This window comes from Pinus tabuliformis, chromosome 9, assembly GCF_031772625.1.
Source record: "Pinus tabuliformis cultivar Carrire ecotype Pingquan chromosome 9, CPIR1, whole genome shotgun sequence".
NCBI lineage: Eukaryota > Viridiplantae > Streptophyta > Pinopsida > Pinales > Pinaceae > Pinus > Pinus tabuliformis.
This window is the reverse complement of record NC_142307.1, coordinates 1,185,010,911-1,185,082,999: the sequence shown is the minus strand read 5'-3', so window position 1 is coordinate 1,185,082,999 and position 72,089 is coordinate 1,185,010,911. Positions and strand designations below refer to the sequence as shown.

The following is a 72,089-nucleotide window of genomic DNA, read 5'->3' as shown; positions in this document are numbered from 1 at the left end:
TGGAGAAGCTTACTGGATTGAGTATCGAGTTTATGCTCAATTTGGATAGGTGGTTTTGGTCTTTTGGTAACAGAAGTGGGAAGCAGGAGTAGTTTGAGGCATCATCAACCACTGGAATACAGGTAGGTATTCCATACCAAACTGAGTAATTCAATTATATGAATGTTTGATAAACCATTTAAGCTGCAAACGGGTTTGAAGAAAACACATATTATTTTTTAAAACTTTACATTTTCGGTTAAATATTACAGAGCCTTACAATTTTTTTGAAAAACATACCAGAGGCATAGGTTCCAAGCTAATGTCCAAGATGGGCTATGAAGGAAAAGGCTTGGGTAAGCATGTACAAGGTATTGTTGAGACAATAATAGTTGAGGAAATGCCTAAGTATTTGGGTCCTAGCTATGGACAAACTTATGGAGAAAGTTCCAAAGCTGCCAGGAAGGCCATTGAAACAGTTCCAAGAAGGAGTTTCATTGCAGGTCCTATACCTCAAGAGTGTGAAGATTGTATTCAGGAGGAATGCAATAGATTGAAACATCATTTGCAGGATGCAGGTGTTCAGAAGCACACACTTGAACCAGAGAGTTGTGGAGACTCTAACAGCCTTGAAGAGATTGATGGTGTTCCAAAGGGAGCCACTTCTTCATATGATTCACCTCCTCATGAAGGCAATAAAGGTGAAAGAGAAAGGAATAAATCTGGTTCTAAACATATTCCTTTTGATTTTGCAAAGCATGATAAATTTCCACATAGATATGGGAAAATAATTGCATGTTCCTTTTGTGGTTTGGATAACCATTATGTTTCTAGATGCTGGAAGAGAATGGCCACCTACAAGAAAGTTTTGAAGGAAAGGAAGCAAGAAGCCAAAGGTCCATTAGACAAGGAAAATCATGTTGTCAAGAGGATGCACATGTGTTGCACTTACTACCATAAGCAAGGGCATCTTGCTAAAAGATGTTGGACTCTGAATCTAGCAATGCTTCCACAAAAGCTGAAGGTGGAAAGAGAAGAGGGCAGAAATGGAAAGGAAGTTTCCATGAATGATGTGTCTCAGGATGATTCACATGTTGATGCTAATGTGCAGACAAAGGTAGTACCTTTGAAAGGGATTGGTGAGAAATGGTTAGAGTTCTTATCCAATTAAAGAGTGCATGTCTATTGATGCATCTATTTGCATTTATTAGTTGGTAAGATGCAAGTTGCAGGTTTTTACCAAGAAGGTGAATGGGAGAAGTTGAGTAGGAGACTCACTTTGTTGCTGCAACATTATATTTCATTTTAGCTTCTAAATTACAGTGTGCTTAAGCAAAAGTTCAAGGATGAAATGCATGCATGAGCTTAATGTGCATGAACACATGGATGTTGATGTTTTCCTTGTATTTGAACATGTATGTGTAATTAGCTTGAAGGGTTGATTGCTTTAAACATGCATGTAATATTGACTTGAGAAAAGTTGATTTGGTCTCCAAGATGGAGATAATGATGAGGTACCTCATCTTTTTAAAAAGGAGTCCTAATGATCTTTTTCTACATGCTTGACTTGAAGGGTCATTTGTTTTAAAGGCATGTTTTGTGGGCTTGTTATCTAGTCCATCCTTTGTATGTAGATGTAAGACATGGAGGTGTTCATAAGATGTGAAATCTGTTTCTTTTGTGAAGCAGGAGTTTAGACCATCCAGTAGTTGTCTATGTTTCTGTTGTTGTTAACAATTGTTGTTGACAACTTTTCAAATGGGTACAAATGAAAGTTTTTGTTGGAGTAGATGTACTTCACATTGGTTTGAGCCACCTTTGATTAATGATCAAGGTAGAGAAGTTTAAACTACCTTCTATGATCATCTCAGCAGGAGTTCTGCAGGAAGGCAAGGAGAAAGACAGTTCTTCATCAGGAGGACCAACACATCCAGGAAGGAAAATGGTCAAAGGCTTTGGTTCAGAGGCATTATGTAAGGCAAGTGTGTGGAAGCTGAAACAAGAGGGTGTTGTTACTCTCATTTACTGTTCAGATCAGTATATCAGTCTTTTGGAGACCAAAAGTTATTTTAGTGGGAAGGTGTGATCCAAAATGGATTTTGGATAGACTTCTAAGTCTAAGTTTTCCTCACAGAGGAAAATGGAAGTCCAAGGATGTTCTTGGAAATAACCCCATTGCAGAGATCTTTTCCTTCTAAATCTACTGCAACTTGAATGGGATAAAATGGACTTAGGATGCATAAGTTATCGCAGAAAGAAGTTGCCCTTTGTTCTTTGGAAAAAGAGGCAAAATCCCCTAAAAATGGAAAAAAAACCCTTATAAAGGGAAATCGCATCGGATATGGTCCAAGAGGTGGACTTAAGCGGAAAGGGAAGAGACCCCCGATTGCCAATCCCCGACATATCGAGTCGGAGGAAGGCCTGTGTAAATAACATAAGGAAAGGACCAGGGCCGATGCAACATTACGATCGTCGATATCAACGATCGGCAGATCGGCATCGGCGATGCCACGAGGCAAGGGCAGGACCCCAGGGGCTATGCGACATGAGATTGCGATATATTGCATTGCAACGTTGCATCACGGCGATATAAAGTGGCGATAACATGCTGGACCCAAGAGATTTTATAAGTGCGGTTCGATAAATTTTGAGTTCCGATATATGTTGGTTTTTCTATGTATTGATGCATTTTGAGATAAAAACCGAAATACAAAGGAAAAATGCCCGAAGCGATAAAGCTGGACCCGAAGGGGAATTATAGGCGTATTTCATAAAATTTGAGTTTCGTAAAAGCGGGATTTTGGGCAGGCCTTGGGTGGAAAGCGGTATTGGGCTGGCTCCGCCCAATCCCACACATTGGTCAACATGTGGCTGGTAGAGGAGAGAGGAAAACTGCCTTCTTGGGCAGGTAACCTCCGTACTCCTAAGCCGCCAGAAAATAGATATCAATCGTTGGATTGGAGATCCTGTAGATCGACGGTGGGGATTGCGATAGTGGCCAAAGGCGGACCCGATGTGATATTAGTGCATATGCGATGATATTTGAAGTCCGATAGAAGGCATTTTAACGGGTCTTTCAATGTATTTCCTGTGTATTTGGGATTTTGCCCAATATGCCTATGCGATGTGATGCACTACCTAATGCCGAACCCGATAGGATTTTTAGGGGGCGATTTAATGGAATTTCACATATGGAATTCACGCCCAATAGTGTATTTTCCAGGAAAACCTCTGTGTAATGGATTTTCTCTGATTTCGGGTTTTCCCTAAGGAAAATCTTTGAAACCTCTGTAACCGCTACAGATCATCATGCCACGCTGCAAGCAGGCGTTTTTACCAGCAATGATGCATTTTGAAGCCACAAAGCCACAGAGCTAGATGGCCAGTCGAACTAACAAGGAGTAGGGAAGCTGCAGAGGTGCAAAGAGATGATGATATGCAGAGAAATGGCTGAGGTAGACGAAAAGCTAGAAAATTACCTCAAAGGAGGCAAAGAGCTCAATTGAGAAAGAACAGAGCAGAGAGAGTGAAAGCTAATGCACAAAGTAGCTGAAGGAGTCACTTGGAGATCAAGCGAACCATTAGAGGCCAAGAGAGAGCTCAGAGAAGCCAGAGCGGAGAGCCAAGAGCCAGAGCCAGAGCCACGCGCCAGAGCCAGAGCCAGAGCCAAGAGCCAGAGCCAGAGCGCAGAGCCAGAAAACCTAGAGCTTCAAGAGCCAGGGATAAGACGGTGTTCTAAGCCCACTGAGTCCTGTGTAAACCAGTGGAGTTGAGCGTGGAGCTTGTAAAAGAACTATTGCCATAATCCTAGAGAGCCTAGTCGAGTTGACGTAGCCCAAGAGTTTTGGTTGAACTCCATGTTAAACTTACTGTCTTATGTGTATGCTCATTTGCTACATTGTTTCACTGTTACATGTTATATATCAGTTTAAGCAAATCAATCTATAACACATAAACAATTTTAAAAATAAACATAAGCATACACCTTATTATCAAGCACATTATTAATTCCGCATTGGTTAATCATAATATCTTGGGAATAATTAAGCTATGGAAGTGGGAGAGGTTCTTGTAAGTTCACAAGAAGCCTTTAAGCCCCATTTTCAGATCAGTCAATATGAAACTTTTTTTTTTTTAATTTTATTTTTTTCTTTAGGTTAAATTTTCTCTTCATTTATTTCTTTCTTATTTTATTCCTTTTTACTTTTTGATAACTTTACTTATTTTTACTATTTTTATAGTTCTCTTAGTTAACTCTTTTTTGCTTTTTGTTAACTTTACTTATTGTTACTATTTTATAGTTTACTTTTATGTATACTTATTTAGAACTCTAGTATTGTTATTTACTATTTTATTTATTGGTTATTATTATATTTCCTCATTATTTATTATCTATTTACTAGTATTATCTTCTTTTTCTTGCTTATTATTTATTTTCTCATATTTTAATATTATATTATATTATTTATTATTTTTATTATTATTATTATTAGGGGACATTACAGATAGTTTAAAGTCATACTAACATAATATGATTGTGACACCATACGAAGAAAGGGTCATCTCATATATTTTTCTTACCTTCAAATAAAGTTTATGATATTTTGGATGGTGCTTAATGCTAGAAGATAATACTTGGAGATAATGCTTACATGGTAAATTTAGAATTGGTTTGGGATTTTGTTGAGAGAATACATCAACTTCCTTATTCATCTTTGGAATATGTTGGATCTTAATCCAACTATATATTTTTATAATATTTGTGAAATAATAGTGTTATTTTTTTTGGTGTGTATACTGGTTTCTTTGTTGGTATTAGAGCCCATATGGGCCTATGCCTCGGCCCCTCCGTGTTAGATAGAATTAAGAGAGTATATGTATATTTTTTCTTGAGGGTATTGTGGTTATGTTTTGGAACAATGTGTTTTTTATTCGAGTATGATGAATGATTGATGGGAGGAATGTACTAAAGCATCAATGTATTATAGCTTCTAATTCTAGTGCATGTTACGAGGGTTTGTAGATATCTTCCTGTAGCCTCTCCATGGAAGGAGATTCTCAATCTGAATTTGTAGAGATCTACTCGTAGCAGCTGTGTTGAAGGAGTCATTTTGTGTTGCAGCTACCTTGCAAGTGGTATTGTGAAGCCTATAATATGTAACGTCCCCATAAAAATTTCTAAAGAATTCGAGATGTTGCAATAACATAGAGTAAAGGGGAGAAGATTATGATAACAACGTTCAACTCAACGCTTTCTCCTTCTCTCGCCATTCTCAAGAAGATTCGTGAGAAGGATACCACGTGTTGGAGTTGTTCTTTTTTTTGCCGATGTTCCGAAAGGCAGATGTGAATTCAATATGTCAATCCAGCCCTGAATGAATGATTGACATGTTAAGCGATGAGTGGAATGGTGTAGCATGAGCATGTTGCATAGCCAACAAACAAATATACCAAATTGCATTGAGTGGATCGTAGACGTCTACTTTGCATACGCCGTCACCACTCGGGGGAGAAAGCTCAGCGGTGACAGAGCTAGAAATTACATGGGCTTGGATGTGTGGAATCGCCTTGAAATTGTGGCTCAAAAATACCTTCAAGTAGCAAGAGGTCATGCTCACGCCGAGGGAAGCAAGTGGCCCATTCAACACGGCCCAGTAAAACGAGTCTAGTGAAATGATTATTTTTCATTGACAACAAAGGGAATATGGTGATCTGCAAAGGACAGTATTTTCAATGTTGAGAAATACGAAGTTGAGGTTGCATATAGTATGAGCAGAGGAAAACTTGTGTTTTCTAGTGTTTTATGGGTTACATGGCCATATGCAAACGTTATTAAGAGATATACACATTTGGGAAGAAATATGCTCCAGCGTTGACGATCTATAAAGTAGTTGTTTCCTACATGATTGGGTGCTTTTATACAATTAGTGTATATTTCATATTTATTTTTGGTGTGAAAATTATAATATATGAAGACCAATTATTTGATTATATCATCACAATTTAAAATAACAGTTCTCAAAGTTCTTTAGTGTTGAGAGAACATATAGCTAGTTTGATTGTGCGAGTCTGTTATATGTTGATGGGTTTTGTTGTGCTTTGGTTTTCAAGAACATTAATTATAGGTCAATTTATGAGATTCTTGTACGTAGAAAGGTCAATTGCATAATTGACTGCTGGATACAGTCTAGTATCGAGATTTCCCTTAGGGAGATCGAGAAGCATCAATTATACAAAGTTCATCACAGATGGCCAAAGACATTTATGTTTCGAATGGAGTTGAAGTGACAACTCGAAGATGACGTGGCCAAGAAAGAGCAGTGTTTGTGGTATTCCAACGCGTTTGTGGTATTCCAACGCGGATATGTCTGTTGATGAAGACCAGCAAGACAAAGATCAGTTTCTTGTTGTAATATGTATTTTCTATATTGTAATTGTGTTTAATTTTGACATGTAACCATTAAGGGAGGCACTTGGGGATAATTCTTACATGATAAATTTAGGGTTGTTTTGGGATTTTGTTGAGAGAATATCTCAACTTCCTTATTCATTTTTGGAATATGTTGGATCTTAATCCCACTATATATTTGTATAATATTTGTAAATAAATAATGTGAAAAATTAATTTTTGGTATGTATACTAATTTCTTTGTATAATAAGTATAGATAATTTTGAAAAAAAAACAAGTTTGTGATGATGAAGAGAACTACATCACTTAATTTTAATAATAGTAAAGACAAAAATTTATTATATCCTCTCTCGCCTTGTTTGCTACACTTTAATGGTATTTTGATGGTATTTCTTGAACAAAACACGAAACTATTTTGTTAAATATAATAATTAGTTTTTTTTTTCCTTAATATATTTTTATACATCTTAATAATTTTATGGTTTAAAGAGTTTATATGTTATATATTTAATTTGAATAAATTAGTAGTAATAGCGGATGATGTATAATATATTCTAAAAGTTACTAATAATATTTAATGATATGATTAAATATAATTGAAAATTAATTAAATAATTGAAGTTTGGAAATTGAAAAATCATATTGTAAAAGTGTTAATATTGAATTCGAAAAGTCGAATATTAGATTCCTAAACTATCAATATTATTTTTTAAAATTGCAACATCACATTTTGAAAGTGAGAAAGTCTAACTCTCAAAAATTCAAAATTCTCAAAGTGCTAATGCAAAATTGAGTTCTAAACGTGCAAATTTAGAGAATTAGGAGCAATTTTGGAATCTGGTATTGAAACTTTTGAAACCCATAAATTAAAACCGGAGTGGCTTGTTGTTGCAACATTTAAATTAATGAGCTAAGAAGATGATGCCCATAAATTAAAACCGGAGTTGCTTGTTGTTGCAACATTTAAATTAATGAGAAATTTGTCCTTCAATAACTCTTAGGTATTGAGTTTGTTTTTATTGAATCTCGAGCAAGGTTCTCTACCATTATGAGAAAATGATGCTCATTATGTTAAATAATATTATATTTAAAAAAATATGAAACACTTATACTAAATATAGAAGTCAATTTTATAATAAATTTATATTTATATTGTTTGTAGCTAAAATTAGAAATAAAATAAACTATTGATTTATTATATAATAATAAAAACAATTTTTTAATTTATTTAAATGACACTCATTATAATAATCTGAATTTGCTTTTCTTGATCATGAAAATTAAAAAATAATGTAAACCATACATATACATATATACATGACACTCTAAAAAAAATTAAGCTGGTTTATATCTCTATTAAGAATAAATTGATCAAAAAGTTTAAAAAATAAAAAATAAAATTATATTATTTTTTCATGATTTAGTTCTATATTCACAGGCTATAAATAAAATAATTATATCTTACAAAATTGAATATGAATAAATATGGAGTAGATTCATATATAAAACTTATATTATAACTCACACCAAATTCAATTTATATTGGCCAAATATAGGTGTGTTGTTTTATAAGCTTACTGCTTCTCACACGGCGTCATGCCTTATATCTTAACGCACACCTAAGTTAAGAGTTGTGACCACGTCCTTTCCGCTTACCCGAAAGATTAAATTAGCGTAAAACTTTGACAAAAATATGTATGAGTTTTATAAGATTAGTACTCCGCATAAAGGGTCATGCCTTATATGTTAAGGCACCCCTGAATTAAGAGAATTGCGACCCCGTCCTTTCAACATACCCATCATAAAACACGGAGGGAAAGGACTCGAGGAGTGTAAAACTTGCCAAAATGATAACGGAGAACATAAGGATGGGAGCAAGAGTCCTAGTATCATTTGTTTTCCATTGATAATTTGTTTTTTTCAAATATGAAATTGTAAACTTTGTAACTCAAAATCATATTTTTTTCATATATATACTCTTCTAGTTATTAGCTCTAATCAAGGAAGAGTTAGACAAAGAAATTTAAGACTTTGGTTTTTAAATTGGATATGATGAAAGTTTATGATAGAGTTGATTGGTGCTTTCTTATATTGTTTCTTCTCCACGTTAGGTTTGGTTTGGAAGCTACTGATTGGATAATGGGTTGTATTAAATCAACTAATTTCTCTGTTTTGGTTAATGGCAGTTCTTTTGGTTTTTGCAAAAGAGAAAGAAAACTAAGGCAAGGTTGTCCTCTATCTCCTCTATTGTTCTTGCTAATTGTTGAAGGGTTGAGTAGACTCATTAAGAAATTGGTTAATGCAGGGAAACTGGAAGATGTATTGATAGAAAATGGGATGAGAATTACTCATATGCTCTTTGTGGATGATATCATTTTGTTTGGGAAATGATCTCTGCTTGAATGGAAAGTGTTTAAAGAAGCGTTGTATATGTTTTACAATGCCACATGTATGCTTTTTAGTAATAAGAAGTCTCAATTTTTGGAAGTCCGGTGGTCCGATGAAGATATTTTTTAGTTAAATCATATTTTTCCTTTTGAAGTCAAATCTATAAAAGAAGGTTTTAAGTATTTCTTTTTCTTCCTTAAGCCTAATTGTTATTTCTTTAGTGATTGGATATGACTGTTTCAGAAAGTGGAAAAAAGAATTGCAAATTGGTGTCATAGATGGTTAACTTTTGGAGGTTGATTCATTTTTATTAAATCCATTTGGAAAACTTTTTTGTGTATTGGTTATTTATCGCAAAAATTCCTAAAGCTATTTTGGAAAACATTCGTAGGAGGATGTTTAGTTTTTTATGGACTGGTAATAAAGTGAAAGAAGGTATTCACCTAGTTAATAGAGTATGCTTTCTAAGCCTAAAAATAAGGGAGGATAGGGATTTAAAAATTTATTTGCTTTTGGTAGAGCTTTAGCAACTAAGAGCTTGTGGAGGTGTTTGATGATTCCTGGTCTTTGGCATGATGTTATTCGTAGAAAATATTGAAACAGAGATTAGTGGTGGATTGGTTTAGAGATGGGAGAAAACATTTGAAAGGGGTTTCTAACTGTTGGAAGGCTCTTTCTTCTTCTCTTCATATTGTTTCTGATTGGATTGCGTGGCAGCCAGGTAATGGTTGGGAGATTCGTCTTGGCGTAGATCCTTTAGTGGGGGCACAATCATACTTTAAATTGTCTTTGGATCTTCTCTCGGAGCTCCATGCAAAAGGAATTTTGTTTCTATCTTAGGTTGTTTCAAATGATTATGGAAGTGGGCTTAATTTCAAGTGGAAATTTGTAGATCATCTCGACCTTTCAAAGAATTTAAAAGGTGAATGGGATGCCTTTGTACTGGGTCTTAATCACTATGGTTTTGTGTTGTCATATTTTGATGATTCTTTAGTTTGGTCATGGGATATTAAAGGATGATGAGTGATGAGCGATTGGAAATAAATTCCATGCTTCATGAGTTGGGAAGTTTGGAGGTGCCAGAATTTAATTATCTTTGAATGTCACCAGCTATCTATCTATTGGCAAGGCTTTCGAGCAAGTATTGTAGGATATGAGGGAGAGTGATAAAGAAAAGAGTAATCTTGTTTCGAGAATAGCTCGTCCTCCGTTATTGGAGTCATACTGCAATTGGTTTTTTTTTTTTTTTATGGCGCAGCTCAGGAAGGGGGATTTAGATGCGATGTTGGTCTTTTTCTAAAATGTCCAGTGTTGGGAATTTACATGTTAAACTTGGAATGTGGGCAGGGGACCAATACTCGTGGTGAGATTTTGGATTTATAGTGTATTTTATTCTTTGCTCATTTCCAGAACATATATAGTTTACAACTTGTGGGAGACTTGAAAGTTATAGTGGATTGGTTCTCTTTCAAGAATAATATGAAACTGGTCTCTTTACAACCATCGATGGACCATATTCATCAGTTAAGTGCAAATTTTTAGAAGCTGAAAAATTCAACACATCTATAGGGAATACAATAGGGGAGTTGATTTTCTTTCGAAATAGGCATTGGATTTACATGAAGGAAAATTATACTTTGCAAAAGTGGAGGGTGATTTAGTTTAGTCCTTTAAATGTCTGTCTATATTTTAATTTGGGAAGTTGGTGTTATGATCTGATAAATTCCTTATCAGGAATAGTGAAGAAGTTTGTCTTTTTGTAAGGGCTTGGTAGTTTTTTTGTTTTTTGGGGATTTAGAAGTTAAGGATGATCATTTGGTGATTAGTTGGTATTGGGATGTTAGGTTCAACCTTGTAATGTTTTCTATATATTATCTAATATAAGAACTTTTTTCCCTTTTTGAAAAAAAAAACCTTTGTATTTCTTTATATCAATGAAAAATAATGATAAATTCTCTTCACAAAGTTTCTGTGTCCTTTTTTTCTTAGGTGAAGATGAAAGTATCATTCCCGAATAGGGAAGTCTTAGGGCCTCGAGTTGGCGAGCGCTCGAGAGAGTATAAAAACCGACGATCATGGTTAAAGGCGTGCGGTCGCAACAAAAGTGTGACAGGTGGCCACATTCAGTTAAAGGCGACTCAGGTTAGTACGTCCGATTAAAGGTGACTTGGAGGTGGATGCTCAGTCATGTGCGACGATGGGCGCATGGGCACACTGTGTTGGGGGGGATCCCACCTTTACGATGAGTTGTGCGAGGAGATGTGCGATGGGCAAGTGCGTCGGGCGACCAGATATGGGTGTTCGGGCCAACGCGTGGCTGGGCAAAGCGCCCATGGGTGAGTCAACACAACTGATGATGGGCGCACCTACACTTAGCGCATGGAGTGACCGGTGGATCGTGCGACAAGCAAAAACATCGATATTGGAGTGGGCTGACAGTTATAATGGGCAGGTTGACATGTTGTATGGTGGATGGGCCGACCCTTGAAATAACTAGAGGGTCATGAAGTTTGGAGTGTGACCATGGTGAATGGTGGATATATATTGGAGGTCGACGAGAGTTCAAAGGATGATCAAACTTGACAATAATAAATATGATGAATACAGAAAGTAATAAATACGAGAAGGGTTGAGGAAACAAGTAGAAGCAGAGGATCGAAGGCTGAAGTTAGTCGAAAGCAAGAGTGTGATAATAACACCTGAAGATAATAATTGGCAAAGTGCTTGATTATGCGTATTCCATATATTTGAGGATTTGTTAAAAGAAAAAGTATAGTGGTGTTGCACCCGCTATACATGGTTGAAAGAGTACCACTAGGATAGGGTCATGAAAGTTCGTATCAAAGCCACTTTCCACAGGGCTTTGAATGAAGTTGTGAAGCAGAGATACAAAAAGAATTCTTGTAGGTTAGTATTGAAGCTTGGTTTTGGAAGTTTGACAGGGAAAAATTATAGGGTCGAAGTTGAATGAATTGGTGCATGGTATTAACAAGATCACAGGAAAAATTGATGGCGGACAACATGGAAGAACCTTAGGTAGCCGGGGATTCCAATGTTAATCCTGAAATAGTTTCCATGGATAGGGTATTGGACCGAATCGAGGAACTTCATTCAGATATGGCTTCGCTGAAAGCTAACAATGTTGAAATTTGAGAAGTGTTCACGAAGTTTGAAGAGGCATATGATAACGTCAAGGCTCGATATGATTATACTGAATGGGAGTTTATAAAAACATAGTAGGAATTCAATAACATTGGAACTGTAAGAGATCAAGGTTTGGATGAAATATTGAAGTCACAAAAATGTCTTGATGATGCTCGGAACAAGATAGCTTCTTTGAATAAATCAGTTGGACAGGGACCAATTGGAGGGAATGCTCATGTGAAATTCAAGGAACCTGATTCTTATGATGGGATGAAGAGTGACAAAGAACTTGGAAATTTCTTATGGGATATTGAGAAATACTTGGAGCACTTGGGGATTCCTAATGATGAAGTCAAGGTCAAAGTAGCTACTCAATGCCTTACTAAGGATGCTAAGATCTGGTGGAGATGGAAGTTAGATCAGATTTCCAACAGTGATGTTGATGACATCTCTACTTGGGATGATATGAAGAAGGCTTTGTAGACTCATTTTAGCCCACAAGTTGAGACTTGGGAGGCAAGGATGAAGATTAAGTATATTAAGCAGACATGGAGTTTACAGGCATATCAACGGGACATTTTGAGTTTGATCTTGGAACTACCTGATATGGCAGAGAAAGACAAGGTTTTCAACTGCATTATAGGATTGAAACCTTGGGCATGCAATGAAGTGAGGAGGAAATAGATAAAACATTTGGAAGAAGTATTTGTTGCAGTTTATAGATTGGTAGAACATTATGATGAAGGGTTTGAAGAGAGAAAGAAGAAGTCTGATAAACCGAAGGAGAAGACTAAGAAAGAGGAATATTCGAGATTGAATGACAAGTCGAAGATGAAGAATCCTATGAAATGTTGATTGGGCGGAGAGAACCACACAGTGAAGAATTGTCCTTCTAGACCGATGGTGGTGGCAACAACAAAAGCCGATGCAAAGAAGAAAAAAGAGGAACCAACGGTTGGGGTGATGCAAATTTTGGGAGTTGCAGTAGCAACAGAGGTTGTACCAAGGCGCGATCCTAGGAGGAAAAAATTGGAGTATGTCAGCATGAAGGTTTGGAAAGGCACTTTACTCACAATGGTGGATAGTGGTGCGACTCATAACTTCATTAGGGAGGAAGCTGCAAGGAAATTTGGGTTGAAGTTCTCACCCACCCAAGCTCATCTTAAGGCAGTGAACTCTCCACTAGACAAAGTCATTAGCATGGCAAAGAATGTGGATGTGAACATTGGTGAGTGGTCTGGGAAGATCGACTTCACGATTGTGTGAATGGATGACTATGAAGTAGTATTATGTATGGAATTTTTGAAACAGTATGAGGCTATGATGGTGCCACATATGAAGAAGTTATACATTTACGACGAATGGGGTGATGAACCTTTTGGGGGTATCTAACATGGCAGTTATGACAACTGGGTGTAGATTGACAACGATGAATGTGGAGGACATCAAGCAGGATGAAGAACTTTATAAGAGGTTTTCCACTGCTGAGACAAAAGTCATGGAGCAATCACGTGTTATGAGAGAATTGTCTGATAATATCTTGGATTTGATAGGCAAAGTAGAGGTAGTGGAAGGAAACAAAGATGCTAGACCAGAGACTCATGAGGAGAGAAGGGAAGCATACATACAAAGGATGGAAGAGGAAGATCTCGATAGATGCACTGAGTTGTTAGAGGCGGATGGAGATCCATTAACCTTCCCACCTGCTCCCTCTTTCTAGACTGACATGGGATGAGGCTCATTGTTTTTTGCTCATGGTAGTGAGTCTTCTCTATGACTTTATGAAAAGGTAATTGGGGCAAGATGAACATGATTGACAGCAGGATGTGAAGATAGTCATGATGATGTGAGGGGGCATGCATTCTAAGGAGGTGATGTTACGGTTGGATTAGCTACCCAACTGATCACCACCACAAGGGATTCAACACATGATTTTCTTGTAGAGTTTGATGAGTTTAGACCATGGAGCAGGTAATGGGTGGAGCTATCTAGGTGCCCACATATATGGATATGTCTTAGCCATGGAGATTTTTGGGATGGTGTTGTCAAGGATGAAAACATTTTCAGAGTGGTGGAGGATGTCACGGCCTAGAGTTGACGAGCACCTGAGAGAGTCGAAAAATTAAGGATTGTGGTTAAAGGTGTGCAGTCATGACGAAAGTCCAATGGGGGCCCATGTTTGGTTAAAGGCGACTCTTGTTAATACGTCCAGTTAAAGGCAACATAGAGGTGGATGTTGGATTATTTGTGACGATGGGCACATGAGCGCATTGTGTTGTGTAGGAACCCACCTTTACGACGAGTCATGTGATGAGAAGTGTGACGAGATGTGCAATGGGAGTGTGCGACGAGCGGACACGCCGGGTGACCCGAGTTGGGCGTTTGGGCAGGCATGCGCCTGGAAAAGGCGCCCATGCATGAGTCGACATGGTTGGCGGTGGTTGCAGCTACACTTAGCATGTGGAGCGACTTGTGGGTTATGCCACGGTAGAAGGAATGTGTATGCGACCGACGGGCGAGCTACATAGGTGAGTGGCATAGACGACCCGAGTGAACAATGTGATGAGCGACAACATGGATATTGGAGTGGGTCGACAGTTGTAATTGACTGGTAGAAATGTTGTATAGCGGATGGGACGACCCTTGAAATAACCGAAGGGTCATGACGTTTGGAGTGCGACCATGGTGAATGAAACATATATATTGGAGGTCAACAAGAGTTCAAAGGATCATCGAACTAGACTATAATACATACAATGAACACAAAAATGTAGAAAGATGAGAAGGGCCGAAGCAACAGGTGGAACAACAAGGGTGAAGGTCGAAGGTAAGAGTTTGGGGTTTCTAGTTTTTGGTGAGCCGAGAGGAGCAGTTTGAAAAGTCGAATTGCAGCAAGGGCGAGTCGATAGACCTGAAATCAGTCTTGGGTGGAGTGTCATATTGCAGACCGATGAGAGGTCGGGTATCGACAGAGTGTTAAACATAGGTGACCCGAGGCCACTATGGGGGACATGTAGGTAGGCCAACGTGTCGTGCAACAACCAAACAAGGGCGCGAACAACAGTACTCGTTGAACGGTGAACAAAGGTGTGTGATTGACCACCGAAATTTGGAGGTGCAAGCATAACTACGATAGGAAGGTCAAGGGCACGTTAACCATGGCGCGACCAACGGGCAAGCACGACTTGGGAATTTTCTAGGCACGCATTGTGTAAGTAAAGTGCAAGCTGAGGCATTGCTGACATCACATGTATATTGTATTTATGTACAACTGAATTACATAATTATATATACATATTGATACTGGGTAGACTCTAACATATGGAAGCCCCACACATAATGATGTGTTGATATATTCCATTGTGAATTTATATTGATGATATGGTTAATTGAAGAGTTTATTTTAGCTGCAATAATAACACTTGAAGATAATAATTGGCTAAGTGTTTAGTTAGGCATATTCCATATACTTGAGTATTGGTGAGAATAAAAAGTATAATTATGTCACACCTACTATACGTGATTGAAAGAGTACCACTGGGATAAAATCATGAAAATCAGTGTCCCACCAAGCTTACAACAAAAAATACATGAATCCATTAATAAAAAAATAATACACTTAAAAATCATGAAATTACTTCGCAAACCATTAAACCAATAAATTATGTTTAATCACCGAAGAGAGTCTCGAATCAATACATGGATGTTGAGAAAAACCAACGAGCCCATTGGAGAAAGCCCTATGAGCTATATATGATGTGTCGAGCTTATCTCGATTGCAGATTGCTCAAGCTAGTTGACGTGGCCAGTGGGCCCATCCGTCTCCGTTACCAATTCCGTTAATACTGTCAATATTCCCACACTCCACAACTCCGCTGATTTCTGGTACCTCTAACAGCTGACTCCCATAAGTGAATACAGGTGGTGGATAAGACATGAAATTAAATTCATCCAATGTTACCTCTGCACTAAAGGATTTCAAAATTCAAATGCTTTCCCGCTTGGGATTTTAAATTGAAAAATTGCGTTGAATTTATGTAAGGTGTTGAATAGGTAATAGATGCTTCTCTGCTTCATTTTGAGCCTCTCTAGCACCGACGTAAGAATTTTCCCTCACTGTAACAACATCCAAGATAACTCCATAATGGACATAAGCAGGAGGCTCCTTATGGTGAGATCTCTTCTCCATCTGAAGGTTGCGACTGTTGGTGCTGGTTGTGTATATGATTTGAGATCAAATGTTGGCATTCAGGTTATGTAAGCTCCCTTCACAACGCCACTAAAATCCCATCTAATAACATATTATGATTTCAACACTTTTAAATTAAAGTTTATATTGGGAATAAAATACTAATTTACAAGATTATGTTCTCTTTTAATTGATGTTGCAAACTTTGCAGGCAAGGATACAAGCAGTAGCGTTGAAAGCAAAAAGTACAATTAATTTGTAGAACCAAAACAAGTTGATACGGTTATTAAAAGAGGTTTTGGAGGTCGGATACTATAATGGGTTACCATATCACGGAATATCACTTTGGTGAAGCCCATGTAACTAAACAGAATATTCTCAGGTTCGATTTGCCTAATTTCAACGGAATACCAAATTAACGTTGTTGGATTCAATTACAAATATAAAGCTTTTATGATGTGCAAGTCCAGCAAACATTCTTGGTAGGAAAATATGCACTTTGGATGCATTCACATATCATTTATATCATTTTATTAAGTTGTTGTTTGAGATAAAGTATTTTGTGTATGAGTATATTACATTTAATCTATAAAATTAGCTTTAGTTTTCAGAAAAATAAGTTCAGGTTGGTTTTCTAATAAGTTTTCAGTTAGATTTGTTGACTACTATAATCCTAAAAACAAGAGCTAGTCCTGAATACAAGCATGTTATTGATGAATTCTGGAGCCCAGTACAAATGTGTAAATTATTCACAATCCATTGAAAATTTACTAAATCACTCTCAAGATCAGTTGTACACTATAAGATTCCATTCACATCATATTCTTATGTTGGTGGTAGGAATTTCTCTATTTAGTTGGCAACATTTTTTTGAAATTGTTGGTTCAAATAATGTGTTAATTTTTTTCGTCGAGAGAGAATACTTTAATATATTAGATGTTTTAGTGATTTCTATCAAAATTGACCTCATGTAAGTAAGAACCTAGCCTCCTTGATTCCAGAACTTCAAAGTAATATTTTTGACAAATTAAATATACAATAAAAAAAATATTCATTTACTACCAAAACTAACTTAACTTTGATTCCATAACTTCAAAGTAATATTTTTGACACATTAAATATGCAATAAAAAAAACTATTCATTTACTTTTATTGCAAGAACTACGACTAATAAATGAATAAAACTCAATCCACCTTTGATCAATGAATGAATAAAAGGAATGAATCCAAAATGCAAAAGTTCTCTTTTTCTTGAAATTTGTAAGACCTTTGGGTGGGTAAATAAAACAAGGAAAATTTCTTCTTTTTTTTTACGACGAAATGGAAAAAACCAAGATGAATATTTCTTATATTAAATCATTTATTTATTGTTTATCTGTCAAATATATTATTTTGAAATTAAACGTTTTTTTAAATATCTTATTACATAATATGTAGTCATAAGAATATGCTTCGTTAAATTTATTTAGCCTCCCAATATGTTTAGTTATAAGATTTACGTTATATCTAGTCATAAGAATATATTAGACAAGGATTTTCAATAAATAAGATAAATGGGAAAATAGTTTAACTATTAAAGGAGGGTAAAATATTTATGGATTTTTAATTGAAATATGCCAAGTCATTCTATAATACTCAATTTATTTTTGTTAGTTTGATTTAGAAAAAAAGACATAAATTCAAAATAAAAATAAAAATTATTAATACATTGTTGTATGGCAAGGTTCTATGTGGTGATACGAATGTAATGATCTTGTTTGGTAATTACAAACTCTTCAACTTGATTGGTAGTTAAAATAGTGACGTATGTAAATCGCGTCTGCCATATTGTGAACTATAATTGTCTTAATTGATGAATTTAAAATTTGTAAAAAACTTTATAGTAATTCAAATTTGTATAAAACTTAGATACAAACACATGTTCTTGTTGAAAACATACCATTAGAGGTAAATAATTAAGAAAGAAAAAAAATCATATAAATTTAAATAATTTAATAAATGTCTTGCAAAATAAAGATAACTTATCAATTAAGTATATAATATGGATATGCCATTTTCTTTTTAGTTTTTCCCTACTATTCTATATTTCTCTATGTGTGGGGTCATAGTCATGAAGATGGATTCCATTATGTTTAATTGGGCATGTGGTATTTACACGCCATGGTATTGTAAAAGAAGCTATTTACAAATTAAGAATTTTTATAATAAAGTAGAATAAATACTTATGGATAAAAATAATATTACATGTTTTAAAATGCATATATGATTAACTAATATATTATATCTTTTTTATAAGTAATAATAGTAATAATTTAAAATAAAGTTATATTTTAGCTAAATTTTAGGTTTTAAATATTGAAAATGTGAGATTTATCATAGTTCTGATAAGAGGTCTGGAGAATTCCATTGATTCAAACGCTGTGATCTATATCTTAATTCATTCAATGAAGGTTACATTTATACTTGAAAACAATAACTGAAAATAGTTATAACTAGAAATGCCTAATTTATAACTAAATCCCCAAACTAAATCTCTAACTATACAGAAATCTTGAAGGATTACAACATTTCCCCCCTTAATCTGAAGGGACATCTGACATACCAAGTAAAAATCTAAATTTTTCGAACTTTTCACGTCCCAATGCTTTAGTAAAGATATCTGCAATTTGTTCTGATGTTGGACAATGTGTCAGATGAATTTTTTTGGCCTCTACATGATGTCGAATCAAATGATACTTGGTGTTGATATGTTTGGTTCGATCATGAAACTTTGGATTCTTGGCCAATTGAATTGCAGAAGAGTTGTCAACAAATAAAGGAGTTGAAGCTTTTTGTTTCTCCTGCAAATCTTCAAGTATTTTCCGAAGCCAAATGATTTCCTTAGTGGCTTGAGCTGCTGCAACATATTCAGCTTCAGTGGTAGAATCAACAGGAACAGATTGCTTGCGTGATCTCCAACTGATGGTTGTTGATCCAAGATTCATCAAATAGCTAGAAGTAGAGACTCCATTCTCTTTATCTCCATCAAAATCAGAATTTGAATAACCAGCAAGATGGAAGTCTAAAACTTTGGTATATTTGATGCCGTAAGTTTGGGTTCCATTTAAATATTTTAGTACTTTTTTTGCTACCACAAAATTCCCCTCACAAGGATGATGCATAAATCTGGAAAGTATTCCTACAACAAATGTTATATCAGGACGAGTAATATATAAATAAATCAAACTTCCAACAAGTTGCCTATACATTGTTGGATCTTCAAATTATTTTCCTTCTTCTAAAGTAAGTTTCAAATTCTACTCCATTGGTGTAGCAAGAGGATTACAATCCATCATACTATATCTGTTCAATAACTTACCAACATACTTCTTCTGAGAGATGAAAATATGTTGTGGTTTTTTATCAACTTCAATTCCAAGATAATAATGAAGTAAACCTAAATTTGTCATATCAAAAACCTTTTTCAATTCCTTCTTAATAGATGATATATATTCATCATTGTTTCCTGTGATCATCAAATCATCAACATATACAACTAGATATACAACTGATCTTCCAACTTTCTTAACGAAAAGAGTTGCATCATCTAGGTCAAAATGTTTATAATTTAACTTTAGAAGATGTTCAGTTAGTTTCTCATACCATGCTCGTGGCGCTTGTTTCAAGCCATACAAAGACTTCATTAGTTTGCAAACCTTTTGTTCTTTCCCTTTAACGGAAAAACCTTATGGCTGAAACATGTAAACATCTTCTTTCAAATCTCCATTTAAAAAAGCAGTTTTGACATCCATATGATGAATTTTCCATTCTTTCTAAGCTGCAATAGCAAACAAAGATCTAATAGTGCCCCATTTAGCTGTAGGAGCAAATGTCTCTATATAGTCAATACCCTCTTTCTGTGCATATCCCTTCGCTACAAGTCTTGCCTTTGTGTTTATCTAGTGAACCATCAACTTTATACTTAGTTTTCTAAATCCATTTGAAACCAATAGGTTGGATGCCAACAGGAGGATCCACCAGCCTCCATGTGCCATTTTTTATGAGAGCATCATATTCCTTTTGCATTGCATCTTTACACTAATCATAACTAGTAGCTTCTTCAAAACAAGTAGGTTCACAATCCACAGAAAAGTTAAATTCGCAATGAGAATAGTTACCTGAGGAACTTCGAGTCTTAAACTCACCATATTTCTTCGAAAATTTCCGAATACGAGATGATCTTCACAAAGGTTGTGTAGGAAGTTTCTCATCTTCTTCATTTGTCTCAGTTCTTGCCATTTCTGTCCCTTTCAACTCTGTTGTCGTTTATGTCCCTGTCATGTCTGTAGAAAGACGCATCAACCAATTTCTCATCAATAGCAGAATTATCATCATTGAGAGAAGGAAACTCCACAGACTGATCTAATATAGGTATCCCCCCTTGAGGATGTGGAAGTATATTATCTGATTCATAATCAAACTCTTGAGGCACAAACTTTTCTATCTAATTAAGTTGTCTATCAACAGTGAGGGAATCTTTATCAGATTTAAGAAAAATTATATCTCTTGACGAAATAAATTTCTTGCTCTCTTCATCATATAATCAGTATGTCTTAGAAGTCATAGAATACCCTAAAAAAATACATTTTCTACTCCGTTCACTAAACTTATTCCTATGTTGTTTAGGAATTAAAGCATAACATTGAGAACCAAAAAACTCTGAAATGTTTAATAGCAGGAAGACAATTATACCACATTTCATATGGAGTTTTATTATTAATGACAGAGGATGGGCACTGATTTCTAATATATGCTGCATAGAGCGCTGCTTCTCACCAAAACATCAATTTTATATTCTTAAAAAACATCATTGAACTTACCATATTAAGCAATGTTTTGTTCATTCGTTCTGCAACACCATTTTGTTGCAGATTATATGGTATTGTGGGCTGGTGTTTGATGCCATTCTCTTGCAAATATTTTTCAAAGACATGTGAAGTATATTCTCCTCCATTATCAGTTCTTATAGTACCAATATTTAGTTGAGCTTCATTTGTAATCAAGAGATGAAAATTTTTAAAAACATCAAAAACTTGTGATTTTTCCTTAAGCAGATAAACCCAACACATCCTCGAATAATCATCAATAAAATTCAGTATGTATTTATTGCCATTCGCAGTTGGTACAGGCATAGGTCCACACAAATCAGAGTGTATGAGACTTAATTTTCTTGTAGTTCGAGAAGTAGAATTCTGAAAAGATTTTTTGTGATGCTCGCCCAATATACAAGCATTACATGGGGTCAATTTTCTGGGAAGTGTTGGAAGTCCTTTAATCCCCTGCTGTCTCATTATTCTAATACTTTCATAATTAATATGACCAAAGGGTGCATGCGACAATAAAGAAGATGACAGAGTATCATTTTGCTTAACCAAATAATTTGTGTTCAATGTAACAGAGGACACACCTTTCAATTTCATCAATTTATCTTCTTATACACCAGTCATTACAGTTTTATTGTCGGCTACTCTTTGAATTTCCACTTTACCATCAAATATGTGGATGGAATGTCCCTGTTGTCTTATTTGTACAAGAGATAATAAATTTCTTTGCAATTGAGGAATGTAAAGAACATCATTCAAAGTATAATCAGAAAGTCCATGAATTTTTAACTGAATAGAACCAATCCCCGATGGTTTGATTTGAGACTTATCAGCAAAATATATGACAAGTGGCACCTGTGTCTAAAATCCAACTGTCATGCCATGAAGTAAAAGAGGTACTAAATATATCTTCCATATGAAAATTACAATGAGCAACAACATAATGTGCATTCTCAGAAAACTGCCCTTTTTCTAGAATTAGATGATCTTTCTTTTCAAGAATTTGTTCCCTTCTTTCATTAATTTTCTCCTAGCGAATTCTACAATTTGTAGTTGTATGTCCAATTTTACCACATCTAAAGCATTTTATAGCTGTTTTATCATGAAAATTTCTTTGTTTATCATTCTGTTGTCTATCTCACTGAATATTTCTGCGTCCCTGCCTCTATAATTCATCCTACCTCGACCTCTATTACCCTTAGTATTTCTTTCAAATTCTTCTTGAAGTTTTTGGTCTTTTTGAGCAAGACATATGGTTTCAGTATTAGAATTATGTGATGTTTCTTTCTTGCCAAAAGCCTTCTCTCTTTCTGCAATTTTCCCTACTAATTTATCAAAATCTAAATCTTTTAACTACCCACTAGCTTGGAGAGATTCCAAGTAGTGTGAATAACTAGGGTAAAGAGATTTTATAAAGGCAATGATAGATCAACTTTAACTCCAGTAGATTCAATTTCATGATTGATGGCTTTAATTATAGAAGCAAACTTTAGAGGATCATTATCTTTCATTTCCAAATTAAATAACTTCAACAGTAACTGAATTATCTCCAATTAAGAATGTGAATCATAAAGCTCTTTTAGTTTTTTTATGGCATCATATGTTGTTTTATTATGAGCAATGTATCTGCTTACCTCTTCTGAGACTGAAGTGGAAATTAAGGCATAGTCCTTTTTATCCTTACTTTTCTATTTTGCTAAATGTTTCTCCTCGTCAGGTTGATCTAGTGAATTCCCTTCTTTTCCTTCATAGATTCCATACTACAAATCATTAAAAATAAGTGTATTTTTAACCTTCCTGAACCATTCCTGGTAATTTTCCTTTCCGGACAGAACAATCCCAATTAAAGAGACCAACGAGTTCATCTTTTTTTTTCAGATAATGATAGAATTCTTAAAAAAACTGTTATGGTTACAAGAAAAAAATTCTTTTAAAAAAATTATGTTTCCATCGTTGTAGCATAAATTTCCTTCTTTTTAGAAAAAATAAATTATTTTATGTATTAACTTACAGGAAAAAAAAACCCTAATGGTTGTATATTAAAAACAACCAGAGCAGAATCTCCACCAAGCAGACCTCTACCAACGCTGCTGACTCCACCAATGTTGTTGCGCACACTACCAGGTCACACTTCTACCAACGCTGCTAACAGTTAAGTATTCAGGTCAGCAAGCACATCTTCTTCGTTGGTTTACAACAATGGAGGATCTAGGCATTCTGGTTCAATAGAGTTCGATCCAGGCTCTGATACCACTGATAAGAAGTCTGGAGAATTCTATTGATTCAAACGTTGTGATCTATATCTTAATTCAGTCAATGAAGGTTACATTTATACTTGAAAACAATAACTAAAAACAGTTATAACTAGAAATACCTAATTTATAACTAAATCCCCAAACTAAATCTCTAACTATAGAGAAATCCTGAAGGATTACAACAATGTAAATGTTTTGATGTCTATATTGTAAAAAGAGTTACTTACAAATTAACAATTTCTATCATAAAATGAGGTGAATCTCCATGGATAACAATAGCGTTACATGTTTTAATGTGTATATGATTAAATAATATATTAATTCTTTTTATAATTAATAATAATAATTTAAAGTAAATTTATAATTTAGTTAATTTTTATTATTTAAATTTAGGCAATGTGAGATTGACTATGAAGTAAGTGTTTTGATGTTGATCACATTGATGCCTATCATTGTTTACTAAATTATTACAAAAATATTAATAAAATAAGAAATACTAAAATAAATATGTTTTAGAAATATAGATTTATTTTAAGATACTCTTAGGTAAAAAATTATTTTATTAATATCATTTGTAAATATACATTCTGATATGTTCTAGACATTTATATCTTACTTGATACTAATAACTATTATTTCATAGATTAAATCAGAATTGATTCATGATATCTATTTAAAAAGAGTGAAGGGATAATATATGGGAGGTTGGGAGGAATCATTTTATGTACAATTTTTCTTTTGTACTAATATATTGTTTCAAGTGACTATATTACTATGGCCATAGATTATTTTCCTCTTAAATATTTTCAATTAATTATTATGATATTTGATTTGGCTATGTGAGTGGTTGGTTAATACATTCACATTGTGTGGAATACTTTATTAATAAAAAGGTTTCTTAGGATTTGGTATTTATATGGCTTTTTAGGATAAGCTCATTATTCCATTATGTCAATAAGGTTACTTTTAGTTGTAAATGCTTTGAGATATATTCTTTGTCACTTTTTTTTTATTAAGATAATATTTTAAAATTTCTATTTTTATTCTTGGTATACAAATGTTGTTTCTCACGGGCTACGTGTGATCTCAGCAAACAAAAAATAAAGACAAATTTATGGTCATGATTCTTGTAAAATAAAGTCATACTTCCTAATTGACAAGGGAACTATGAACAAAGGAATGATTTCTGAGTTCATAGTTCATGAGGGTCAAAGTTCTTGAGGTCATAGTTACTATGCATCATAGTTCCTAAGGGTTAAAGATTTGAAGTTCATAGTTCTTGTATGTCATAGTTACTATGGTCATAGTTCTTCTCAGTCGTATTTTCTATTGGTTAGAGATCCCAATCATAATAAAGCTCATAAAATTTCTTCAATGAGAGTCGATGAAGTGCTCGTTACAAATTGAGAGGGAGGGAAATATAAATAGAGAGAGAGAGAGAGATACTAGAAAATGTGTAAATGGGAATAGAGAGATAGAGAGTGTTGGCAATAAATTAGTCACAATGATACAAACAACAATTACATATGTATGATTCCATTCCATCAAATTCCACAATACGAGGGTTTTCAAATGCCATAAAAGGAGTGTTTTCAAATTGCACAAAAGTAATGTCTTCAAATTTCACTTCAATATACATCAAAAAACATCGCCAACTTGTGATGCATGGTCAATATGGTGTGTTTACTCACATTTTCTAATTATGCACTCAAATTTGAACTCACTATGTTGGATTTTCCATATTCCACATTGGTAGGGTTTTCAAATTCCACAAAGCTAAGGTTTTCATAGTGCATAAGACTAACATAATTATATTTCCTAATAATGCACACACACTTTTGAGTAATACTAATCAGGTAGCCTCGTTGGGGTCCTAGTTGGTAGCTTGGGCCTTACAGAGCCTAGACAACAAGGAACATGTGTGAACTCCTAAGAACAAGCACACATTATTGTGGGCATGTGTTCCTCATGATAGCCCCATTTCCAATTCTGGGGTAATCACTAGTTTTGTCAATTGTGCATAGTCCTTCTCAAACTCTCATTATAGAATTTCTCACAACATTCCTTCATACACTTCATGCTAAGTGTTTTCTCATTAGTTTACATAGTTTCTTTCTTTTATCACATATGTGATTCCACAACCTCTTGCCACATGCTTATTTACAATATAAAAGTAGAGTGCTAAGTTATTTCATCATGACTATTCCCTAATTACAAAAGCCTCCATCATGTTTTCATTGATTTATTACACTTGTTTAAGAAACTTCCACATATTTAATTTTATATATCTATATATTACTCTTTTATGTTTATCTCATCATTCTAGATTTGTCATGGTTATGAGCATTGCAATAGGTTATCATCATTCATTTCTTAAAACCCATTGCTTTATACTTATTTTTTTATCTTCTCATAGGTTTGTATTCTTTGAGGGGTAAGTTTGTTCCAATTTTGACTTCATTCATATGTAATTTAGGGAATTCAGATACTATTTCTCATTTATAATTTCTCTTATTTCAGATTGAATTATTATAGTGTTCTTCATCTATCTCAATGCTTTTAGAGTGGAAGAACTAAATGAATCAACTTGCACGGTCTTTTTTTATCAATGGGTCCTAATTTGAAAATTTTATGTATGAATTCTTCCAGAGCCATTTTGAGGCATTAAACGAGTTTGTCTGTGGTAAAAAAAAATATCGTTTGTGCGATACGATCTGGTACTTGAAGTTTTTATGAAAAATTTATGCCTCTCGCAACTTGATATACCATATTGACCACCATGGTACAAGTCAATGCCATGTTAATCCCCGTTACTCATGCATATGGGGCTAGCCATGTGTGGAATTTAAAAAAGACTTTAGAAGGTCCAAAATCGTAACTCTGGTTGAGGTTTGAGGGAGTCAAACCTTTCATATAGTTAGCTATTGGGTTATGTTAAATACTAGGCCACTAGGAGGAGTAGGGGTTACATTTCATGTTATTATATTATCTTCCATATTTGAGCAAAGAAATTGGGAGTGGGATGCTAGAGAGAATAAAAAAGGGCTTGAGATTTTGTAGAAACTTTATAAGACATAGGTCTTAGGTAACTCTATAAATAGTACCTCTTTCTTTGTATCTACACATTTTTCCATACTAGAGAATAGAGATCAAAGCAACCTCACCTTCTAGCTAGGTTTCTCCAATAAGGCTTTCCCAAGGGAAAAATTGTGGTTATTTTGGTTAGTGTGTGTATTTATTTTCACTCTATATCTCTTGAATTCAGCTAGTTTATATTTAAGCATACAAACAACAAATAAAGAATCTGAGATCTAAAAAGAATTAATATTCATAGTAAAAAATTTCAATATTTGTCAGATCTATTATGATTAATTCTTCCAACAAAATATCAAAAATTATTTACTAATCATCTCCACATGTTGCTTGAATGAATAGTGCCTTCTTTACTACCACATGTTACATCGATCAGTTTAACATATTATGTGATTGTATGTTACATCATCTTTGATGTCCTTTTCTTAATGCCCATGGTTAGACTTTTATCTCCATTCTTCCTATCTTCAAAATGCAACATCCTCAAAGCAAGAAAATCCAATAAGCATTAATTAGGAGTTAGGATCAACAACCATCTTGAATCCATTTTATATTTCAACCCATCATTCATATCAACTGGAATTGCATTTTCAAGCTCTGCCATGATCATGAAAACTAAGAAAACTTCTGGTAAAAATCACATCATCAGAGTTTTGTCAGTGCGTTTCGAACCATCTAGTGTGGTTCATCACTAGGACAAGACAAAGAACCAGATATTAGCATCGAGTTAAATAGATGGAGAAAACATTTAGTCGTTATAATATCACAATTAGATTTGACTGAATAAATAACATTTTAATATAAGGAAATAATTGTTCGAATATAGTTTTTAATATTGGCCACGATTTCCAAGTTGTTACTCTCATTAATCATATCAAAAGATTCTATTATGAGGACAAGTATAAAAGACAAATAATACATAAGATAATTACTAAAATTTATTTTTCCACACATTACAACTATTTATTGGTCGTATCTATATTCCATTGCCCTTTTAGCACTAAATAAGGTTCCAAATTCCTTTATCCTCCCTTAATTAACCATATAAACCTCATTGTGTCTAAAATTTAATAATAAATCTTTATATTCATTTAAAGTTACGCATATTCAAGAAGTCATATAATTTCAATTCACTTTTGTTTTTTGAATGGTTATACACATTTATCAATATTAACCAAATTATCCTCATCATAACTTAGTCTAGAATAGTAAAATTAATATTTATACAAAATTATAAATCACAATAAAGATTAATGTAACATGTTTCCCAAAAATATCATATGAAAACATTAACTTCTTACATATTAACTTGTTGCATGTCTTACTTTTTTGAACTTGTTATAGAATATTTGAATTCATTTTAATCATTCTTCCAAATTGTGGAATATGCAATTCTCTAACTTTAAAATGCTGTTAAAACTATTATACTAAATTATATCTTAACAAATATCATATAAATACATTACCAATTAAATAAAAATAAAAATAAAATAAATCACATTTAAAAATATTATTAGTTAAATGAAAAAATGAAAAACATGAAAACATTAACAATTATACTTTACAAAATGTATCATGAAAACATATAAATCATAATAATTGGAAAATATTAAAAGAACATTACCAAGTGAAAATGTATCACAAGAGATCAATAAAAAGGTACTCATTCACTTTATAAATAATTTATTTTCCTCTTTTAATTTTGCTTCAATATTTTATTTAATCACTAGGTATCTTATATATAAGAAGTTATACAATATGGATGCAAATGGGTTTCCTAAAATTGCTTCTAACTTTAGCCAAAACCTCCACCTTCAACTGAAGTGAGGGTGGCATAAGGATGTCGAGTCTTGGCTAGACCATTGGGGAATAAAGAGGAGATCATCTTGCAGAATTCAAATAATATCAAAAATAATATTGCTTCCAAATTTAAAGATAAATTGTGGGAAAATAAAGAGTTGGAAGGAAAAAAGGAAAGTGCAATATTATAAGGAGGTGATCAACCCCCATCTGGAAAACCAAAATTATCTCTATGTCTTGACTAGTGTTAAGATGAAAATGAACATTTCCAATATTAGAACTAATTCTCATGAGCTTCATAGTGAAATTAGGCATTGGTGAATTCTCAAAACACCATGGGATGAAAGAGTTTGTCACTTGTGTAGGAATTTGTGAATTCTCAAAACACCTTGGGATGAAAGATTTTGTCACCAACAATAGGAGGGTTGAAGATAAAAAACAATTTCTCTTAGATTGTCCATCTTATATTCACATGAAAGAGTTTTTCACTTGTGTAGGAATTGGTGAATTCTCAAAACACCTTGGGATGAAAGATTTTGTCACCAATAATAGGAGGGTTGAAGATAAAAAACAATTTCTCTTAGATTTTCCATCTTATATTCACATGAAAGAGTTTTCCACCAAGCCTAAGGGTTGAATATTGTATTCACATTAAAACACTTTCTCTTAGATTGTCCATCTTGTAGTCACATTATTTTTTTTTCTCTTAGATTGTCTACCTTATACTCACATTCAATCCCATTCAAGCTTATAGGAATTACTAGTCACACATTTCAACTTATTCAATTTTTTTCCACACAATCTAACATGTATTCAAATAATAGAACTTGGATGGAGGGGGAATTAAACCGGCTAGCTACCACTATAGTTATTGTTCTTTAACAACCTTCTTAAGATTTCTCTCACCTCTTTTTGAGCATGTAAATAAAACGTTAAAGAATCCTACTTAATCTATTACCTTCTTAAGGTCTGATAGGCTATATAAGCCTTAGTGGGCATTAATCATCATAGTCATCATCATCATACATCCAAATTATCATTTCACTCCTCTTAATATTATTATAATAAACCATAAATTTTTATTTTTATTTTTATATATAATAATTCAAAAACTCTATAATTAATCTTTTATTTTTTAAAATTTCATATTACTAGTAATTTATCTAGATTGTTACTTTAATAATAGTTATCATTAATTTATAATAAATTTAACTAATTTTTAAATCCTAAATTTTCGAGATTATTAACTAGAAATAATTACATAATATTTATAATTTATTTAAACAAATTTTCAATTTATAATTTATTTAAACAAAATTTCAATTTTTTATATAAGTCAATAGTTATAATGAAAATATTTAAAATCCAAAATAACCTTAATAAGATAAAATTGATTGAATTATACATTTTTAAAAATATATTAACTTGTACTAGATAAACAACTGGAGTAACATTTTTGGTAAAAACAAATTATAAATAATAATTAATTATATATTATTAAAAAATTATAATTAAACAATTTAAAATTCAAATATTAAAATAGAAATTCATTTCTCTATATTTAATAACAAATAATTATTTTAATTTATAACATAATAACATATTAATATAAAATAAAATCTCAAATCAATTATATATATATATATATATATATATATATAATTATTAAAAGATTATAATTAAACAATTTAAAATTCAAATATTAAAGTAGATATTCATTTCTCTATATTTAATAACAAATAATTAATTTAATTTATAAAATAATAATATATTAATATAAAATAAAATCTCAAATCAATTATCTATATATATATATATATATATATATATATATATACACACACACACACACCAAGCAAAACTTAAAAATTGTTACAACTATTATTATTATAATCATGAACTTTACTACATCTTAATCACATATTGGAAGTCAATATGTCATACTCACCAACTTATAACTTATTTAATCCTATATATATATATATATATATATATATATGGTTATTTTTTTGGTTATTTTTCTAAGTGGACAGTATCATATGCATTGATATTCCCATTTCATTGAAACTTAAACCATGTTTTTACATTGTAATAGGGTTTCCACATTGTTAACACTCTCGAAATAACTTACTCCAACCTAACTTGCTCCATCCTGGATTTGTGTGTCTACATAAGACCCATGGATAGTCCAAATTCCATGTCTTGAACTCTGCACTAAATGTAGTTATCTGTTGTAAAAGTTTTCTGACAATAAATAATTCTTGTAATAACACCAACGTTCATCTATTCAAAGAGTGACATAAACGGTGGGCCCGAGTAGAAATGTATGCAGGTTCATAGAACATGCAATCTAGATAAGGGTTTCCCTTTTATAAAAATACAACCAATTATAATAAAATTAGAATAGAATCAGCTATTAAAAAATGGCGAAGAAATATATGGTTCCATTTCGCTTTAACGCACTCTAGTGGGATGGATTCTCACCTCTGGGCAATTTTATGTATGTTAAAGGGAACAAAAAACAATTCATTTAAGTCAGTTGCATCTTTATGTTTTACAAACATATATTTGAATTCCTTAGGCTTCTGAATCTACAGTTGTCTTGATCTGGGATCACAACCCTAACTACCTCCATCATTGGTTTGTTATGCATAAATCCCTCAAGACCCTTCAATTTTTTATCTTATTGGTCATCTCGAGAGCACATAATGCAATAATCTTTGATTCCTCTGAGTCTTCTATCTATAGAATCAAGTCTTTGATCATGGCATACTTCAAAGAATTTTCTCGTGAGGCCTTCCCTTCTCCTCACCCCTCTCGCTCCTCCTTTTATCTTTGGTCTTCCTTTCCATTTGGATTCTTTAATGGAGCTAGTTCCTTTGGTTCATGTGGTTGTAGAATGATCATTTATCTAGAACCTGACCATCTCTTTAGATTCCCTTGGTTTGGTGGAAAGGGTTTCAATGCTAGGGCCGAGCTTCTGGCCTTATGGGGCACTCTCTATTGTGCTTCATGGATTGGATTGACAAGCATTGCCATATTTGTGGACTCTAAATTTATTATCGAATGGGCCGACAACCGGTGTAAAATTCAAAATCTGAATCTTCTCTCCTAGCAATAACGAATCAAAACTCTTTCTCAATCATTCCTTTAGATTTCCTTCTCTCACATCTATCATGAGAAAAACAAGGAAGTTAAAATTTTGTCCAAAAGTGGATGTTCTACCTTGTTGGGCTCGATCCAATTCCAGAAATTCATCTCAGTCTCACTTCTTCGCTTGGGACAGATCACTTACTAACTCTTCACCTGATCCGTTTTTGAGTTGGGCCTCCTTATTTTTGGCACTTAGCATTTTTTATTGTTGCGGCTTTCTCTTGATGTTGCTTTCTCCTACATGTTTACTGTAGGATTACTTCCTATTTGTTCTTTCATTGGATGTGGAGTTGGTTATTTCATTGCATCAATAACTTCTCTATTATGGGTAATCTTCATGTCTTTGTTTCTACTTTCTTCTATTGTTGTTATGTTTAGGAGGATGCAGATATGTTACTTAGGCTGCACCCGAGGAATTTCACAAAAGAGCATCTATTATCCAATGGGACGAATGACTCTTGCAATCTGTTATTCATCTTTTAGATGCATAATTATTTAGTTAAAATCTAGAGAAATGCACAAGCTTTTAAGAAGGACCTAGTGTTACCGCAAAAAGTGTCTACTTAGAACTGCTCTATCCCACTAAGGTGTGACAGCTGCCTTAGAAACAAACAGAGAAAAACTACTTTTGTATTTCCTTTATGAACTATAGATAGAGAGGAATAGAAAGAACCAACCTATGTCTTGCGCTAATCCTTTGATCCAATCCCTCTCTTCTTTGACAGCCTCCAGCTACCTGCTCCCTTACTTGCCCAGCTTCACCAAGTACCTGTAAGATCACAGAAGAAGAACACTATACAAAGACATGGATCAATATTCATAAACAACTTAGGATCAGATTTAAGTTAACCATACAAATGTAACAAACATCAATGATACAGAAGCATGGAGGAAAAACTCAAATAGTTTTTATTGATAAACAAGAAAAGATCCAAGAGGAGTTACAACCGATGGTTCCTGACCCAGCATCAACCTCCCAGCAAAGAAGCCCCTCTTCACCTCCAACAAAGCATAGATCACCCAATACTCTGATGTTTGTCTGAAAACCAACAGCAATTCCTTACAATGTGCAAAATTCCAGCCTCTGGATCTCTGGGATGAGGGATCCATATATAGATATGTGTAAGGAGGATGAGTCAGCTTGTGATTTGATTAATGTCTTCTCTCTATCAGTTCTTGCTTCCACTTGGAAACTGAAGGCCTCTTACTCATCCTTGGTCGAATTCAGTGAGGCAAGTGTCACAGGAGAAGATTCTGGAAGCTTCCAATGTCTCTCCACCTCGCGGAATGACACTGCCATTTGTCATTTCTCGCCCAACGCACCCTCACAGTATATTTAGGTGCATCGCAATGCACCTAGCCAGTGTATTTAGGTGCAATGCAACGCACCTAGCCAGTGGAGCAGTTGAAATGATCCTGTTTTGACTTATTCTGAGCAGTTTCAGGTGGAGAACTTCTGGGAGAAGCTGTAATCTGTTGACCTTGTTCCTTTAGGGGTTAGAACAACACTTTTAGGGACTTAGGAGCCCTTGGTTTATGGAAATTTCATGCTTGGAGTTGTAAGGCACAAAAATGTCTATAACAGTTGCCCCCTAAAGTATGAGGCCGTTAACCTTTTGGTGTCGGGTGAAATGCTTTATTATGAGGATCCGAAGTTCTTTCAATGCTGGGAGGAGACCTGTAATAAGATACAATACAATACATTATCTTCATATTGTTTTTCATGATCTAGCTGAGGCAGGCATTCCCATGCTCAGCTTTATAAATTCATTTTCATGTACTGTATAGGACAGACAATCGTCTAAGTGTAGACTGATGATTCTGATAGAGCCATCATCCTTTTGGTAGGATGATTATCTGTGCTGCAGTGCTGTAAATTTAATGTCTTTATTTCCCTAGATATATATCGCAACCCGGATGGATGAAACTAGATCTGGGGTCTTCAATCTCGTCTGATCTTCACTCGAAGTACAAGTCGATCCATGTGAGAAATGTTCTAAAGTTGAACATGGAAAGACATTGCTTGATTACCAGTCAATGATGTAAATTGTTAACAAGCGCGAGAGGAATCACTGATAATGATAATGACCCTCAAGGTACTTCAGTGCAATTCACGTGGTGTGAATAAAAGACTTGGCGTCAAACACCACGCAAAATCTTTCAGTCGAAGGCCATTGATGTAAACCTGTCGCCGGAAGTGAGAAACTTGCCATTAAGGCATGCAAGCTTCAAAGTACTGAATGGGGTGTTCCTAGATCAACTTCTTGGATAATGAGCTGATGTCGACAAGAAGTGATCCGTCACAGGAGGGCCTTAATGAATCCCACATCAATGACACAGAACGGAGCAAATGATTTTGATGGAGGTGAAAACGATCTGATGATATACGGTTCAGGGTGGCGGTCATGAAAGAATGGAGTATAATGTATGGTAGTGGGTGAGACACAGGTGGCTTCTCTGGATGACTTCTCTTGAACATGTCGACGACACTGATGTGATGGATTGGTAGCATTAACCCCAAATGTGGATGGTATGGTGTGACCATGGCGATGTGACCGGTGAATGAAACAACCCAACCCGACTCGGACACGGAGTGGAAGTGTCATGTTCAAGAGCGACTTGCTACCAATAAAGATTCTTTGAGCTTTCTTCCCAATTTTTCCCCAGTCATTGCTGACGAGTACCTCTTTATTTTTGTCAAGCTTGAGGAGGATAACATATGCTTGTTCTATAATTTTCCCTTCGGGCAAACCCATCGCTATGTTTTAACGAGCCTAGCGATAGTGAAACTCGTTCTCGTCTAAAGACAAGTTTGTCGCTATTAATCTTTTTAACGAGTTTAACGACAAAGATAACTCGGTCCTTTTCAATTTTAGAGAGTCTGAAAAGGTACGTAAAGGTAACTCCAAAATTCCTTTTTCGTCATCTAATCCCTTAAGTCTGAAAAAGTATAAAACAATACAAAAGGGATGAATTTTCGATAGTTTTAACGAGACGAACAAAACAAGCGCTCGATCTTTTTGTGCAATAATCCCTCAGGTCCAAAAAGATTAAAATCTAGATGAGGGATAACACTTCCTGTCCCTTTAATGAGCTGGAAGGCCAAGGACTCGGCAATCTTTTCATATTTTACGAGTCAGTTGAAAAGAGCTTAAAGAAGACTCATCTTTTGAGGAACGAGTGATAAAATGGGTAGCAGCTGATTCCAGGTAAGGTTTGGAATTTTCCAATCACGACAGTGTCACAAGGATGGCTAGTGAAATCACTCTTCGCAGCTGTTCCTCAAAATGGGTAAACAATCAAGTGGAGGTGAATGATCGGCCAATGAAAAAGTGGAGGTGACGGTGCAAACACGACCAAGGCTTTAGTAGCTGAAGTACTACATTCACGATGGTTATTTACTGGGGAATAGTTCATTTTTTAACGAGATTAAACGCGGGTGGAAACATTTGCTCATTTCTTATGTTTATTTTTTAACGAGCTTGAACTATGTGCTAAAACTGCTCGATGCAGGTTTATTTTTTAATGAGCTTGAACCCTGCAGTAACACTGCTCGTGATAAGTTTGCATGCCCCCAGCATAATAACGCAAATCGAGGTGCATGCACCCCAAGCTTCGTTGCATTCAACTTGGTGGTTGGAATGAAGGTTTACTTTTGAGATTTGGAAAGGGGATTGTTTCATTTTTTAATGAGGTTGACACAGTAAAAGAACTATCCTCATGACTCCTTGTTTCATTTTTTAACGAGGTCGACACGAGATAAGAACCATCCTCGGAATCCAAATCCATTAGATATAGAAGATTTCATATTCCACTGTGGCCATTTCCGCCAGATTACTCGAAGGCGGTAGGGCAAAAGTACCCATTAAGGCAGGGTCTTTTAGGAGACCTACTTCGATATTTTGGAGTGAATGATTGCTTCCATGGATCATTGGAATGCTTCCCGTAACTTGTGAACTGTTGGGGAGAAATGTTTGTTGGTCGACGATTGTAATTCCTCCTTGGAATGGAAATGCAATCTTCCTGAAGTAGGTCGACACAACTGCGGCCATGGCATATATCCAGGGTCTTCCCAGTAGGATGTTGTAATCGAGGTTTCCGTCGATTACTTCAACAACAATTTCTATTGTTTTACCCCCCAGTTAAACTTGCAAGTTACTTAAAATCCCGCATGGAGTGTACGATCGTCCATCAAATTCTTTTAACATTGTTTATGATCGCGACAAAGGTAGTGAGCCTAAATTTTTCCAGCAACTCATCGACATAATACATGTAGATGCCCCCTCATCAATAATTGTTCGATGAACAATTTTTTTGAGGGTTTTCACTTGAATAAGGAAAGCTAGTTGAGTTGGTAACTGAGGGTCATATCCTTTATGATCAAAGGCCACAAGATTGGAATCCATTGGGTCAATCCCACGTATTGCTGATAATAAAGCTTGCTCTTGGGAGGGGCAATTTTGCGGTACCTCAAGTGTCGACATAGCGGAAGGCGATTTGGCTAGGTCCTCTACTATATTATAATTTTGTGCTACTTTGGCACGAGGATTAAATGTCGATTTGTGTACTACTCCCTTTGGCGGCTTTATCATTGGTTTAGGAATGATGGGTGGCACAACTTCGATCAAAGTTGTTGTCGAACTACTAGGTTATTCATTAGCTTTGTTATTCGACAATTGTGGATTCCCGTAATCTTTATTCCTTGTCAAAGCATCATTTTGCTGCTTTGAGATAGACAACATAAGCACTTGGGATCAGAAAGCATTTTGATTAGCAACCAGTTTGGTTCCCGGGTTTGGAAACGGATCAGTCAATACTGCTGAGGTTTTTGAACTCTTAAAGAGTTTCTTAACTTTAGCTTTATGTGGACAATCTCTCGTCCAATGATCCTCATCGCATACATGACACCCCGCAGGGGGTTTCTTTTGCCCAGAAGGGTTTGTAGAAGGTTTTCTAGGAGATGACTCATCCCGTTTCTTCTTCTTCCCTTTCTTTTTCTTCTTGCCCCCTGGTTGCTTCAGTCGTTTGCCCTTGTCGGTCGACACGACATTTACCTCCGAGGCAAGAAGTTCCTCTTTTGCATTTTGACCAGAAATCTTACGGGCCTTTTTATATGTAGCCTTTGTCGATTTCGTGTCTGTTGCGCCAATCACGCCATCTCCAGCATGAGAGTCATTGTTTGATTTAGGAGGAGGAGGAATTGAGAATTCTGGTCTAGGGGCGTCAAGTATTTTATCGTAGAGCGTGCCGGACTGAGTGTAAATCAAGTCCAAATATTGCGCACGAGCGATAACTTGCTCTTCTGTGACGACCCCCCCTTTTGCCACATCTTTCGTGATGGAAGGCAGTAATGACTTAATAAACCATTCAGCTAAAAGTTGATCGGGAACATACGTTTTCACCATTCTACGACGACATCGCCACTCATGTATATGATCGGATATGTGAGTGGCCATCGTCTGTTTGTAGTTGGTAAGAAGCTCCGTTCCCGTTTCGTACCTTATCGGTAACTGAAAATGGGTTTAAAAGGTCGTGGCTAGGGCACTGAAGTTGTCAAAGAAAGCTCTGGGAAATTCAATATACCATTTTGTTGCCGGACCAGTTAACGTCCTCTGAAAAAGTCGAAGCCTAATCGAATCATCGTTTAGGGTGTTTGATGAACACCACAGATAAAAGGTAATCACATGATTCGACGGATCTTTACCTGGATTTCCATTAAATTTAGGAATATCTGACGGAAGTTTATGCGGAATCGCCGGCCACCAAGGGGCATAAGCAATTGGATCATTCGTCAGCCGGTTTAAATCTGGTAATTCTAGAGTTGCTACAAAGGGCAACTGTTGATTTAGGTTAGGTGAAGCATACCCAGGATAAGATGGAATCGCCTGAGCAGTGGGTCTTTGCATACCAGCATAATGTATTTGATGCTGGTAACTTTGACAAGGTTGATGGGCATAACCATTATAATATGGTTGTTGATAACCACTTTGGAAATGAGGCTGCCCATTACTTACAAAGACTTGTTGCTCAGGCCCTTGATATGATTGCTGGAATTGCGGTTGTTGAGATTGAACCAGCCCTGGTTGTTGGACCATTTGCTGTTGTCCAATACTGGATGATTGACCAAGATGAGGAGTCATAGTACTTGTTTGAGCCTGAGTCACTCTAGATAAGGAGGCACTAACCTGAGGTTGTGATTGAGTTGTTGAGACAAGTGGTTGTTGTATTGCAACCTGAGAAACTTGGGGTTGACATACAACAGGTAGCGCTTGTACTTGCGATGCAGTCACCATAGCAGGTAAAGTGGGAATATTCGACATAGGGTGGACTGGTTGCATTGAATATACAACCCTTGGTTGCTGAGGCAGTATTGGTACCCAACCGCTGGATGTAATTCCAGTTTGACCTGAACTTTGGTGTAAACTCCCATATGGTTGTTCTCCGGGAGGGAACAATGAAAAGGCATACTGCCCTCCATATGGTGGCAATCCAGTACTTAAAGGGTAAATTGGCCTTTGAAGACACATTGGATCAATTTGTTGAGTTTCAAGATAAGAAATACCATATGATAATCCGGATGAAGAAATAGGAACAAACCATGTCGTCGAAACTGTCCCTGACTGGACTCCGGCTTGTTGTTGATAACTTGCCGGGACAGATGGTATACCGGCGAACATTGTTGGAGTAGCAGCAGGAGGTTTTGCTGCTGCTGTGTCGGATGACACAGTCCTAGATGTTGACGGTTGTTCAGACATATTTAGTGTATCCAAAAGATTTCCTAACGATTCTACAAGAACTTGCGACGAAGGGAGACTAACTTCGAAGACCAACGAGGGAAAGGTGATAATTATTCCGTTTAAAATAAATTTTAGACGCTTTGACACAACTTGTTTTTTAAATTTTTAAGAGTCGAGAAAAAACAAAAGATGACTCTAGTCTCCTTCGATTTTTAATGAGCCTGAAGTGACAAGTGCTCAGATGGACCTTTTCTGTTAAAGAGTCTGAAAAGGAACGAAAGGGACTACTCTGGAAGTCTAGGTAGAGGGAGTACCAAACCAATTGTAAAACTGCAGAATACTTTTTACGGTACAGCAGTCAATCTTCCCGAATGCTGTGTTCAGTGCATTGTGATCGATAGGGCGGCAGACACGGCTTCCTATGGATAAAGGATTTAAGCCTATAGGGGTCTCCCATAATATACTCGACGGTACGTGGGAGCACAAATCCGTACTGGCACTTATCGTCTCAAAGTGGAGAAATCACCCAACCAACAGTGAGAACAACAGTTACCAGGCTTTACGACGCCGGAATACGTCTCTAGCCTAGACCTCTAAATGTTGTGCGTTAAGTTCCAAAGCGTTTTTAGATTCATTGAATTTATTTTAAGTTGATCTTGCTTATGAAGTTTTCCTTTTGGGTTCACCACGAGATGTAGATGTAATTCCTAAAATGCAATCTAAAGATGATAAACAGACTTTTTATCTCTTTTATGCAATGAAAATCCTAGCTACTAGGGAAAAGAAAGACACAATCTTTTCACAAAGAGCAAAGAGCACACTGTAAATGCACTTTCCTAAATCAAACCAAACAGACTGTCTATATGCAAATGCACATGCATGTATTTTTTTTCGACTTTCTTAATATATGGATGCTAAAAAGAAAGTTGATGCACAAATTTGAATTTGTTTTCAAGCGACAAACATAAACAAGATTTTTTTCAAAATCAAAAATAGAGATGATTACAACACCTTACGATTTTGAAATGAATACTCGTTTTTGACACTAGAAAATCACAAATTCAGACCAAAAGCAATAGTAACAGGATAATCAACCATCAATAGCAATCAAACTCTTTCCTACAATTGAAATCGACACTTACGACAGATTCAAATCAAAGGACGACAATACGATTACGCTACTCTTGCTAAGGAGAACTGTAAATGACTCAACAAACACACAAAAACATCTACAGTTCTTTTGTACAAAGGAGGCGGAATAACAACAAGGAAAAGGGATTTCAAACAGACATATACTGATCACAGGCAGCAAAATTCAGAGATAGAACTGGAAAGAATGAAGCACAAGAACCACAGCTGCACAGGGCTAGTCTGATCAGCGCACCTGTAACACAGAGAATCTGAAATGCAGCGCATGTTGCCTTTCGGGAAGTGCGCTGAAATTCAGGATCTCTTAACAGTACCTTCGCTGGGCAAGAACGAGACTCTGTCCGGGTTTCGGGTCACAGTTTGCAGTTCAGTCTTTGGTTTTTGGCCGAGTAAAAAGCAATCAGTAATTCAACAATCAGGGGTAGATCTAAGGAGGATCTAAGAGCTATCACAGGGGCAATCAGATAGTTTTTGAATCAGTTGTTTAAATCATAAACAGATCCAGTGAATGGATTGAAGCACCAGATGTCTACTTTGCATTTGTTATGGCAAATGCAGTTCGAATGCTACTTATAAGTTTATGAAACAAACAACAAAGAGATACACAAACAAACTAATTAGACATTCCCCGGTGGAGTCGCCATTTTGTAACCGGGAAAAGTGTCTACTTAGAACTGCTCTATCCCACTAAGGTGTGACAACTGCCTTAGAAAAAAACAGAGAAAAACTACTTTTGTATTTCCTTTATGAACTATAGATAGAGAGGAATAGAAAGAACCAACCTATGTCTTGCGCTAATCCTTTGATCCAATCCTTCTCTTCTTTGACACCCTCCAACTACCTGCTCCCTTACTTGCCCAGCTTCACCAAGTACTTGTAAGATCACAGAAGAAGAACACTATACAAAGACATGGATCTATATTCATAAACAACTTAGGATCAGATTTAAGTTAACCATACAAATGTAACAAGCATCAATGATACAAAAGCATGGAGGAAAAACTCAAATAGTTTTTATTGATAAACAAGAAAAGATCCAAGAGGAGTTACAACCGATGGTTCCTGACCCAGCATCAACCTCCTAGCAAAAAAGCCTCTCTTCACCTCCAACAAAGCATAGATCACCCAATACTCTGATGTTTGTCTGAAAACCAACAACAATTCCTTACAATGTGCAAAATTCCAGCCTCTGGATCTCTGGGATGAGGGATCCATATATAGATATGTGTAAGGAGGATGAGTCAGCTTGTGATTTGATTAGTGTCTTCTCTCTGTCAGTTCTTGCTTCCACTTGGAGACTGAAGGCCTCTTACTCATCCTTGGTCGAATTCAGTGAGGCAAGTGTCACAGGAGAAGATTCTGGAAGCTTCCAATGTCTCTCCACCTCGTGGAATGACACTGCCATTTGTCATTTCTCGCCCAACGCACCCTCACAGTGTATTTAGGTGCATTGCAACGCACCTAGCCAGTGTATTTAGGTGCAGTGCAACGCACCTAGCCAGTGGAGCAGCTGAAATGATCCTGTTTTGACTTATTCTGAGCAGTTTCAGGTGGAAAACTGTGGGAGAAGCTGTAATCTGTTGACCTTGTTCCTTTAGGGGTTAGAACAACACTTTTAGGGACTTAGGAGCCCTTGGTTTATGGACATTTCATGCTTGGAGTTGTAAGGCACAAAAATGTCTATAACACCTAGTCTATTAGGTGATGCCTTGAATTCCTAGACATATAGTGACCGATGACAACCCAATGGTCAAATCAACTATAAGATTCCTCAAATTTTATGTGGATAAACTTATGAAAATATAGGAACCCATTCAAAATTTAAGGATAAAATCTTAGTAGAAGGCATATCCCTGATAATAAACACTTTTTAATTGAAAGAACTACAAAAGGAGTATTTTTTCCTAGTGATTTAAAAAAATCTCATCAAATTTAAGTAATCTTCTTAAATTTGAAAATATCATATAATGCACTAAATAAATGTCATGTAATAATTGTTCTATAACTAATCAATATTACATATTAATGATTATATTACATAATAATTGTCATATGACTATTGTTACATAATATTTATTTATTAAATTATGATCATAAATCTAATAACATATCTTAAGTATTTTACATTTTTTGAAATAAGAAAAAATTAACTAATGGTTACGGACTTGGAAGTCAAATGTTCAAATCTAAAAGGAGTTTCCCCATATTTACATTTATTTTGTAGTAGATCCAAAATAATTGAAATATTTTATTTATAATCTATTTTTTATTTTTTATAAATATTTTTTAAATACCACATATTAATTTTATATAAAGAATTGAAAGAATTACACACCTCTCTTTTATTATTTTTATTAGGAATTCTTGTTATTTTTTTTCACTTTCAATCTATATATATATATATATATATCTAATAAAAAATATACATCTTTCACACTTAAAACTTGGAAATATATTTATTTTTTATACTTTTAATTATTTTATTTTTATAAATTGATATAAATTTTATTATTTCACATTAACATCTAAATATTTTATTTATAGTTGAGTGTGTGAGTGAAATATTTTTACATCTTTTAAGTTGTAATGTAATTTAAAGTAATCAAATAGGTATATTCATTTTTATTTTTAATTATAGTTGACATTATTTTTTATTTAGAAAATATTTCATTTATATTTATATATATATATTTTTATTTTAATTGATTCTATCATTTTTTTAAGTTGATAGAAAGTTATGTTATTTCACATGAACATTGGAATATTTCATTTATCGTTGAGAGAGAGTGAAATATTCTTACCACATCTTCAATATCGACACAAGTTGAAGAATCAGAGTGAGGCAGCAAATTAAATAGAGAGAGCAGATCATGCAACGACTATATTGGACTAGGAACGACTATATTTTACCATGAAACAACTAAGTTTGACCATGAAACTGTACTTGGGCGGAGGGATATGGATAGGGAAAATTAGTTTGGTTAATTATTAAATTTAATAGTTTATAATAAATCAAGAAGGTTCAATTAATTGGTAAGTTAGAGTAAATTTAATTTAACCATTCTTTGACTTTTTCTATTAAGTTTGAAGCCTCTCTAATTACATTATATTACTGATTAACTAAATCTTAGTTTTAACTCCATATAATTAAGGAGTATAAATATATATATATATATATATATATATATATATATAATGCTAAAGTTGTATAAATTTAAATTAATCTTATTAATAATAAAGGAATTAATAAAAAAGATTAAAAAGTTAACTTAATAAGGATTTAACTCAGAGGAAAGGAGAATATCTTTAAAATATATTATTTTAAGGTTATTGAAGTTCTTAGGGTTATATTCAATTAAATTTTTAATTGTCAATATTAATGAGAGTAAACTAAATATTATTACAGTTAAATATTAATTAAATTAACATTGTTTATTAGAGACTCACTCTATTAAACAATTATTATTATTTTAAGGTTATTTAGATAATCTTCCGCAAAATCACATAACCACTCTTATGTCGACGCGTTTCTTACCAACCAGTGTGGTTCATCGTCGGGCAAGTTGAAGAACCAATCCGGCTAAGCTGAATAAATAGAGTGTGCAGAGACTCCAACGGCTATATTGCTTAGCAGTTGGCAATATAGCCGTTGGAGTCTCTGCACACTCTATTTATTCAGCTTAGCCGGATTGGTTCTTCAACTTGTCCTGACGATGAACCACACTGGTTGGTTCGAAACGCGTCGACATAATAGTGGTTATGTGATTTTGCCGAAGATTATCTAAATAATGTTATGGATCACAGAAGTCTAAATTCCTTAATATTTTAAGGTTATTAAGGGACTAAGTGAAATTCTAAATAGTTAAATGAAAAATGAAAATTTATTAATAAGGTTAATTTTTAATAAATTTTAAACCTATACAACTATTTAAATAAAATTTCTAAAATAATTATAATATTAATAACCATTACATTGGTAAATAACACTAATATTTATAATTTTATTTTTAAATAGCAATTTTCCATAAATCAATATTTAATATTTTTTTCTCGGTAAAAAAACTAATTCTATTAAGAAAACATATGGTACAATGCGGGATTACAACCAGGGGAAACAAGAACAAAGGCAGCCGGAAAGGATTGGTAGTCCACCTCGGCTCCTAAGAGAGAAAGAGTAGAGAACAAAGCTGAACAAGAAGAAACAGAAGGAACAGAGGAGCAGGAACAGAGCAGAGGAATCTACCCATCATGTGCGGAATCCACTATTCTGCATTTTTTCCCTTTCTTTGTGCCAACTTTGACCCACGCAGGGGGGGTTTGCTGAGCTGGCGTGATTTGCAAGCTGAGATGCGCCGACGGAGATGTCTCCTTGTCCGAGTCCGAAGATGAGGTTTCATGGTTCCTTTTCTAAGAGGCTGGTGTGACGGACGCAACTGTTGGATCTGCCAAGGACGGATCCGGTTCCGGCGCTGCAGCCTCATCTTCCTTGTTCTCTTCCTCCTCATCTGAGCTGAAATCAAAATCATCCATGGGAGGAGGATCATGAGGCTTCCAGCTTTTGGATTTCTGCTTAGTGTTGGCTTTCTTCTTTTGGGCTGGCATCGTGGGACAAGAACTCTGAAGGTGGCCTATAAGATGGCAGTTGCGGCATCGGAAGGCTGTGTTCTCGTAGTCCAAAGTCTGAGTCCAGTGGAAATCTCCTATTTTGAGATTGATCTGGTCCGGGAGACCTTTGCTGATGTCTATTTCTACACATATCCTTGCATAAGTGTATAAGCCCTTTTCCCCTCTATAGACGTCTGTGTCCAAAAGGCTGCCTAGAGTGTTGCCGATACCTTGAAGTACCGCAAAATGCCAAAGATTTGCTGGGAGGTTTGGAAGTCTGACCCAGATGGGAAGTTTGGTGATGACTGCTGTGGATGGATCGAACTCTTGGAACCAAGGAGTAAGGAATAAGCCAGCAGTACCCCAAAACCATGGGCCACCAGTTAAGGCTTTTTGATAATCCGTAGCAAAGGCAAACACTACGATAAAAAATCCTTTTGAGCATAGCAGAACTTTGCAGTTATTGGTCCAGTTAGAGTGGATCCATTAGTAAAGTTCTGCTGTGCGGGGCCATAGCCCATTAAACCTGCATATAAGGCCATGGTCCTCAAAATGTTGGGTTTGCTCATCCAGCGATGGATGCTTTATTTCTATGGAGGGGGTTTCCTCCAGTTTGTCCACCAGGAAAGGCTTAGGAGCTTGAGCAGGTGGATCTGTTTTCTTTGGAATCTTAGCATGGACAGCATCCTTGTAAGAAAAAGCCTTAGCTGAGGATGACTGTCCTGCAGCGCCTCCTCTTAAACGCAGGATGAGTTCTATGGAGGAATTTCTCTGAATGCTGTAAAAAGACAGGGGGTTGACATCCTCAAGCTGTTTACCTGCATGGAGAAGTCGATACGCTGCAGAGGGAGTCCCCAACTTGATTTCCAGAGCCTGCTTGAGGTCTAGCACTAGATCCGTCGCTCTTACCCATTGTAGCATGGTTTTGCCGCTAAGGAGTCTGATTTGAATCTGGAATGATGGGGAAGATTCTGTATGTCTTTTTCCCCATCCGATCTGTGGAGAGGGTGGGCCGATGTCCTGATATGTTTTCGAATCCTGTATTTGTCTCAGGAGCAGGGGCAGCGTTCTTCTATTTGGTGTCGTCCCTTCCTTTCTGGAGGCCGTGGTCAGAGGAAAAGCTGAGAGATCTACAAGATCTTTCTTATCCGTTGCTCCCTCAATCAGAAGGGGGCGGAAAATGCAGGCCGTGGATGCAGAGGGACGGGTCCAGGCTTTTCTTGAGATCTCTGCAAAGAGGTTTGCAGGCCTTTCTTGATCTGCGTCCCCAGTAATCATGGCGAGGGTATCATGTGTGCCTGCCTCTACATGATAAACCTTAGATCTTTGCCCATGTCGCTCCAAACCTTTCGCTGCCTGAACAATCCGTGACCCAGCTGCGCCGTGGGGCCTGGAGATAACAGTGCTGGGGTTCGAGCCAGTGATCACGGCAAGATCATGATGCGGATCTGCTACAAAGAGACAGCCCTTTGGTCTTTGCCCCGATCCAGAAGGGCAAGCTAAAAATCTCTCAGAGTCTTCCTTGCTTGGACGTGCAGCTCTCCTGCAACTCACGGTTGTGAGATCTGGAAAAACATGCCCATGCCTATCCGCCCCTGAGCCTTGTGAGTTATGCCGGCGATCTGAAGCCTTTCCAGGACATTTCTTTTGGTCTGAGAAGGAGACCAGGACCCTGTTTTGAAACAAATCTGGGGTAAGCATTTTGTCAAACACTTGCCCCTCATCCTTAGTGGTTCCAGATTGAAGAGGTTTTCGAGGTTGGTAGTGGATATCCAAACTCCAAAGGACCCCTACTCTCCATTTCCTTTCTCTGTGAGCCCTGATGGTTGCGGCAACAACATGGGCAGTAATAGTCGGAACTGATAAGTTTTGAAAGCGTAGGTCTGCCCTTATGCGCGGGATGGCTCTGCCCACGGACTCGCCTGCCCCTTCTGTCTTCACCCTCAACGATGCAAAGATCATCAGGGGTTCCCCGCCTTGATCCGCAAAGGTTATCGTCATAATCTCCTTCAAGCCTGCAAGAGCCTGAAAGTTAAAAGTATCAGCGTACAGAGAGGAAGCTTGCGGCATCCACCAAACGACGCCGTTGAAAACACTTCGATGGCCATTCGACCAGTCAGCAGAGCTTCTAGGGCGGGGGAGGGGGCCGACAGGCCTTGGATCTTCGGAAACCAGAGCGGATGCCATGAGTGAGGGTTTTGTCGCAGAGCTCATTCAACCGTCCGAACCCTTGCTGAAGTATAAATCAATATTTAATATTAATGGTTATTTAAATTTTAATAGAAATTGTAATAATTAAAAACAAATTAATTGATTTGAACGCAGTGCCGTGAATGAGGCAACAACTTAAATTTTTTTAGGGAATTTCAACGCGTTAACCATTTTCTTGTGCATTCATTCCATTGCACAAGCTGGCATCGGTGGGTGCTGTAGCCCTGTACCTTTGAATTTAATTCCATGCCTGGAGCCGTCGGCTAGACGGCACTGAGAGAAGGACAGATGTCACACATAACACAAGCTTCTGGTTGCAAAAGTTTTCCGAGATGAACAATTCCGATAGTGGCTTAAGTATGTTAAGCGAATCTGTCGCTTGATTGAGATGTGCCTGCAGTAGAGAAAAGTATTGACTACATTAAAAATGATCATCAATGACGTGAAAAGTAATGACAATTATCTGAGAAGAGCATATGAGAAAAAGACTACGTGTAATGTTCGGAAATTTCTCAACAAAAAGATTCGTTGAAGAGTACATAAAAATTCCAAAGTAATATTATAAATTGAAAACCCCAATACGCGTATTCTGCGATACCTTATTGTTCTCCAGCATTACCAGTGGAAGTTTTTCCCTCCTTTTGCTTGCGTTGTGACAGACACAATTCAAGAGAAAAAAGTACCTTGTGGCACAACTAGATTTACTGAATAATCGTGGAAATTTGAAGTACTTCGCTTCATTTAGTTTTCCTTAGATCGACGTGAACCCAGTATCTTGAATAAAGAAGGGATAAAGCAGGGAATAAATACAGTCCCAAAGATATTATAGGTACGATCAGTTGAGTCTGAATTAACTTGAAATTTTGCGATGAAGTTAGATGGATCTGTCGACCCAATGAATCTGCATGAAGATAGTATCATTCTGCAACAAACCGAAGAGGAGGGGGGTGTCGTAGAATTATTGTTGTCTCAGAAACCCATTCCAAGAAGCTCAAATTGGGAAAGTTACCATCATCGAATCCAAGAAGCTCTGGATCCTTTCAGGCCCCTCTATAATTGTTAGCATTTTCAACTTTATCCTCAGTGCCACATCTCTAATGTTTGCTGGCCACCTGGGGGAGTTGCAACTCGCTGGAGCATCAATAGCCGGCGTGGGGATCCAAGGACTCGCCTATGGAATTATGGTCAGTTCCTTTCATTATATCTTTGTTTCAATCTTTGTATTTATATTTTATATAAAATAACAGTGGTTTATTTTCGTTATCTCATGATCATGCAGCTGGGAATGTCAACTACGGTGCAGACTCTGTGTGGGCAAACATACGGTGCTAAACAGTACAGTACACTTGGAGTCATCTTGCAACGGGGGATGATAATAATGACTGGAACTGCAATAATTCTGGGCATCTTCTACTGGTTTGCGGATCCTGTATTGGTTGCCATAGGGCAGAATAAAGAAGTCGCTGCTGCTGGAGCTCTTTTTTCAAGAGGACTTATTCCTCAGTTATTTGCATTTGCCATCAACTGTCCGATGCAGAGGTTTTTGCAGGCTCAGAACACTGTGGCCCCTCTGGCCTATATTTCTGTTGCCACAGTTTTAGTACACATTTTGATCACTTGGACTGCAGTAGACAAGCTAGGATTCGATCTGCTAGGGGCACCGTTAATACTCAGCCTGTCTTGGTGGATTCTGGTGATTGCTACTGCCTTATATATATTCTACAGCCCAGCTTGCAAGGAGACATGGACTGGCTTCAGCTGCAAGGCCTTCACAGGACTGTGGTCCTACTTCAAGTTAACTGTAGCGTCTGCCTTTATGCTAACGTACGCCGTCTATACCTCTTGTAGATAGATTATCTAAACTATGTCAACCCTGTAATAAATTATCTCAACTTTTCCTGAAATTTTTTAGTAGTAGCTTAGATTGTTTTGACGAGATCTGTTGCGTGTTGTTTTATTTTGCAGCTTGGAAATATGGTACACTCAAGGATTGGTTCTTATATCCGGCTGGCTGCCAAAATCAGAGGTCGCTCTGGATTCTCTTTCCACTTGGTAAGTGTGGCATTTTTGGGATTTAAAATTAATAATGTTTTTAAAATAAAATAATGAAAATATAAATAAGTGGTCTGGTTTAGATTGATTTTAATGGAGTTGTCTATAGTGTCATTTTTTGGAGATTCCCTTGAGCCAAAGAAATTGAGGTTAACTCTTGATTTGTTGCAGTTACCATTGTAACCATTTTAACTGCATATTTGGATTCACCACCCTGGAAAACCATCAGATTGATTTTAATGGAGTTGTCTATAGTGTCATTTTTTGAAATTGAGGTTAAATCTTGATTTGTTGCAGTTAAAATGGTTACCATTTTAAATGCATATTTGGATTCACCACCCTGGAAAACCCTCAGACGCTTTGATTGTGCAGAAACTAGCTATCAAACTTGCGATTCCAATAAATTTCTACGGGATTTTGACCGAAAAACCCAGTGGAAAGGCTTCCAAAAAGTAGCATTATAGACCACTGCGTTATTTCGTAATTTTAATTTATGAGAATTTAAAAGATTAACATATATTAATTAAAAAAAAGTTATTAAGTATATGAAAAATTGTTTTTATAATTTTAATTCAATTATTTATAATTAAAAAAATAGAGGGTAGGAATTTAAATTACTCCATATTCCAAGGGGCGTTTTTTAAAGAAAAGATCCAAGGAAGAGGAGGGGGTTGGTGTTTTTGGTAGAAAGCCAAAAATGGAGAATTGGGTTGAGGCTGTGGTGCTCACGAGTTCAGTTCACCAGTGGAAAGCTCAAACTCTGTGAACAATAATCCAACTCTGACAACCTAGATTAAACTTTAAAGAAAACTCTTAATTGTAACAACTATTTGGGAGTTGGGAGAGCTAGGGGGGAGAACCATGGTCAAACCATTGTCATTGGCATAGAGGTGTGGTTGTAGCCTAGAAGTTTCCTTGTTAAAATGCAGATAAGTACTCTGAACATATATATTTTTACAGTTAGCTTTTGTCATTGGCATAGAGGTTGGTTGTAGCCTAGAAGTTTCCTTGTTAAAATGCAGATAAGTACTCTGAAATATATATTTTTACAATTTTGTTGGTTAATAATTTTAAATTAATCAATAAAGAGAGGAGGAAAATGCATTTATGTAAAATGCATTAAAATAGACTTTTTAAGAGTTAAGAGGTAAATTAGTTTTAGATTATGAGTTATGAGTTCATGGTGATAGAAAAGAACTAGGAGGTTTCTCTCCAAATAAGATAGAACCTTTCTCTCTACTACTCGTACAATATTGATTTTCTTGTAAATATTTTCTTTCATATGAATAAATAACTATGTAATATCATTTCTCTGCTGTAAAGAGCATATAAAGGGATTGAGTTTATCTCCTTAAAAATCGTGACCAGTATTATAGATAAGTCAATTAAATTTCTGGCAGTATTTATAATAAACAATAGAGTAATGAAACTATTGAGCTGAGACTAATAAATTTAAGAAAAAAGTATTTTTCACACCAATTAAACAATGTATTACTGGAATCGAAATAGATTTTATATAAGCAACACAATATGAGTGTAATAGTGACTTTATTCAGAAGAAAATATAACAGAATTATCAGAGTCATTGTAGTATTCCGAGTAAGAGAAATTCACAGTAGGCAGAGATTATGATAATACACTCTCGTGGAGAATGTTACAATTCAAATTAAAACATAACAAAACTTTGGAATAATCTGCAGAAAGAAACCCCGCTAAAAATGTAGTTACACATTAAAATGAATAGCCTATGAATTAGGAACATTATGGCCTAGCGAACTAGTCCTCCTGTAGATACGAGTGTCGTCGCTTAAGTAGCAAGAATATGAAAACGAAGAAGCGGTATCGAAAATGGTTCGAAATATCATAAGAAAAAGTAAAAAGAACTCCCACGATTTTAAAAGAGAACCATAGACAATACATAAATTTTTAATAGACAAAGAGCCATAGAGTAGGGAATCATTTCAAATAATTCCCAATTTGGGAAAATTGTACATCTAAGATAAAGCCAATTAAACCCTACTTCAGAAAGCAATCAAGGGCTGATATATCATATTCACAGTAATTGGAAAACAGAACAAGCTTTTTCAATTGCTTGAGCATAATTTTCTGCTATGCAAGTTTAAGTTAATTAAAATAACAACTCTCTTTCTGAGTAACCAAGAACCAAAACCACAGGCAATGAAGTAAAGAAATACAGTGTAAAGAGACATCGTATTAAACCCCGAGGGTTCATCAAAATAAGTAACTAGGTGGAATATTAACAATTTATACAAACGACTCTATGTAGAGCGAAGTATCCAAATGGATAGAGTAAATCCCTTTTAAGGGTTTTAAATAAACAAAAATTATCAAGCCTTGCAAGTAATTAAAGAGCTCAGCCAACCTGTACAGTGGGGTAGGAACACTAAGTGACATCGTGGAGATTATTTTTGGGAGAGCCGCTTGGGAGCCCTACTCCTCCCCTGCAATAGAACCACACAGTCTTATTATATTTATATATGGAATACAAAATAAATAATAAATCCAAGCTACGAGCGCAACATATATGTTCATACCTGGCCCAATTGTCTTTAATGGAGGGTCCTCTTGTTGGGTAGAATCACTCCAGGAGAAGAACCTGCGACAAGAGCAATGCCCGAATCTAGTGTACCATCCAAATGGTGAAAGAGGACACTGGGTACCGACGCTAGTTGCCTCTGAGCAGAAGTAAGGGAAGAAGTGGTGGCCATCACCGTCTGGATAGAATCACTCCAGGAGAAGAACCTGCGAGAGCAATGCCCGAATCTAGTGTACCATCCAAATGGTGAAAGAGGAAACTGGGTACCGACGCTAGTTGCCTCTGAGCAGAAGTAAGGGAAGAAGTGGTGGCCATCACCGTCTGCATAGAATCACTCCAGGAGAAGAACCTGCGACAAGAGCAATGCCCGAATCTAGTGTACCATCCAAATGGTGAAAGAGGAAACTGGGTACCGACGCTAGTTGCCTCTGAGCAGAAGTAAGGGAAGAAGTGGTGGCCATCACCGTCTGCAGTAGTAAGACCGACCAGGCTATCAAGGAGAAATGAAGTCGCATAGCAAAGAAGACACCCTTAACTCATTAACTTGTGTAACCTGTGATAGCAAAAGTATCCCATCTTACTTGATCGTGGCCTTAGCAATGGTTTGGTAAGGGCTGCAACAAAAGGATGGGTGGAGCTAGCCTCTTCGCAGAGGTGTTGTACCAAATGATAGTAAACCTTGATTAGCTAGTGGGTAGGTACCCTTATCCGATGCAAACAAATTTGAACCATTGAAAGCCTCCTTCCGAGATCTATGGTGGTAGAATACACATATGGACTGTTGAGATCATGTACATCTGGAGGATGGTACCTTGGTATCAAGAACCATCGAAAACCATAGCGAGGTTTAGAGATGTGAGTTAATAAAACATTAACCAGTGCATTTAATACTCAGACCATCGAATAGCAACCAAAATCTGAGAAATGATCTATGCAATAAAGTTAATTAATTCTATGTAAGACATGAAGGTAAGGTAATGTACACACATACCCTTTCAATAAAATATGATACATTATTCAGTAAATTGTGTTACATAAAAAAAATTTACTGTGTTAGGTTGCGGGTAGATGTATTACAAATGGTATCAAAGCCCAGGATTCAACACTGTGGCCTTGAGGAAAATACCGTTAACAAAATATTTTTTTCATAAAGGGGAGAAAACCATGCGCAAAGGAGTCTCATCTACACCATCGCGGAGAATGGCCACTGGAACAGAATTTATACCACGCATGGGAACCAATCTGGAGGTATGGGTGCACCATCGCGGAGAATGGCCACTGGAACAGAATTTATACCACACATGGGAACCAATCCGGAGGTATGGGTGCAATTGGGTGGAGGCACCCACAGTAATACATATGTAATGTTACTGGAAGTTGTGAAACAACTTCAAGTTGAAATGACAAATCTAAGGGTAGATAATGAGGGATTAAGAATCGAACAAGAAATAATATTAAAGAGTCTTTTTGAGAAACAGAACCAGAAGAATCAAACTCCTAGTCGGGAGGAGGAGAATAGAAACGAAGAACACCAACAGCAAGCAGAATATTTCTGGGTAGATAATGAACAAGCGTCAGAAAATGTATTGGGTGGTAAAGATAACAAAAGGTAGAAGACTGAATTACTAAGAGAATTTAAAAAGATTAAATCCCCACTGTACATCGGAGGAAAAGAAGAAAATGTTGAATCCTGGTTAATTAACATGAACAAGTACTTTCGGATCTATGATGGCGAAGATAATTTAAAAACTAGACTCGCCATTTTCCAGCTACAAGGAAAAGCTACCTTGTGATGGGAGGAAGTTAAAATGGTATGAGGGGTTTATGACCAAGAAGTTACATGGGAACAATTTCAAAAGTATTTTAAGGACACATACCTCACTGAATGATTTTATGAAGAGAAAGCCGAAGAATTCCATGAACTTAGACTGGGGCAGCAAACTACGGATGAGTTTGTGACCAAATTCACGTCGCTATTAAGGTATGTACCTTATATACGTGAGGAAAATGCTAAAATGTAGCGATTTGTTAGCAGTTTACTAACTTTTATGAAGGAGAGAATAGAGTTCACAGTCCAAAAACCATTGATGAACCTGTACCAAAAGATAGAATCTACTATCAGAAAAAGAAGAAAAAAGGAGAAGGTAGCAAAGGGTGGATGACAAAAAAGGGACAGAAGAATGCATTCAGTCCTAAAAATGAAAAACCTGGAAATCCCAGAATTATGTTTAAGAAACCCCATAATGGAATGTCGGGGAAAAATCAGGTGAAACCAAGACAACTTGTTGAGATTCAAGCTACAGAAGCTTCCAACAACCCTGAGGGCATCCAACAACAAAGGCCACCACTACAATGTTGGGGTTGTGGAGAACCCATTACTACAAAAATTTCCCCCCACTGTACTAGAGCGGGACAAGTGGCAAACATTAAGGAAGCTTCTACAGTTGGAGATTTGGCCCGGAGCATTCCCTAAATAAACGCAGCGTTGGATGATAACCAAGCTGAGTATCAACCTTCCATCGTTGAGTTTGAAGGTAAAATTACTAATCATCATGTATCCATTCTAATTGACTGAGGAGCAAGTTTGAGCTATGTTAGCCCTAATATGGTTGAGTTATGTCACTTCAACTCTGCCAAGTTTAGAACCCCTTGGTTGGTCCAGCTAGCCACTGGGGCCAAGCGTAGGGTCTCTGCTAAGGTAGAAAACTTCCTTTTAGAAATAATTGGGCAGCCAGTAAGGGTAAATTTAAATATGTTACTCTTAGGGTCCTATGTTGTACTTATAGGAATGGATTGGTTAGAAAAACATTGGTCAATTGTTAACTATAAAGATAAGTCGATAAACTACCTCTCCGAGGAAGGTGTTGGATAAGAAACTCAGGGAATTTGGAAAACTATTAATCTACATCGTATTACTGCCAACAAGTTAAGTAAATGTATTCGAAAAGGTTGTCAAGTGTATGTTGTACAAGTTGGTTATACCAACTCCAATGACTAAATAACCACGTTGAGGGACATACCTGTTATTCACGATTTTTCAAATATTTTTGCTGAAGAGGTACTAGAATTACCGCCAAAAAGGGATATTGACTTCACCATAGAATTGATACCAGGGACTGATCCGGTATCAAAAAATCCTTATCGTGTGAGTATACCTAAGTTAACTGAACTCAAGATGCAATTGTAGGAACTGTTCAATAAAGGGTACATTCACTCAAGTGTGTCACCCTGGGGAGCACCTGTGTTATTTGTAAGGAAGAAGGACAACACTCTACGACTATGTACTGATTATCGACAACTTAATAAGTTCACTATCAAAAATACGTACCCACTACCAAGAATAGATGATTTGTTTGACCAATTGAAAGGAGCCACTATTTTCTCCAAAATAGACATACGGTCATGTTATCATCATATTAGAGTAAAAGAGGAAGATGTCTGCAAGACAACATTTAGAACGCGTTACACATTACGAATTCATTATATTGCTTTTTGGACTCACCAATGCACCAACAACCTTTATGAGTCTGATTAATGACATTTTTCATCCTTATTTGAATAAATTTGTTTTAATATTTATTGATGATATACTGCTTTACTCTAAAAACTTGAAGGAACACCAAGAACACCTCCGAATAGTACTTCAAGTTATAAGGGAAAATCAATTGTACACCAAATACAATAAATGTGATTTTTATAAAAATCAGATTTAGTATTTTGGCCACAATATATCCTTAAAGGGTATAGCTGTAGATCCGGAGAAGATCAGGACAATCATGAATTGGACAGTTCCCAAAAATGTAACCGATATCATAACTTTCATGGGCTTGGCCAGTTATTACCGATGATTCATAAAGGGGTTTTCAAAAATTGCATACCATATCACTTCTCTACCAAAAAAGGGAAGGGCCTTTCGCTGGACAGAGGAATGTCAGCGCAACTTTGAAATGCTGAAACAATCATTAACCATGACCGTTGTATTGGAAATAGCAGATCCGAAGAAGGAATTCACTATATTCACAGATGCTTGTCAAGAAGGGGTTGGAGGTTTGTTAATGCAGGAAGGGAGAGGGAAAGCTTATGAATCCCGAAAGCTTAAAGATCACGAGCAAAGATATTCAACTTACGACCTAGAATTGACAACCATAGTCCATGCCTTGAAAATGTGGCGACACTACCTATTGGGGTAGAAATTCCTTCTAATGACAAATGACAGTAGTTTGACCTGTTTCCTCAAACAACCAAACTTAAACACCTGACAAGTAAGATGTACAACCTTCCTAAGTGAATTTGAATTTGATATTAAGCACTTGAAGGGGAAGGAGAACCATGTGGCAGATGCCTTAAGCAGGAAAATATATCACATCTATGAGATCTCATTCAGTAAGGTGGAAAGAAAGATTTTAAGTCAAATTAAAGAAGCAGCTATGAAGGATCCTGAATATGAATTTCTTTGGCAGCAAGCTAAACAGATGGTAGATTCGGGAAAACAGAGTGACTATGGTATAAAATGTGATCAGATGTTGACTTTTAGAGGAAGAATATTGGTGCCAAATCAAAAAGCTATCAAACAACACGTGCTAGACGAATTTCACATAAGCCTGTATACGACACATCCAGGCAATCAAAAGTTGTTTTCAGCAATGAAAAAGAATTATTTTTGGCCTAAGATGCGAAAGTATATTGTAGACTATCTAGCTAAATGTTTAGAATGTCAGTAGGTTAAAGTAGAACACCAACACCCAGCTGCTCAACTCCACACACTCCCTATTCCTGAATGGAAATGAGATACAATTACATTGGATTTCATAACTGAACTTCCTAGATCTAGAAGGAAAAACGACTCTATTATGGTGGTGGTGGACAAATTAAGAAAAAAACTTCATTTTATCCCTGTTAAGTCTACTTATAAAACAGTGGAAATTGCTGACATATTCATGAAAGAAAATTTTAAATTACATGGGTTACCCAAAGTGGTAATATCTGATAGAGATGTGAAGTTCATCTCTTCTTTCTGGAAAGCTTTGTTTGTAGGCTTGGGAACTCAGATTCAGTTCAACAGTGCCTATCATCTGCAAACAGATGGGCAGACTAAATGAGTGAACCAAGTGTTAGAAGACATGCTTCTAATGTACGTGATGCAACAACCTGCTAAATTGGAGGAATACCTCCACTTAGTAGAATTTTCCTATAATAGAAGCTACCATGAATCCATCAAAATTAGTCGCTTCGAAGTACTATATGGGAAGAGGTGCCGAACTCCATCAAACTGGAGTAGTCCCACAGATAAATTAATTTTAAGACCTGACATGTTGATAGAAATGGAACAGAGAGTAAAGAAGGTGCGCCAGAATTTAAAAGCTGCCCAAGATAGGCAGAAATATTATTATGATAAAAAAGAACCTATAGGAAATTTGGAGTGGGGGATCATGTATACGTAAGAATAAAGCCTAGAAAAAGCTCTTTAAAATGGGGGGGATGTGCGAAGTTAGCTCCTCGTTACTGTGGACCTTTTCAGATTTTGGAAAGGGTTGGGCCTGTAGCTTACCAGCTTGCTCTTCTAGGCCACCTATGAATTCATAATGTGTTTCATGTGTCATTACTTAAAAGATATATATGTGACCTCAGGCATGTCATTAATTGGTAGGACGTACAGGTAAAGGAATAAATAATAATATTTATTCTTTCCTTTTCCTCTCTTTCATCTTATTACTATTTTTTTACTTCTCCAACCATTGTAGTTAAATGATTAATAAAAAAATGTATGATGAACGCAAGTAGAACTAGACAAAGAATTCCTGGGCGAACCCTTGCATATTCTAGAATGGAAAGAAATAATCCTCTCGAAGCGAGCTATCATCCAAGTTAAAGTGCAATGGAAGTACTTTGACCCAGATGAAGCTACTTGGGAAGATGAATGCTTTATGCGACAAGCTTATCTTGCTTTGCTTCAGTACTGGGAGAACATTGAGGACGGTGTTTCACATAAGGGGCGGAGATGTAACACCCCTAGTTACTTGAGTTTTATTTTATGTCTTTTTCAAACATATTTAATTGTTAATAAAATCGCTCTTATGGAGGTTAACAGGTTGTTTTGTTAGTTAAGAACCTAATTGAGTTAGAAATTACTTTTAATTCTTATTTAAAAGAAATGATTAGGATTCACCAGAGTATGTCTTATTTGAGGAAAGGAAAGTTGATGGGGGATCACAAGAGTTCCTAATTCCCAAAACAGTTGGAGGAAACAATTACTCCATACTCCAAGGGGCTTTATTTAAAGAAAGGATCCAAGGAAGAGGAGGGGGTTGGTGTTTTTGGTAGCAAGGAAAAAATGGAGAATTGGCGTGAGGCTGTGTGCTGCCCAAAAGCTTAGTTCCTGATCTCGTAAAGACCAGTGAAAAAGCTCAAACTCTGTGAACAATAATCCGGTTGAGTCAACGAAGACTCTGACTGCCAAGATTAAGATTAAAAAAATTTCTTATATGTAACCACTATTTGGGAGTTGGCAGAGGTCGGCGGGAGAACGGTGATTAAACCATGCTCATTGGCAAGGAGGTGTGGTCGTAGCCCAAAATTTTCCTCGTTAAAATGAAGATAAGTATTATAAGCATATATATATTTACAATTTCACTGGTTGATAATTTTAGATTAATCAATAAAGAGAGGAGGAAAGTGCATCTTTGCAGAATGCATTAAAGGAGAGTTTTAAAGAGTTAAGTGGTAAATTAGTTTTATATTATTAGTTCACGGTGATAGAAATAACTGACTAAGAATAGAGTATGAGGAGGTTTCTTTACAAATAAGATAGAACCTTTCTTTCTACTACTCATATGGTATTGATTTTCCTGTAAATATTTTATGGCATATGAATAAATAACTATGTAATATCATTTTTCTATTATAAAGAGCATACAAAGGGATTGAGTTTATCTCCTTAAAAATCGTGACCAGTATTATAGATAAGTCAATTAAATTTCTGACAGTATTTCTAATAAACAATAGAGAAATGAAACTATTGATTCGACACTATTGAGTTTAAGAAAAAAGGTATTTTTCACACCGATCAAACAACGAATTATTGGAATGAGAATAGATTTTATATAAGAACCACAGTATGAGTGTAATAGTAACTTTATTCATAATAAAATATAACATAATTAGCGGAGTAACTGTAGTATTCCAAGTAAGAGCAATTTACAGTAGGAAATATTATGATAATACACTCTCGTGCAGAATGTTACAATTCAAATTAAAACATAGAAAGACCTTGGAATAATCTCCAGAAAGAAACCCCGATAACAATGTAGTTACACATTAAAATGAATAACCTATGAATTAGGAACAAGATAGCCCAACGAATCAGTCTCGTTGTAGATAGGGGTGTGGTCTCTTAACGAGCAAGAATACGAAAAAGAAGAAGTGGTATAAAAAATGGTTCAGATCTCATAAGAAAAAGTAAAAAGAACTCCCATGATTTTACAAGAGAAACATAGAGAGTACATAAATTCTTAATAGACAAAGAGCCATAGTGTAGGGAATCATTTCAAATAATTCTCAATCTGGGAAAACTGTATATCTAAGAAAAAGACAATTAAACCCTACTTTGGCAAGCCATCAAGGGCCGATATATCATATTGAGAGTAATTGAAAAACAGAACAAACTTTGTCAATTGCTTGAGCATAATTATCTACGATCCATGTTTAATTAAAATAACAACTCTGTCTCTAAGTAAGAAAGAACCAAAACGATAGGCAGTGAAGTAAAGAAATACAGTGTAAAAAGACATCATATCAAACTTGGAGGGTTCATCAAAATAAGCAACTAGGTGGAATATTAATAGTTTATACAAATGGCTCCATATAGAGTGAAGTATCCAAATGGATAGGAGTGAACCCCTTTAAGGGCTTTAAATAAACAAAAATTATCAAGCCTTGCAAGTAATTAAAACAGCTTCGCCAAACTGTGTAGTCTGCTGGTAACGCTAGGTGGCATCTTGGAGATTGTTTTTTGGAGAGCCGCTTGGGAACCCTACTCCTACCCTGCATTAGAACCACACAGTCTTAATATATTTATATATGGCGTAAAAAATAAATAACAAATCCATGCTACGAGCGCAACAGATATATTCATACCTCGCCAAGCTGTCTCTGATGGAGGGTCCTCTTGCCGGGTCGAATCTCTCCAAGAGAAGAACCTGCAATAGGAGTAATGCTCGGATCTAGTGTACCATCGAAATGGTGAAAGAGGAAACTGTGTATCGGTGCGAGCTACCTCTGAGCAGAAGGAAGGGAAGAAAACACCCTTCGCTTATTAACATGTGTAATCTGCGATAGCAGAAGTATCCCATCTTACCTAAGCGTGGCCTTAGTAATGGTCTGGCAAGCGTTGCAACCAAAGGATGGGCAGAGCTAGCCTCTCCGTAGAGGCGTTGGACCAAATGATAGTAAACCTTGATTACCAAGTGGGTAGGTACCCTTATCCGATGCAAACAAATCTGAACCGTTGAAAGCCATCTTCCCAGATCGACGATGGTATAATACACATATGATTTGTTGAGATCATGTACATCTGGGGGATGGTAACCTCGGGATTGAGAACCATCCAAAACCATAGCGAGGGTTAGAGCTGTGAGTTAATAAAACATTAATTAGTGCATTTAATACCCAAACCACTGAATAGCAACCAAAATCCAAGAAATGATCGGTGCAATAAAGTTCATTAATGCTATGTAAGACGTGAAGGTAAGGTGTACACATGTACCTTTTCAATAAAATATGATATATTATTCAATAAATTGTGTTACACAAAAAAAAAAAAATTGTGTTAGGTTGCGGGTAGATGTGTTACATTGTTCTATCCCAAGATATATATTTAAAATATAATATTTAGACTATGAAATGAGTTATGTTTTTTAAGACATGTGATATTGATAAGTCACTCATGGTTATGCAACAAAACCTATTTAAATATTAAGAATCTTCACATATAAAAACTTTTATGTTAAATAGAACGTGAATGTCCAGTATAAATTAACTTATATATTACTTTTTTCAATGATTATAATAATAATTTTTATGATTTTTTAAAATCTTCACAATGGGACATGTTTTTTAGCGAAGGGTTTTGATGCATGTTATGTATTAACTTTCACCTTAAGTGGGTCTGCTAGATGACCAATAGATTTGAACATGGGACCTTTAACTCATATTTACTTTACATTTCCATAGGGTTTCCAAATAAACTCCCTCAAGGAGGTTATTATATTGTTATCCAATTCCGATTATCTCAAATGGTTAAATGAAATTATTATTATCTTACTCACAGAGATTCAATTCATGTTAACTGAAAAAACATATAATTACTTTTAAAATAAATCTGAACTTCTAATTTGTAATTATTAGTAAAATGATTATAAAATAATTTATGGAATTAAATCTCTATCATTTAAGTAATAATTATTAATAATTATATTAAAATTTTAGAAATTATATTTTATAATAAACTTATAAACCTCTTTATCTAATTGAAAATAGCTAAATAAAAATAATTAATAATAAATAAATTAAAATAGATAAAAAATAAATAAATTAAAATAATTAATAAATAAAAACAATTAATAATAAATAAATTAAAATAGATAAAAAATAAATAAATTAAAATAATTAATAATAAATAAATTAAAATAGTAAAAATTATATTTTAAAATAAACTTGTGTAACTGCATAATTAACACTCATTTTAATTAAAAATATAAATTCAAAATTACTTTAAAATAGTTGGAACAATTTTATATATATATTTTCTTATTTTGAAATTTATAATATATATATAGATATATTAGAAATTTATTTATATTTATGAAAGAAAAAAATTACTATTAAAAATATATAAAACTATTATATTATCTTTACTTTTTCATATAAACGGTTTATTATTACTATTATTATATTGTGAAGGTTCCAAATTGCAGATGGTCTTTGCACCCGATAAATTCAATTTAAATAGTCAATTTGTTATGATTTGAACAATCTGCAGCATGAATTATTACAACTGGGACTTGATGCTGATGTTGGGTTTGAGCACAGCCGCAAGGTATAACTTCTAGACATACATCTATATTTCTTTTATGGCCCTATTGTTCTCTCCCTTCGTCGGCTGTTGTATTTATGAACTGATTTGCTCTGCATTTTTTATTATAATATTTGCAGCATAAGAGTTGGTAATGAGTTGGGAGCTGGGCACCCCAAAACTGCCAGATTTTCAGTAGTTGTTGTCGTTGTCACATGCTTCATCATAAGTCTCATTCTTGGTGCTCGAGTTTTGGCGCTGAAGAAGCAATGTCAATTATATATATATGGTATTAAAGCAAAAATAAAAAATAAAAAAAATTGTGGTTTATTCATAAAAAAAATAAAGATATCTAATTCTTTCTAATTTACACATGTATATAAATAATTAACATAGACGTACGAAGATGCAAATTTTTTAGAAGAAGTGATCCCATCAAAAGTTTTGAACCCTCTCAACTCTTATGAATACAGGATTAATATGGACCCATGCTGGTAATAAAAATGTTAAATATTATAAATTATATGGTTCATAATAATAGATTAAATGATGGGTAATATGATTTCACATCCAATATATAGAATTGATTGTTTATAATAATAATAATAATAATAATAATATAATACTTTTTTTTCTAAATAAGACTATTCTATTATTCACATTAAAGGTATACAATTACAGCATGACTAACGTCAAAAACAGCTGCCCAGAAGGAAAGGCAGCATGAAACAAAAAATTGTCAAGAACAAAGAGTTTGGACGAGGCCATGTTATGCAATCCCACACAGGGGATCCAGAGTTAACCATCTTGGCCTTACTAAGCTTACAAGCATTACAAATAACATACGTGTTTAACCCTGACGTAACAGCGATTACAAAAATTAACAACTGTGGCAAAAAGCCCTCTATACTGGGCCGCAAAACCTGAGACAGAGCTGCAGAGCATGAATTAGGCACCTGGAGGCTCCTCCACGATCCTGCACCAACCGCCGTCAGACAGATACTTAGCTCAAGCATCATCGTTCACAAACGAACCCGGGGCCTTTGGCTCCATCACTATGTCATTAACATTGCTTGCCGGAATCTCCATAGCTTGTGGGGAGCCAGAATTCGGCACAAAAACTAAGCCTGGGTCTCCCTGATGAGAACTGGACTCGCCCTCTTCCTGGGCTTCCTCGAGAAAGAGCACCGAGACATGGGCAGTAATCCTTGGACGGTTCAGGGTGCAATTAAAAGTGAAGATTGCAAAGCTGAAGGAGGGCGAGGACAAGGAACCTAGAGAACTGGGCTCAAGGAATTGACTGGCCACAGAAAGCACCCTCTCCCGCTGCGAGTGCGAGGGTAATGGCTGGAAGTGAAGTCACTGGAGGGAGAGAGGGAAGAAGGGCGAGAAGGCGCCCTTCGAGAGGTGCCTCTGCGACTTAACATCCTTTGGCAAAGTCAAGGCATGTCGTCAGTGACGACGCCTTTGTGGATACCAGAACGATCAACCAGAGAAGTAGGGTGTAGGCCAGACAAACAAACAATTAGACGGGAGCCCAAAGCTTCAGAGAGAATCAAGGAAATTGACAGAGGCAGCTTCTCCGAACTAACAAAGCATGAGCCGAGCTTTGTTGCATCCAACCAACATAACATAAGAGATACTTGAACAAACCCATGGTGGAGGCTGGTTTTATTACCCTTTCCCCTGCCTCGAGACGCTCCCGCTATTACTATGGCATTCATGGGAGCCGAGAGCCAGAACATAACTGAGTGTGCAGAGGTGAAAGATAATGCAAGGTCACATGCACTAATTCCTTTAAACAGAGCAATTCCCACCTGCCTATGATCATTCGTCCATTGGTAAATAACTTCGTTGTACAAGGCTGGTAGGTGGATGCCTTTCTTAGCCCACTCCAGTCCCATCAAATTTAAGGCCATCTTAAACACCCGCATCCGGGGAATAATAATATAATATATATATATATATATATATATATATATATATATATATATAACATGATGAAAGGCTTGTACTTCAAAGGCTTTGTAACATTTTTTACCTACCTCTTACCAAAATAAATAAATAAATTATCACACAGATAAACCTAACCATTTATTACCAATATTTCCAATGTTAACATAATCATAATTCAATAACTTCATTCCGAATCAGACTCAATGATCAACTTAAAGGATTGCATTAATTCAATTTAATGATTTCATTTAAGTTTCCGGTTTACTACACTTCTACCAGTACCAAGGAATTGATTTCAAGGTACTGACATCGACTTTACAGTATATTATTTAATATAATCGGGTATACTGATGTCCATGGTTGATGCGGGTAGGGTTCGAGGTTTATGCCAACATTAAATTACGATGCACATTTGTGTGACACGCGGTTTGGCCTTACCATTTATCATCTCGATCACCTTGAATCCCACGCAAGGGTTCCCATCGATGGTAGATCCATGGGCAGAGGATTGGATGGAGGAGATCGTTCTGCGCCCTCGTTGAGGTAACTAATCAACCTACGGGTTCTATGCGATGCCCCTCATTTCCTTCCTAGCAGCTCAGTGCTCTGAAATCCTGGCTTGCCTGTTTGTTGGAGCATACTCCCTCCTTCCACTACAGGTATGGCTGTATTCACAGATATCAAGTCTAAACATTATCATAGTTTCACTCTTAACTTCATGACCTGAATCGACAACTCCTACATGCAGCTCCATGGCTGTTTGGTTGCTTTGGATTCCATACAAAATGTTTGTCATTCTACCATCTCCTCCTTCATCAAGGGTGCCAGGCTTCTCCATTTGCGTTTCAGCAGTCAGGATGCACCACTTTTCTGAGAGGGTTTGCCATTTTTCCACCAGTGGTAAGTGATTTTTGTTCTGGTTATTCCTTTACATTTCTTCTTGCTTTTCTGCTCATTATTTAATCTCATTCCACTACGGTGCCCTGGGATTAATATAGATCCTCTGCCTCATAGGTCGTTCTCATAGGTCAACCTACTACATGCTAGCCCTCACTGGTAAGAACTTGTGTTTTAGAGTGGTTCTCATTTTGTGACTTCCTGGTGTGTTTTCTAACACCGCATAACCTTTATTCTCTGTTTTGTCTTTGCAGGAAAGAGCTTCAGGTTTCCACCATCAATGGATTCTAAGGAATGTCCATGGTGACCGACTCTACCTTTTGCTGCAACCGTGAAACAGGCATTTCTGTATTTAAGTTTGTTGGCATTATGATACAGGTGTTGTCCTTGATGGCAACTCACTCAGATGACATATCACAGTGTAGCAAGTTAAGGATTACAAATCAGACTCCAAGATTGAAGAAAGAAAGGTATACACTGGTTCACTTTGTCCAAGCAGCATATACATGTGGTTAACAGAAAAAAGGAGCGTATAACGTATACACGCACTTTCATAAGAGGAAAAGCACGTACATGGTGGAAAACTAGTTTTTGGTTCGAGGTATTTGGTCCAAGATAGTTTGATCCAAGGTATTAGTTCTAAGTGATTTTGGTGCAAGGTATTGAGAAAGGCCTAAAACTATATAAGGAGGAGAAGATCATTAGGCCAATGTGTGCAAGTATTGAACATCTCATGAAGTGTGAAAACTAGTATGCAGGTTATCAGCTTATGGTACTTTGCTTGATCTGAACCAAGGATGAACCTTAGTGGTTGATGAGGGATAATATCTAATGATGGATTGGGATCTTAAGGCTTAAAATGAATTATCGTTATGTGGTTTGATCATGTATAGTCTAGATTTGAATACTGACACATGTGTTATTCTGTAAATGTTATGATTTGGGTATGACTGAAGTATGGAATAGCTGCAAAATTATGAATTAATATTTGCAGATATGTACACTGATTGGCTTTGATAAAAGCGCGTATACAGGATGGTTCGACACATCTAAGTAGTGTATACATTATGAAATATGATATTTGTTGTTACAGTTGGATATGGCTGTTGTTGCAGAATTCTGGGTTCTGCTCTATGTTCTGGTGACTGTGTTTTGATGAAAATATACTGAATGTTCAGATTGATTGAATGTGATTTACTTCAGTGACGATGGGCTTTCAGTGATTTAGTTATGGGTGATTCAGAGATTGATGATTGAGTTTCAATGATTGGTTAATGCAGATGTATTTGATGGTTGTATTGCAGTGGTGATTGATTTTGAGCTTCAATGTTGTTGATGGGTCCAATGTGAAAATTGGATGAAACAAGGCCTTCATGTGTATTGTTGTGTACTAGGGGTATCCAGTCTGAAAATTTATGAAACGTGGTCCCTAGAGGAAGAAAGAATGTTGTAGCCTTATGTAGGTCGGTACCTACGTACTAATAATCATATCGGCTAGTACAAGAGCTAGGGGGTTGTAGATCCCTTCCAATAGAAGCTGGAGAACGAGAGAAGGTTGTAACCTTGTGAAATGTTGTAAACAAATTTTCTTATCATTAAAAGAAGACAGAGAAGACAACATTAGGTGGTTTTCACCCACATTGGGTTTCACCTTAAATCTTGGTGTTCATGTGTGTTGCTTATGTGTGATGCTTTATTATGCTCTTACTGCACTGTCTAATAAATCTTTGATATACTGGTTTGAGCTCAACACATGATAAACTATCTAAATCACAAGTTCTCTGCATATACACTGGTTTATTTAAGCACAGTCGCATGTACACGCTAGTTCACTTCACTAAAGTAGCGTATATAAATCTGTTTGAGAAATAAAATAATTGATCTGATAACACTGATTCACCCCCCTCTTAGTATTATTTCCAAGAATTGGTAGCAGAGAAGGTCCTTCAGAAAAAGCTTGATCGCTTGAAGGGAGATCCATCATCATGAATAATCATGAAAGCATGGAATCCACCAGACTGCTAATATTCGATGGGAGAAACTTTGTTTATTGGAAAATAAGAACCATAGCCTATCTACAATCGCTTGGAACTAATGTCTGGGAAATTGTGGAAGGAGGATATACATTTCCAACAACAATTCCTACAGATACGACAGGTAAAAAGCAATATAAAACCAATGCCTAAGTTGTCAATACTTTATTGGGAGGTTTGTCACCATCAGAGTTTGTCAAAGTCATGCAACTCAAATCAACCAAAGAAATACGGGACAAAATGGTTCTGAGCTACGAAGGAGACTCTCAGGTAAAACGTGCTAAGTTTCAAACTATCAGAATTCAGTATGAAACTCTTAAGATGCATAGTGATGAAAGCATAGCTAGTTACTTCCTACGTATAGATGAGGTTGTCAATTGTATGAGGAATCTGGGTGAAGAAATTAAGGAAGTTACCTTAGTTGAGAAAGTTTTGAGATCCTTGTCTACTAAATTTGAATCCAAAGTGTCTGCCATAGAAGAAAAATAGGATTTGCAGAATATAATTATGCCGTAGCTTCACAGAATCGTAACTACATTTGAGATGAGAAGAGGAGGACCATTAGATACGAGAGAAGCCACATTCAAAGCTTCAACAAAAGGAAAGGAAGAACACAATGAATCAGGACATATTTCAGAAGAAGAAGATGAGGTACAAGCTTTGTCAAAAAGCTTCAACAGGGTTTTAGAAGGTTTAGAGGTAACTTCCCCTTCAAATTATTTTCTTGTGGCAGAGTCGGTCATTATGCTTCTATATGTCCTCATAAAGATAAATTTGAAAAAGGAAAGGAATATGCAAAAGGGAATAGAAAATAAGTTGTGAATAAAAGGAGTTACTTTACTCATGAAGATAGTGATGGGTTATCTAATAGTGATGAGGATGAAACTGGACAAGATTACAAACTTCTCATGGCTTATGACTATGATAACTTTTGGCATGCTTTAGAAGAGGAAGACCTTCATGAAGAAATATCTAAACTCAAAATTTGTTTAGAAGAAAAAAATATGATTATAGATACCTTAACATACCAACTTGCTGAAAAAGAAAAACACAATGAAAACTAGAATGTGAAATTGTAGGTGTAAGAAAGGATCTTGAGAAAACGAAATCTCTCAATCTTAGATTTGGTAAAGGACCAGAAACTTTAAATGAAATGATCAAAGTTCAGCATTCTCCTCTGATAAAGACAGGTCTTGGATATACTGAATAAGCATCTCAATCACAGAAGCCGTCAACCTCCACCAAAATCTATCTTGATGCAGCAAAGACCAGTGAATAGTATGACAATCATCAGCAAAGGCATAAAGTAGATCACCAGGTAAATCAGACTCAATTTACTACAGGGATGAATAGAAGCCACAACCAACCTCAGATAAATCATACTTAATTTGCTCCAAAGATGAATATCAATAGAAACTACAATCACCAGGTCAATAGATTCGATAGTCGTAGGAACTTCTTTAATGGGCAACTCAATTTGTTGCTTACAAAACCATCATGACTAGAGAAGCACGGAATCGAAGGAATGTAACAGGGATCAAAAAATTTTCTTATAATAACTTTTCTCTTCTTGAAAATGAAATAGAATGCTCAATTTATAACAACTTTTATCATGAAAAATCTAAATGCAGGAGCAAATCTCGGAAAACATATCAAAAGGAGCAAACTCCATTAAATCCCAAGATATGGAGAACGAAAGAATCTCAAACAGAAAGATGTGGTATAGCATTGTATGCAGAAGGACAGGAAAATCAGTGGTACATCGACAGTGGATGCTTAAAACACATGACAGGTGACAAATGAAAACTTCACCCATATAATGCCTTAGAAAAGGAAAAGAATGTCTCATTTGGAAATGACATTCCTGCTGTCCTAAAAGGTAAAGGCTCTGTTTTCTTGAAAGAAAAGGTTAAAGCTGGAAATGTTATGTATGTAGATGGTTTAAAGCATAACCTGTTGAGTGTCAGTCAAATGTGTGATCAAGGAAATGAAGTGGTGTTTCGATCAAACAAATGTGTTCTTTGTGAGCTTCATACAACAGAGACCGTGATCAAAGGTACAAGAACTCCAAACAACTTATACATACTCAAGGGAGGACAACAACATTGCTATCTAAGTAAAAATGATGAAAACTGGCTATGGCATAGAATATTGGGACATCTAAGCTTTTCTCAAATAAGAAAAGCATGCAGATTCAAGGTTGTTCGTGATCTTCAAGGTATCAACATCCTAGAAAATACAATATGCAAACCATGTCAAATCAGCAAGCAAACCAGAGTTCACTTCATGGAAAAGGAAGGGTCAGCTAGTAATCCTCTTGAATTTGTCCATATTGATTTATGTGGACCATCAAGGAAAAAGTCACCTCGTGGAGAAGAATACTTTATTTTGTTCATTGATGATTTTTCCAAAATGTGTTGGATAGGTCTTCTTAAGCATAAAGATGAATCTTTTGAAAAGTTCCAAGCCTTCAAAGCTTTGGTTGAAAATGAATCAGATCGAAAAATCAAATGCCTCAGATCTGATTGAGGAGGGGAATTTGCCTCAGATGAATTCTTTGACTTTTGTGAACAACATGGAATAAAAAGGCAATTTTCCACCGCAAGGACTCCTCAGCAAAATGGTGTGGTTGAAAGAATGAACATAATAGTTCAACAAATGGCTCGATCTATGCTAGATGAATCTGGAACTCCTACAACCTTCTGGGGTGAAGCTACATTCGTTGCCGTAACTATTCTCAACCAAGCAAATTTTTGGGTAAACAACACTCAAACTCCACATCAACTTTGGTATGCTAAGACTCCTACTATAAAATACTTTAAAATTTTTGGAAGCAAATGTTACATCAAAAGGAATGATGAAAAACTTGGTAAGTTTGAACCCAGAGCAGATAAAGGTATTCTTCTTGGTTATTCTTCTAGAAGTAAAGGATATAAATGTTTTAATAAAAGACTTGGAAAAATTGTTGAAAGCATTGATGTTGTAGTTGATGAAGCATGCAAAAATCCAAAACAGATAAAATCAACAGAAGATTTTGACAATGAAGAAGATGGGGATTATTTTCCCACATCAAGTCAAAATCATATTGAAGAAGAAACCAATGAAGCACCAGAAGAAGAGATAATGGTAGAAGAAAAGAATCTGTCTAGGTATGTTTAGAAAAATCATCCAGAAACTCAAATTTTAGGGGAAAAAGAGGTAGGTGTACAGACAAGAAGAACTATTACAGGGACCTCAAGCTATCTAGCATTACTATCCTCCACCAAACCTGAAAATGTAAAAGAAGCATGCAAAGATGAATGTTGGGTCAAGGCAATGGATGAAGAACTTGAGAAAATTGAAAAAATTGATATTTGGGAATTAGTTCCTAGACCTCATTATAAAAATATTATAGGAACTAAATGGATATTCAAAAAAAATCTAAATGAAAATGGAGAGTCATTAGAAACAAGGCCAAACTTGTTTGTAAATGGTATGATCAACAAAAAGGTATAGATTTTGAAGAAACTTTTGCACCTGTTGCCAAACTTGAAGCCATAAGGATGTTTCTTGCTCTTTCTATCTTTCAGAAATTCAAAGCATATCAAATGGATGTAAAATCAACCTTCCTGAATGGAGATTTAGAAGAAGAAGTTTATATTGAACAACCAGAAGGATTCATTCTTGGAAATGATGAAAAACTTGTATGCAGACTCAAAAATGCCCTCTATGGTTTGAAACAAGCTCCAAGGGTTTGGTATTACTGCCTTGACAAATATCTACACCAACAATGCTTTACAAAAGGTTCAACAGATAGCAATCTATATACAAAGATTGAAACTGATAAATTGCTAATTATCATTGTTTATGTTGATGATATCATTTTTGGTAGAAATGAAGAATCCACGAGTCAGAATTTTGCTTCAGTAACGTAGCAAGAATTTGAAATTTCCTTGCTTGGTGAACTTACCTATTTTCTTAGTCTTCAAGTTCAACAAAATAAAGATGTTATTTTTCTTTCAGAAACCAAATATCTCAGACAGATCTTGAAAATGTACGAAATGGAAGATTCTAAACCTGTATGTACCCCAAAAATAACAGGATGCAGTCTCAGCTCAAATGATGAATCAACAACAATACATCAACCAACTTACAGATCCATGTTTGGTAGTCTGCTTTATCTAATAGGTACCCGACCTGGCATCATGCATGCAGTAGGAATAGTTGGAAGATTTCAAGCAAATCCAAAGGAATCAAACCTTCAGGCAGTCAAAAGAATTTTCAAATATCTTCAAGGAACTTAGGAATTTGGTTTACGGTATCCTAGAGATACAGATCTTACTCTTCATGCATATACAGATGCAGACTGGGTAGGAAGTGTTGATGATAGAAAACACACTAGTGGCGGTGCATTCTATATGGGTTCCAGGTTAGTGTCTTGGTTCAGCAAGAAACAAAGTTCAATTGCTTTATCTACAGCTGAAACAGAATATGTGGCTGTTACATCTTACTGCACACAACTACTTTGGATGATGCAAACCTTGCAAGAAATTTAGATCACATATGCTCGACCCATCTCCATTCTATGTGATAATACAAGTGCCATCAGTATTTCAAATAATCCAGTCATGCACTCCAAGACCAAGCACATACCCATCAAATACCATTTTCTACGTGAACAAGTGCTTGAACAAAAAGTCAAATTGGAGTATGTTCCCTCCAAAGAGAAGGTTTCTGATATATTCACTAAACCACTGCCCAGAGAAACATTTGAATATCTCAGACAAAAGCTGGGAGTAGTTGTTGCATCATCCTGCTGTTAAATCAATTTTTTTCAGAGAAAGGTTATTATACGCATGTTTCATGAATTCAAGTCGCGTACACATGCGAGTTCCTATGGGACAATTAGAGTATATGTTTTCAGACAAGAAAAACAGTGGGGCAGGCTCTGATATGGGTGCTCTATTTGATGTTGATGATCACAGTCTATTGATATGCTCTGTTCATTAATTTTTATCTAACTGACAAAGATGCCTTGATTTTGACTTGTTAACAATGCACAGGTAGCACAGGTTTAGGGGGAGCATTAACCTTCACTCGCATTCTACATTGCTGGTGTTATGGTTGCTGAGTCCAGCTATGGTTTCAGATATTTATACCTTTTGTTGCTTAAGTCATGTAAAAGTCTAGGATGTGATATGTCTTCTCATACATTTGAATGAGTCCTATTGGAGAAATGATGTAATTATATTTCTGTCATGTATACACAATTGGTATATCCCCACTTGGTTGGGAAATAAATATATGTTTGAGTCATTGGTGATAAGAAGATCATTCTCGCTTAGTTGAGTTATAGAGTCATGTTATTCTTTTGGAGAATATTTTTGTAGACTCTACTTGTACTCAGGGGGAGCATGGACGGTTTCAGTGCATCTCAGCATGTACAAAGGGGAGCTCAATCCGAGAATTCAGCATGTACTAAGGGGGATCATGAGCCCTTTGCCCTTGATGTCAAAGGGGGAGAGTTTCTTGGTGTTATTGTTGCCATCGAGTCCAAAGGGTGAGATTTTTGGCATTATGATACAGGTGTTGTCCTTGATGGTAACTCACTCATATGACAGATCACAGTGCAACAGGTTAAGGATTACAAATCAGACTCCAAGATTGAAGAAAGAAAGGTATACATTGGTTCACTTTGTCCAAGCAGCATATACATGCAGGTTAACAGAACAAAAGGACCATATAACGTATACACACACTTTCATAAGAGGAAAAGCGTGTACATGTTGGAAAAATAAGTTTTTGGTTCAAGGTATTTGGTCCAAGGTATTTTGATCAAGGTACTGGTCCAAGATATTTGGTCCGATGTATTGACCCTAGGTATTTGGTCCAAGGTATTGGTCCTAAGTGGTTTTGGTCCAAGGTATTAAGAAAGGCATAAAACTATAGAAGGAGGAGAAGATCATTAGGCCAACGTGTGGAAGTATTGAACATCTCATGAAGTGTGTGATCTAGTATGTAGGTTATCAGCTTATGGTGCTTTGCTTGATCTGAACCAAGGATGAACCTTAGCGGTTGACGAGGGATAAGATCTAATGATGGATCTGGATCTTAAGGCTTGAAATGAATTATCATTATGTGGTTTGATCATGTATAGCCTAGATCTGAATACTGACGCATGTGTTATTATGTAAATGTTAATATCTAGGTATGACTGAAGTCTAGAATAGCTGCAAAATTATGAATTAATATTTGTAGATATGTACACTGGTTAGCTTTGATAAAAGCGTTTATACATGCTGGTTGGTTTTGATAAAAGTGCGTATACACGCTGGTTTGACACATCTAAGTAGTGTATACATTGTGAAATATGATATTTGATGTTGCAGTTGGATCTGGCTGTTGTTGCAGAATTCTGGGTTCTGCTCTGTGTTCTAGTGACTGTGTTTTGATGACAGTATACTGAATGTTCAGATTGATTGATTGTGATTTGCTTCAGTGACAATGGGCTTTCAGTGATTCAGTTGTAGGTGATTCAGAGATTGATGATTGAGTTTCAGTGATTGGTTAA

General features: G+C 35.8%; 1 pseudogene; it reads left to right on the top strand.

The window, feature by feature from the left end:
* Positions 1–46,843: 46,843 nt before the first annotated feature.
* On the top strand, positions 46,844–61,580 carry LOC149152793 (protein DETOXIFICATION 41-like; annotated as a pseudogene).
* Positions 61,581–72,089: the final 10,509 nt, after the last annotated feature.